This window comes from Schistocerca gregaria, unplaced genomic scaffold (genome assembly GCF_023897955.1).
Source record: "Schistocerca gregaria isolate iqSchGreg1 unplaced genomic scaffold, iqSchGreg1.2 ptg000352l, whole genome shotgun sequence".
Classification (NCBI taxonomy): Eukaryota; Metazoa; Arthropoda; class Insecta; order Orthoptera; family Acrididae; genus Schistocerca; species Schistocerca gregaria.
The window spans coordinates 5527093-5599181 of NW_026061812.1; positions in this window are offsets into that span (position 1 = coordinate 5527093).

Below are 72089 nucleotides of genomic sequence, written 5' to 3' on the forward strand. Positions count from 1 at the left end.
ATCATTTCTTGTTGTGCAGCTCTTCGAATTTCTTAGGAACCTCATCTCTGCCGTGTGATTTTTTTTGCTTTTTTTTTAACCATGTTTTCGCTTTCATAGCATAATACAGGAACCGCGACCACGTTATAGAATTTCGGGACAATCTTTTTGTACTTTATTGCCCAATATTCAGATAATAGTGTCACAAACAGCTTAGAATTTGTGTAATTTATTTTAAGTATCAGAGTAAAAATCAGATCTTACAGCGTAGCCTAAATGAAAGATTAAGAGACCAGTTCTAAAGCAGGATTATCCAAAACTAGTTTTAAACTGACTGAGTATTTTCCTAGGAGTGCACTTATTTTCGTTTTGTTCCTAGAAATTTTAAAGTTGTATTCATTGCATATTTCGTTCAGGTGGTATATAGATCTTTGGAGGTCATTTCGTGAACGTGAATCATGTCATCTACAAACAGAAGCACAATCAGGTATTTCTCATTCGTTATCCCAATTCCTTTGTCTTGTCATAGTTCCTGCTTTCATTTATGAAGAACGAAGTCAATGTAAATACTAAAAATGCTGACTTAATCTGCTCATTTAAATGTATACCGAACGAGCTGCCGCAGTGGTTATTACATGGTATGATGATGATGATGATGATGATTGGTTTTTGGGGCGCTTAACTGCACGGTTATCAGTGCCTGTACAAAGCCCCAACCTTTACACAGTCCAGTTTCGCCACCTTCACGGATGATGATGAAATGATGACACCACAGACACCTACTTCCCGGGCGGAGAAAGCAACCCAGCCGTGAATCGAACCCGGAATCCCATCACCAACAACGCTAGCTTCTACACGACGAGCTGTCAACTAGTACACTAGACTCGCATTCGGGAGGATGACGTTTAAATCCGCATCCGGCCATCCTGATACGTTTTCCGTAACTTTCCTGAATCGCTCCAAGTAAATGCTGGGATGGTTCCTTTGAAAGGGAACGGCGGACTTCTTTTACCCTTCCCTGACGCAGTGCCAACTCCTGCTCCGTCTCTAATGACCTCGACATCGATAGCACATTAAATGCAATCCTCCTTCCGTCCTTCATTTAAAGGCATAGGTTTACGCAATAAGTCGGGCGTTAAAAGTTAAAAACTGCGTACTCGTCTAAGGCAGCATAATTTCATGGCGCGCAAATTATCGAGACTATATTCACCGAGCATTTGTGAAAGGCAGCACGTGGCGACTTCCAACAAACTTCACACATAATTTCGAAACTTGGCGAAACTTTTTTTCCCCTCTGACATCCCTGACATAATGATGAAAGGAAAAAGACTTTTATCACTTCTACATTTTCGCTGATCGTGCAGTAAGGTGTCAGCATCAGGCTTGATGTTTCACTTTATTACTTCTTTACTACTCACTTTATTCGCAACACATTTGTCAGACAGTATCCACAAACGTCGCCGAATGTACCTGAAAATTATAGAATTGTACAACACCTAGTTCAGTACATAAATATTGAGACGTTTTCGAAAAACTAGCTTCTCTTACAACAGAGCGTCTTCAACTGCAAAGGGTTATGTTTCTTCAGGTCAAGTTTTTAACACATTAACTGATACGGAATGTGAACGAACTTCTGAAGGTGTTTTACAAATGGGACTTCCAGTTTTCAGACAGCAATTTGGAGGGGAGAAGGGGGCCGTGGTTACGCGGTCTATTTGGAACTTAAGTGTTTTCGCAAATGATGCTGTTGCCTGTAATAAAGTTCTGTTTGAAAGAAGTCACGCCTTCATAAGATTTCAGTGTAGTGCAAAGCATCACAACTTAGTTTAAATGTTCCCGAAATGTAAAATTGTTCGGTTCACAAAACGATATAACCTTATCCTACGAGTATAGTGCAGCGAGTCAAATTCGCTATCGCTCAACCCACATGAATACCTGGGTGTAAAAATTTCTAGAGATTTGAAATGGAACCGTCACATAGTCGCAGTCTTAGGGAAATACGGTGGATGGCTGCAATTCGTTGGTAGAATTCTAGGAAAATACAATCAGTGTACAAAAGAAATTGCTTACAAATCACGCTTGCGACCCATCCCCGAATATTGCTCGAGATTCTTGGATCCTAATCAGATACAACTGCCCGGCGATACTGAATGTATACAGAGAAGGGCGGCACGAATGGTCACAGGTTTTTTGACCCGTTGGAGAATGTCACACAGTTTCTGATCAAATTGAACAGGCAGGCGCTTGGAAAGAAACGTAAAATATCCAGAGAAAGTCTACTTGGAATATTTCCGGAGGAATCCTTAACTGTTGAATATAGGCGAATGGTAGTCAATGGAGGGAATGACTGCGAATGATCGTTCGATTTGCGTTCTCTTCCGTAGGCTGCGATGCAAACCAATCCTGGTCATATTCCCGGTGTGAGATGTAGTTGGCAGCTCTGTAAATGCTGACCGGTGAGTCGCTTAAAGCCCAGGTGAAATTAATCTCGGAGGGACACATCACGCTCTCAACCGACTAAGCTTGTCCCCTAAGGATCGCCTAGAGCCTGTGACTAGTGCATTGAATGTAAATACGGAAAACTGCAAAAACTCACTTTTTCAACTATTTGTAATTCCATTAACTAGTTTTGTAACCTTTACAGACTCATCTTCAAATGTGGCACACAGAATTTCCGTCTCTCTGGCGTGGAGACAGAGCGACAGTTACATGGCGACATGTGTTGGAAAACCAGTTATTCCACTGACTGACTAACGGACAGTTCATGGTAGACACAGACTATCCCGTGGAAGAGTAAAGTATCTCGAGGAGACCTAATTAGAAAGTTTCTAGAACTGACGTTACATGATGAAAGTAGGAATGGAATATACTGAAACCGCCTACGTATTGTAACTGTAGGAAGCGAGAAGACCAGAAGAGACTAAGCACAGCACGCACAGAGGCTTTTAAGCAGCCACGGTTCGCACGCTCCATACGTCAGTGGAGTGGGAATAAGTCCTAATAACTGGTATACTGGCAAGTTCCATCTGTCACGCAATTCACGGTCGGTTATAGACTACAAATTATAAGCTGCCTATGTTTTGTTTAAATTTGGATTACAAGAAAATGGGCGTTTTGCAAAATGTCCTACATAAGTCTCCTCTTCATCAACACCACCACCATGAGTGTTCTGCCCTAGGGCAGGTCTTCACATGTAGTTCTCCATGCAGTCCCATCATTTGTTACCCTCTTGTTTTCTCACAACTATTTTCTGTTCTTACGCTGTCCACCACCTGGTATGTTCTGCGTCTTCTTCTTCTTCTTCTTCTTCTTCTTCTTCTTCTTCTTCTTCTTGCATTCACCATTTCCTTCATACCATCAATAAACAATCTCTTCTCATTCAGTGTCCATGCCAATTGTGTTTGCTCATCCTGCTACCTTTAAAATTTCTCTCTGTTCTCCCAATCAACACCACCTCATTTCTCACTGTGCCTGCCTATTTTATCCCCTATCAACGCACCCACATAAAAGCCTCCTGTTATGAAACGTCTCGTTGGCAATTGCTATACGTATTTTCACCTCCTTATTACTTCCAATGTCGTCCATAATAGCACGTCGCAGTTATCTAAAAACACTAAATTGTTGTGTATCTTCCTGCCTAACATTATAGTTGTTCTTGCTTTTCTTGCACCTATCACCGGACATTTTGCGTTTTTCTTATTATTTCTCATTCCAATTTACTCACGTCTCTTGTTCAATTCTTTTAACATTTCAGTCATACTTTCGCTCTCTGCCAATAACACCACATGATCCGCGAGTCTAATACATTCTGCTCTCCTAACAACAACCCGCTCCCGTCTATGTCGTTTCAAACGTTTTTGAATGACATGCTCCAAATATATTTACACACTAAGGAGAATAAACGTATCCCGGAGGACTTACCCCAGCGCGATGGAAATCGATACACGTGATGTTCATTCATGCCCAATAGTATCCGAACGACCTGAATTGAATTTCGCCTGATTCACATGCAACCCACATAGCGCAACTCTCTAGCAGGTCTCCTTATCGCTCCTTGGTACAGTCGTTTGACTATTGAAAGTGGTTCCAACAAGTCACCACGAGAAAAAACTGTTCTGTATTGCAATAACTCAAGATGCAAAGTAATACCACGATACTACAAATATCACGGAACACCTTATCACAGATAAGACTGCCCTTAAGGCTTGTAGCTCACATTTATTACAATAAATGACATACCTGACATTTTACCACTCTCATTATTACGTCAGATAGGTAATGCACGTGGTAAATTCGTCGTATTCATGATTTACTCTTCAAAGTAACATACCGTACTTATTATTTAACACAAAATAAGATTAAAAATTAAAGATATTCACGAGCAGCTAATTGAGAATATTTATGAACTTCAAATGACACGACGAACCGTCTCGTTCTGCATATGGATGCAAACTCAGGTCATTCAGACTAAGCAATGATTTCGTGCCTGACGGATACTGACTGTCACTCCTGATTAGGCATACAGATAGTGATATACCTCGATTTTAGACAGAGCCAATTTGCAAATTCCAACTTTAAATTACATATCGCAAGTATTTTTGCCGGACGCGAATTCCTACCCAGCACCTATTGTCCCTTTAAACGAACGACGAGAGATGTTGAATCTTGGTTCTTAACAAGTAACTTATTTGAATTGCCGTGAGGTAAGGCTTTGTGTTGGACAGGGGTTCGAACTCAGAACTTAATCGGATAGATATCGACGCACAATCAACTGTGACATTTCGGGTTTTCTCGGCAGTAGCTAGATGTTTTAACTGAAATGACGAGACGAAACATACATTTTTTTCCTTCCCAAGACTCCAACCCGGCATCTATCGCTGTTATATTCTAGAGAAAACGAACGTTAAATATGGGTTTGTTGCACCAGCAGCGACATGTGAGCGTGTTTGAACTAGAAATAATATGACGAAGAGTTCAGTGCTCACTGGGAATACAGCTCCACACATCATATCGCTTTTGACTACACACAAAGATACGTCAGCTTCCGAATTTTTGTCCAGTTCGGACTAACATCTTGAACTTACAGTGATCTCGCAAATAGTTCTGTGTCTCACTGGGTGTCAAAAACGTCACATATCGTTAGTGTTGACAACGAATGAAAATACATTAAACATTAAAATAATTATCCACCAGCAGATAGGTGTTCTCATGCTAGAGCTTGATAATACATAATGAAATCTATAGTGCCGGGCCAGGATTCGAACCCATTCACGCGCAGTATGTGGAGATGTTGAGGAATCTGCAGTTCTGAACAAACAACAAATTGTAGACGTGCTGTATTCTCACGAAGGGATCAAATTCAGCGTTAAGTTCGGTCTAAGTTGCATTCCCAGATCAGAACCGATTTTATCGACATACAGAAGCTCATATAAAATATGGACTAAATGTCCTGTGAGCCTACATAGCGTTTGTTTCGTCACTAGAAATAAATAACAAGTATAAGAAAGGTTTCTACGTGTCGCCGCTCCAGTCTTTATTGTGATTCATCCTAACGTCTACTTTGTAGTAAAGGAATATCATTTTTCATGTTAATTTCAGACCACAATGTCATTATATCTTCTTCACTTGGTGTAGCCAGAAGAGAATGGAATCTGTCTCTCCTTATCTAAAATCATTGACAGAAGTTGGAATCGAACCCAGTCCATAGATATACAAGCATATTATAAGTATGTGGCTCATTTTTCTATCGTAACGCCGTTGCACCTCTCTGGATGAGAATTGACACACAGGCTTCCTGTAGTAATTTGCAGCAGGTTCAGTAAATTCATTTACTTGGTTGACCGAATCACAATGAACTAGCTGCCTCGACTACCCAGTGCATAAATTCGACTTTATTTTGTAATCACCGAAATAAAATCACGTACCTGCCACCTACACAGAACAGCCAACAGTGTAGGATGCACAAATTTGAAAAGGAAGTGTTTCTTTCCACTTGAGCTACTGTATTGCGCCATCTCTTTGTTGAAAACGTCGTGCATTGCAAATGTCGCATTTCATAAGTAAAGTTTTGTATTCCTAGAAACCCAAAATTTGTTTGTCAGCTGCGGGAAGAGGAGTTACCTGTTGTGCAGCATTGTAAGTTTTCACCATTGCACTATGAGCCGAAAGTATTTTTTTGCGATTTCCTTATCGATGTTTTATCTGACTGCTTGTAGCTCTTTCACAGAAGGGATAAAAACGTTACAGTCAGCGAGACTGGAAGTGCGAACCATAACAGATGCTATTTCTCAGGTCAGCGCATTACCATAGAGCTGGCGTAGAAGTACGTGTCTTAGCTTACTCTTACGAGTTCGATAATGTCTAGCACTCGTAAACCGCTATTTAAAGGACGAGATTAGTTGCGATTTCCACGTGCAACGACTTTCCTGGGCTGAAAACCATAAATTTACAATCTTTTGTTACACCTAACGTGATAATAAATCAGATTATTCAATGGAAATGACAGGGAAAATCAAGTGAACTTTGAGGATAAATTCCGTGCGCACCAGGAAGGAACTCGTCGATCACAGAGTTGCCAAACATACGTTGCCTTGTTGTCAAATCTCAGTTACAGTACCAGCAGAAAGAAGACGAACCGATGTGATCGTACAGCGGGCTGGGAAGTGACCATAGCTGGTGTCTCCAAGTCGCGGTTGCTACGGCCTGGAATACGTAATGCGTCTGATTCGCATTTCTGTAACTAGGTTTAGGGACTGGAGCGTGGTTACTAATAATACTCCAAACTGACTGAAAACTAAGCATCATATACCAGTAACTCTCACAGTTGTTTTTATATTTATTTCGTAAGTGTACTAAAAACTAAGAAGCTCATTCAGAGACGTTTTGATGCCTCGCCGATAGTCGAGCAAAACAAACAAATAAAGAAAAAAAGAATGTGTGTGTGTATGATAGAGAGAGAGAGAGAGAGAGAGAGAGAGAGAGAGAGAGAGAGAGAGAGAGAGGGAGAGAGAGAGAGAGAGAAATCAAAAAGAATGAGAGAGAGTAAGAAATTGTTGTAAAGAAATTGAATCATGGTATGTAAAGAAATCTTTCATTAAAATTACACGTTACACATCATTACGAAATATCGTATTCATGATCTATGAAACAAAAATTGATCTAATGTAATCTAATCATATCATATTGATGGCTATCCATGAAGAGTCATGAATTACCGAAATTTTTGCCAATACCAGTAATGAAATCTAAACTTGAAAATAAAAGACGACAATTTTTGTAATAAACCTGGACTCCTAACAAGACAATTTCGTCCCTGTTAACTAACCACGAAAGATGTCTGATATACCTCCAAGCTCAAGTAACAAAGTGCGCATGCATTTAAAGATTAAGTGCATGATGTGAAGTTATATGACGGAGATACGAACCCAACACGTAATCGTATTGTTAATTAAGTAAAATCAAATGTTACGTATCGGTTTTCCTTACCAGCTGCTAGGTGTTTGAATCTAAACTAAGGATACAAACTTTTGTACCTAAGCGACAATCTAACTACACGCCTACCGTGCATCCACAAATATAGCTTAAATATCAGTTGCTTACTCACCAACGGTAAGGTGTGTGCGTGTTTGACAAGAAATAATGACACCTATTGCGATTGTTGGCAACACATGAATAGACATTAAAAGCGCACGTTGGTTTTCACTAGCGGGACGGTGTGCACGTTATAGGGCTTGAACTGAAACTATGAATATTTTTGTATTGGATCAGGATTCGGACCCACATCCTTACCTTTGGAGGAGACCTAGAGAAGGTTGCAGTCTTGCGAAAAGGGACGAAATGGTTGAACTATAATGTCCCGAGAGATTCAGATCCTCGAAAGAGGAGAAACGAATTCGAATCACAGTCCAGCACCAAATTTTTCAACGTCTCTAGTTGAATCAATTACAAGTAAAATAAGAGCCCCATCCTTTAAATGGCTATCGGTTCATAAAATAAAATAAAATTTTCTAATGTAAGTAAGTTTACTGGCGACTGTATTTCTGTTTACGATGACTTCCGCTATGTCATTTCCCAACGTAACCTGGCTCTGCCCAGTTGGTAATGATGGAACGTGATTTGTATTGCGAATTCTGGATTATAACGTCTTTCTTTTGAGGTTACCAGACGCAAAGTAAATCTGTTTGTGCTTCTTAAAAGTAAATGTCTGAACCCACGCATTGCTCCTGTGATAGTTCCACCAGGCCATTGTGCCCACATTTCCCAGCCCCAGGAGTGAGCTGCAATGGATGATGTGCTGAGTTTACAAAAGTAGTCACGGTGGATAAAACGCGAGTCTATTAAATGTTTAAGTAGAAAAAAGCTTCTGACGCGGAGATTATGCTATTCTCATGTCAGCAGGATGTAAAGACCCTTGTAGGCATCATAGGCTCGATGTGAAGCCATTTTGAAATGTTCACAAATTCAGATATTTTCTTAGTTCGTGAAGATCCACTGGGAAGTGTGAAGTTACCGGATAATTGGATTATTACCGACATTATTACTATCATTTTCTTCATGCCGCTGCTGGAACACTGTACTTGAATATAAGTTCGTGCCTTTTGGTCACTATACAAGTAGTTTCCCAAGAAGAGGTTCTTTCTCTGTCTACAGAATTCTTTTCATGTTAATATCAAACATCAGCAATTACTCATAGATTACATTAAAACTAAAGTAATCGATGAAGACGTTACTTGATAACAAAAACGCGCTGCCATTCTTCTATTACTTGCGCCTAGAAATGGCTGTCGAGTGCTGCCAAACCAAAAGCTAAGAGATGTTACTGCCTGCCGATATACGTTCGAATCCCTGCCCAGTACAAAGCCTTACCTCACGGCAATTCAAGTAAGTTACTTGTTAAGAACCAAGATTCAACATCTCTCGTCGTTCGTTAACAGTGAAAATAGGTGCTGGGTAGGAATTCGCGTCCGGCAAAAATACTTGCGATATGTAATTTAAAGTTGAAATTTGAAAACTGGCTCTGTCTAAAATCGAGGTATATCACTCTCTGTATGCCTAATCAGGAGTGACAGTTAGTATCCGTCAGGCACGAAATCATTGCTTAGTCTGCATGACCTGAGTTTGCATCCATAAGCAGAACGAGACGGTTCGTCGTGTCATTTGAAGTTCATACATATTCTCAACTGGTTGCCCGTGAATAACTTCAATTTTTAATCTCATTTTGTGTTCAATGATAAGTACGGTATGTTACTTTGAAGAGGAAATCATGAATACGACGAATTTACTACGTGTATTACCTATCTGACGTAATAATGAGAGTGGTAAAATGTCAGGTATGTCATTTATTGTAATAAATGTGAGCTACAAGCCTTAAGGGCAGTCTTATCTGTGGTAAGGTGTTCCGTGATATTTGTAGTATCGTGGTATTACTTTACATCTTGAGTTATTGCGATACAGAACAGTGTTTTCTTGTGGTGATTTGTTGGAACCATTTTCAATAGTCAAACGACTGTACCAAGGAGCGATAAGGGGACCTGCTAGACAGTTGCGTTATGTGGGTTGCATGTGAATCAGGCGAAATTCAATTCGGGCGTTAGGATAGTTTTGAGCATGACTGTACGTGTAGGGTCAAATGAATGATTAGAGTTGAAGAAAAACTGGATGATTAATTCAAGACAAAGAGCTTCACAAATTGATAAGTCGATAACGTGTTGGGCCACCTCTGGCCTTTCCGCGGTCAGTTACTAGGCTTGACATTCACTGATAAAGTTAGTTTATACCCTTCTGACGGATATCGTACCAAATTCAGTTCAGTTGGTTCGTTACATCCTCAAAATCGCGACCTGCTTTAAAGAACCTGCTCATTGTGCTCCAGATGTTGAAAATTGATGAGAGATATGGCGATCTTGCTGAGCAATTTATTGCCTTGCGTGTACAAACACGTAGATACGATATCCGTGTGTGGTGCGTAAATTGTCGGTAGGCACCTCACTTAGTGTCCCGAGCAGAGTTCAAGCCGCCATAAAGACAAATGGTGGACGCACTGCATATTAATGTCCACTAACAGGTGTCTGTACACTCACTGATAGGATAGTGTATTTCGAAATGTTAGCAGAGGCCAGAAGTTGGAGCATTTGGTCTTCCTTTTTAAAGCTTACGTGGGGCGAGTCGTAGAATCTCTAAAAAGAGACACCTCTGGCAACACTAGTTGAAAGTGGCCTTCAAACTAGCCGTCAGAGCTGCCGTAGCCGAGACGCCCCCTGGGTAAACGCTACGGATTTCTGCAGTCGCGCCTCGCGATCTGTCACGAATTATGGAATGTATTCGCAGATACCAATTGTAATACGACATCGGCTATACAGTTTGCTGGAAACGTACAGGATGTTCTGAAATTCCCATCACTACCTGCTACAACTTGTAGAGGGGACTGAGTACATAATACTCTTATTTTAAATTGTAACCTGTCTCCCGAGACGTACCGTATACTAGAACCACTTGAAAACATGTTGGTAACGCTGTCACTTTGATAAGTAATTTGTTACATTGAGGAGCCAAAGAAATATCGTTTAAGGTCCCCGCGAGCACGCAGAAGTGCCTCAACACGCCGTGGCATGGACTCTACTGATGGCTGAAGTCGCGCTGCAGGGAACTGACACCATGAAACCTGCAGAGCTGCCCATAAATACGTAACAGTAAGAGGGAGCAGAGATCTCTTCTGATCAACACGTTGCAAGACATTCCAGATATGCTAGTTAATGCTATAAAATTTACTAGAAACGTACAGTATGTTTGGGGAGTTTGGTGGCCAGCGAAAGTGTTTAGGCTCGGAAGAGTGTTCCTGCAGCCACTCTGTAGCAACTGTGGTTGTGTGGGCCGCTCCATTGTCCTGCTGGCATTACCCACTTCCGTCGGAATCCACAATGGACACGAATGGATTCAGGTGATCAGACAGGATGTATCTAGACGTATCAGGGATCCCACATCACTCCGAATGCGCACGCTCTACAACGTCACAGAGCCTCCACCAGATTGAACAGTCCGCAGTTGACATGCAGGGTCCATGGAGTCATGATGTTGTCTTCATACCCATACACGTCCATACTGTATATACATTTTGAAATGAGACACGTCCAACCAGGGATTATGTTACGAGTCATCAACAGTCCAATGTTCGTACCGATGGGCCCAAATGAGGCGTAAAGCTTTGTGCTGTGCAGTCAGCAAGGGTACACGAGTGGGCCTTCGGCTCTGAAAGGCCATGTAGATGATGTTTCCATGAATGGTTCGCATGCTGATACTTGTTGATGGTCAAGCATTGAAATTTTCAGTTATTTTCGGAAGGGTTGCACTTTCGCCACTCTGAACGATTCTCTTCAGATTCAATTCTTGCAGGATTTTTTTTCTGGCCGCAGAGATGTTGGAGATTTATTGTTTTACTGGATTGCTGATATTCACGGTGCCCTCGTGAAATGGTCGTACAGGAAAATCCCCACTTCATCGCTACCTCGTAGATGCTGTGTCCCATCGGTCTTGCGCCAAGTATAAAACCACGTTCAAAGTCATTTAAATCTTGATAACCTGCCATTGTAGCAGCAGTAACCGATCTAACAACTACGGTAGACACATGTCTTATATAGGCGTTGCCGGCGGCAGCACCATATTAAGCCTGTTTACATATCTCTGTGTTTGAATACGTATTATTATAATAGTTTCTTTGGCATTTCAGTGTAGATGTGACCGAGTACATCTATTGTTCTACAGTTTCACTCTTTAATAACCAAAGAATCAAAAAAATCGGTCTTCAGAGACACTGGTTTTACAGGAGGGCGTTTTCCAATTTGAAATTACAATGATATTATTTCCTTCAGCTGCTGACGGGCGTTAATAGATATCAACGAAGACAGGTGAAAATGTGTGCCCCGACCGGAACTTGAACCAGGGATCTCCTGCTTAGATGGCAGTCGCTCTATCCATCTGAGCCACAGACGGCACAGAGGATAGTGAGACTACAGGGACTGTCTCGCGCACGCCTCCCGCGAGACCCACATTCTCACCTTTGTATGTCCACACACTACATTCGTAGCGTCCTTTCGCACATGTCCGGAAGAACAGACACAATATTCATATAAATATATTTTCCAATTCGCGTGCGCTGCGTCTCCACGGGGCACCACAGACGCACTTGCTGACGGTGAAGACACCCATAGTCGAAGACGTTGTGCAATGGCAACGAAAAGCGTGTGGGGAGGAGTCAGACGTTGTGGACAACGATCTTGATAAAGGCGACCAGCAGCTCTTCCAGTACTGTGCGCTTTGGCCACACAGGATACTCGTGTCGGTGTATTCGGCAAAAGTGTGCTCAGAAATGTTGCTCTAACACTCACAGACACATGAACGAGACTCGATCCAGGTCAGAGAGGAGACAGCCGTCAAATGACATCATAGGATCAGACGTAAGTAACCCCCCCCTCCAGTGATTATAACCCTGTTGCATACCACATTAGCGAAGGTGTATTTATACGGCTGTAGCACGGATATACCTTTCCATACATGGGCTCCTCTTCAGAATATCGTCACTCAGTTCCCTAGAAGTTTTTAACGGGAATTTTGCAACATCCTGTATCTCTCCACTAACTATACAGTTCTTTCCAGAATTAGATCCCTCTGCAGTGGAGTGTGCGCCGATATGAAATTTCCCGGCAGATTAAAACTGTGTGCGGGACCGAGACTCGAACTCGGGACCTTTGCCTTTCGTGGGCGAGTGCTCTACCATCTGAGCTACCCAAACACGACTCACGTCCCGTCTAAACAGCTTTACTTCTGCAGTACCCCGTCTCCTACCTACAGCTGTTGTACGACATTCGAAATATACGGATGTATTTCAGAATTTCGGCGTAATGCAACTTCGCAGAAACATGGCTGAATTTTCCTGTATATTGTTATCATTAAAACCAAGCACCGTCTCAGTACCTAATACTTTTTGATATGGAGACAATTTTCATCATTTCAAGCACTATTAAAGTTGGTAGGTGTAGGAAAAAAAATACCAGTACCATACTGAAAATATCGGTGATAAGCGATAGAATTCCTACAAACAACTTGGAGAAAATCATTTTGGGTTCTAGGCCATGTCATTATAAAACAGTGAAACAACTAAAATAACTACATTCCGACCATCGTTTGAACGATCCTCTTCAGAGCGAATAAATGCCACGAAATTTCAAATCAGCAGCAGCGAAATGAAAGGTCGATTTGGAAACAGTTCCTATTTCTTCTTTCTTATCTTCGATTAATTTCCCAAATATCTTGTTCATTTCGTATGTTGCTTTCTTTATACAAGGTGTTTCACATTTCTAGAGCTTGCAATTTTACCTAGTAACTCATGCATGCAAACGTCATCTAACGAGGCTACAGAGCATCAAAATACAGGCACCAGCCCCGGCGAATGTATGTAAGTAGAGTGTGATGCCGTGATCATGTATCAATTTGATCATGTATCATGATCTGGAAACGAATGAGTCGAAAGTTACATACCTCTGACGGCGGAATACAAGTACTGGTACTGTTGTTGCTAACTTTCATAGGTGGTAGTATGGATCAAAGTAAGAAAAAAATGTCCGGTAAACATGGGCTACAAAATGCATACCTGAGGCGCTATGAGCACTTGTTCAACAGTGGAGATATGTTTTATGCTAGCGAAGATGAACAAGTCCTCACAGCTCTTAAGGTATGCATTTTACAGCCCATGTGTACTGGACATTCGGTCCATACTACCACCTCTGAAAGTTTCCTGCCCTACATCTTAGCTGCAACACTACTGGTACATACTGTCACACGCAACAGGAATGTCTTCTCTTCCAATTTTCCGTTATAGGGACATAACCTCAAATTTATACATTTATCCATCTCCATCATCATAGAAAATTGGTAACATCTTCATTGAATCTTTCTGTGTACACATATTTTACAGACTCCAGCGCCTGTAACTTCGATACCCTGTAGCGTCGCTGGATGACGTTTCCAGACATCGATTCCTATGTAAAACTTCATCTGGTAGGTCCCCTCTACAGACGCGATAAGTGTGTAGCACGACGTGTGAAACATTCTGTATGCAAAGTGAATAACATGGGTGAATGGGCTAGAACCGAACCGCCCCCCCTCCCATTACTCTCTCTCTCTCTCTCTCTCTCTCTCTCTCTCTCTCTCTCTCTCTCTCTCTCTCTCTCTCTCTCTCTCTCTCTCTCTCTGTGTCTCTCACTTTCATTCTCTCACTCTCTCTTCTCAACTATCAACTGCCAGCTTTCCTTTATGTCTTTTAAGTCTTAAAATTGCTGTCTGATTTCTGGCAGAGCTCTAGATAACATGCCGCTCACTGTATTTTATCGCTGGTTGCAACATCTTAAATTCAAACTGTATATTTTGCTCAAAATTGTCAGAAGTTATTTTGTAACATCTATAGATGTTATAAATATGGGTTGAATTTCTTCAACCGATCTCTAGCGGCTAGTGTGTTCTCTCAAAATCGATTTTCCTCTAGCTCGTCTCCTCTAATTCCTGTGTAAATATTTTGGATCAGTATTTTCAGCCAGGACGTATGAAAGTGATGGTTCGATAGTATCCGCACTTATCACTATTTGCCTTATTTGGTGTTGGTGTTATTTTTTTCGTTTAGTCTGAAAATTTAGCAGTCACGTCAGTTAGCATAGATGTTGAGAAGTGAAGCAGCAAACGTCGACAGAGTGAGTCCTCGCCGGTGCTGATAGAGCCTTCTGGTGGCGAAGCCCTGCACTACAGACAACTGAGTGTGTGAGGAACTAGTAGCGACATCTAGCAGCGAAGTGATGAACAGCAAAATGGCCGCGAAAATTGAGTGACTTAAATGTCTAGTTGCTGTTTATTTCTTCCTTTACACTATTATTACAAAACAGATTACGGCATCACTGCTCGGTTTGTCTGTTACCGTATTTTTGTGTATTTCACACATTACAAAATAGTTCTGTTCTGATAACATATAATGCAAACTACATCTCGAGCGACATTAATGTACGCAGCATGTTACATTCATCATTCCCTCTTCGTAATTTAGTATTACTAATAGTTTTGTCCACACTTTTAAGCATTAAAAATGGATATGTGGCTCGGAACAGGACTACTGTTACATTAAATGTTAACAACATTATCGCACGGTATAGTGAGTTAAAGAATATTGAACAGCAACGAGAACTGTAAGTAAGTTTATGCAGTGCAACGTTAGTGATATAATAGTACAACAGTAATAGGCGTTTTTCAGCCCTTATTTCTATTTTACAGTTTCACTCATTACTGATGGCAAATGCCTTGCAGAGAACGTAATATTCTGCATCTTCGGTACGGCCTTTACAATCTCTTTCATTGAACTGCACTTAACCTGGAGAGGTAGTAATACAATTTTTTCTCTGATCTACAAGATACTTTTACAAAAAGTAGAGGCAGAGAGGTAGTCATGTAACTATTAATCGAAATATTATATGAACTATATGGGCGTGTTAGTAAAATCACCAAGAAATTCCTCTTATTAATTTTAAGTGTTATCTGTTTGATACAGCATTCAGCTCACATAAAACCACGAGAAATATCGTTTTTATAAAAAAAACAGTTTATGTCATTAGTGACCTGTGTAAAATCAAACATCTCATTTTGACACTAGAATAATTTGAGAAAAAAAGGCCTGTTTTAGTTTTTGAAAATGCAATAAGTGAAAACAATGTATTTTTAAAAGGTATTGTCAATTGTTACGAAACGATTTATTATACAGAATTTATTAATCGCATAGTAAATCATGATACAAAAAAGAACACCTTGTTGGCTTGTGATACAATATTTTGCATTTTCTTATGACTTTGAAATAATTACTGCTTTTTCAGCACTGAGAATGAGTAAAATACATTATGTAATATATGAATCAGTATGATAAACTTTTTTCGAATATTCATTGTTAACTACAAGAAAATGGCAGATGTTTGGGTATTTACCTCAGAAGTATTCAGCACACGAAGGATAACAAAAATCATTTTTTTGGTAAGGTTTTTGTTTCATAGTTTCCTACAAATATTACTGATACCATAGTGAGATATATTAAGTACCTTAAAATATATGTAGATGTGGTCTGGTGAAGAAAGTGTGTGAATTAAAATTTAAAATGCTTGCACCAGCATAACCAGGTTTAGTTTGTAGTGTGGGAGTGAGCTCCACGTGGGACCCGAAGCACGGACCCCACGGGGGTACCCGGCATGCGCCACATGCCAAGGCAGAGGTGGAGGCTAGTGTTCGGAAGTCTGAAAATTCCAGCGCCGGCCGGGGATTGAACCCCGGCCCGGCTGGGGCGAATAGCCCCAGCCGAGGCGCTGGAACGTTCCAGACCACTAGACCACCGGGGACCCCGGCTGTTTCTTGCTCCATAGTCCAGCTAGTGGTCGTAGAGCACTTCCTGTTGTCCTCCGTGTTTACACCGAGGCAGCAGTGGCGTGGTGTAACAGGAAGTGTTTACTTGCGTCCGCTGGATGTCCACTTAGTGTACGACTTATTTACCCGGCTGACGTTCGTGTCGCTATAATCTCCTTAGTTCCGTTACAATTACATGCAAGGACTGAAAATCTGCCTATGCAGTTGCACGCAGTCGCATCTCACTATTTGAACCTCTGTAATTCGATCGTGTTGTCAAGACCCATGTCAGAACTGTTTATCGAAGAATGCTCATGTGTTCGGTACATTTCATAAACGGAAGCGACTGGGATGACAGACAGCCCGTAAACATTTTGTAATGAAGTGTCAGCCGGTACGTAATACTCGATATCTGGAGTTGTTTTATCGGTTATTAAGATAATCGTTTCACCCCTATACACTTAAAAAATTCCCGTGTTTTCTTAATAAAGCATAAGCACAGTACATAAATCCCTCGCGAAAATGACATCGGAGAAGTACAAGTGTTCGAGTGCCACAGAAAACAAGTGGGTCCTTGAAGGTGTGGAACGGAGAGCAGAACTAAAATAAGATGTAACGTTTCGGGATTCCCTCATAGTCGCGTAGACACTCCAGAAGCAGGAAGATCCGTTTGATGACGTCTCTTGAGGAGCGAGGAAAAAATTCACTCTCAAATAACTACTGTACAAGATGCCTCGCCACCTCTTGAAGGGTGTCATGGGATTCTGCAGCCGTGGACTCGGCGACCTGTGAGCCAACGCGGTGTTTCTGACCACATACATTTTAGCTGCGGGTTCTCCGACGTGCAAAGGAAGCCGCGACAATGGGAAGGCTCTGCGTGCCGTTTTGTAATAAGAACGCCTCTCCACATTTTATCGTAGGAATGATATAAATTTTAAACTTCTTAGATCCACCGAGTCATTATGTATTCTTAAAATATCTTTTAACTCTTTTTCAACACATATGTATCTTTTACCTCTTTCACTGAAGAAGCTGACCAACAGATTTTTTTTCAATTTCAGGTATTGGTTTTATTGCATTCTCCTTTAGCGTATTGATCAGAAATTGTAGGTTAAGATACCTTTGCCTTATTGAGTATCGTTTGCTATGCCAAACTTCGACAGCATTCATGGTCCTGTGCATCGAATTGATGACGGTAGATAGCTGACCGAAATCACTTTGAAATAAATTCTCTGAACGCAGATAACTTTGATACAGTATTGTTAGGTATCGAAGTATTATCTAACGCAACTGAAGCCAACCTAAGAGTGAATTTATTTCGAAATAATTTTAGTCGACTGTCTGTCTTCAGCAATTCCACATTTCAGGTTGTGTACTAGCATTTTCCATCTATTGACTGATTAAATAGTCTACGCCACTGGGCACTTGCTACGCTGTTACTCTCCATGCTTCATCAAGGCAGTCCGGTGGAAGATGGACTCTACAGCACACGTGCGGCAAGACAAACGAACTACTTCTTCATCCCTGTATTGCTCCACTAATCGCAGTTCTTGTATGTCTTCCACAGGCATTGCTTGAAATGAAAATTACAACTGGAAAATAAATGTCTCGGATACACACGCGAGACAGATTTAATTTGCAGCCATTTCGAAGTAAAGCAATGCAGTTTTAAATGACAACCAAGTTATGACATTTCTCGGTTGAGAAAAAATATTTCACAATTATTTTGACTTTCCTCTGGTAAAAAAGCTAGTCTTCCGTGCTTCAGGTATCAACAAGTTGTTTCGAACACCTCTGAAACGTCCGTCCATAAGAAGAGCTTTATTTTCAAACATTTTCTCCCCTTCTTCGTAACTGATCACCAGGATTCATTTGTCAGGAACAGGGTTATTATCAGTCTCCAAAAAAACTTCAGTCACTTTGAAAATATCTTCGTGCTGCCGAATCCCTGAACTACTGCCACGGTTATGGGACATCCCAGAAGCTTCCCTTACACAGTGCAGTCTTTCTCATAATTCGTTATACTTGCGACGTAATCTAAACCTTTATCTCGCAAATCTTGAAATTGCTCTTTAAACCCTCCGAAAAAAGGCACTGTCTACTCACCGCAGACTGTTTCCCAGCAGTTATGCATTCGTTTCTCAATCTCCACATCTGTTTCGTCAGGTTGGGCGAGAAACTTACTGTTGAGCCGTGATTCTACCATTTACAATTTTTAAACTGCCGCTGCTCCTATTCCGTTCGGAGTTCCTGTACAAGCAATTCGTATAATTACCACATTTCCGGTGCTCCTGGCACCGCTTACCATCCTTTCCCCTTTCTGTTTCCTTTTCCTTTCCTTTTTCTAACCACAGGCTCCAGTCACATTAACGTGATCACCGCCTGTGTCCGACGCTAATGAGTAGGGTATGCGTAACGCGGAAACTCAGCCACTTATGTGACATCCAAAAGGACGTGATCATTGCCTTTCGGGCCACAGGTGGATGCATTTTCGAAACGGCAGAGTTCGTAAAATGTTGGCGTGTTGCCATATTTAAAGCACTCCGCGCATGGCGCTGTCGAGAGCCGACGCTGAGGCCGTTGTGGTGCCCCACGGTCCACAGAGGACAGGAGTTAAAGGAGACCGCAGGTGAATAACGTGCAACTGCTGAGCAACTGACCATGCACGTGAACCGAAGAGCCTACCGACAGTGTCTCCTCTAAGACCACTCAGCGAAAAATGCTATGTGTGGGTCTCCACAGCAGACTCCTGGTCCACACACCTATGCTGACTGCTGTTCGTCCTCGACGAAGGCTGGAATTTTTACGCCAGTTCTGCGACTGGGCGTCCACTGAACGGTGACCTGCGGGCTTTCCAAGTGACAGACAGACGTTGGCGTGTAGGGCGCGATTCACCTGAAAGTGAACACCCTGCAACAGTCGGCGGCAGGGTTAGGACAGGAGGAAGGATCGTTACGATCTCACAAACGTTATCGTGACACTCCCGTCGTTCTGGAAGGCACAGTGGATGAGCAGAAATATCGGTCGGAACCGTTGCCACACCTACATTGAGTCTTTTTTCCCTCGGAATCTACCAGCAGAACAACTAAATCTGTGACACAGCTTGCAGTGTGAAAAGCACCAGGATGAGTTTGCTGTACTCCGCCGACCACCAGGCTTCCCGGAATCGAGAATATGTGGGACCACCTCGATGAAGCTCTTCGTATCCTGGGTCCTCAACCGAAAAACGTAGCGCAGCTAACTAAGGCACCGGCGTCGGCATGGCTCAGTACCTCACTGACTCCTGCGCGTTTCTCAGTTGTCCGCGCTTCCCGTTAATCGTACCCCCCTACAGTGACTCAATGACGACACTCTCCCGTACACGTCAGCATCATCAACAGCCGCAGACTGCTGTTCACTCAGCCTGTCACCTCATTTATGTCTATACAGCATAACAGCTGTCTGTTACACTTCCTGGGACACTCCTGACGATATCCTTGTGTCTGATCAACGCTCGCCGTCGAGAACGTACTGGTATCTGTTGTAGACTTGAAGCCGCTCTCATATCTGGGAACCGACTCCGTATGCTCATACGACGCCCTTGGTTAACAGTGTGCAGTGGAGCACCGTGCCAAAGGCTTTTCTCAAATATAGGAGAGTGCAATGTGCTTGGGACCCTTCATCCGTGGTTCGCAGTATATAATGTGCGAAAAGGGCAAGCTGCGTTTCACACGAGCTTTCTAAAACCGTGCTGATTTCTGGACGTAAGCTTTTCGGTGTCTAGGAAATTTATTATAATCATATTTAGAATACGTTCTAGGATTCTGCAGAAAATCGATGTCTGTAATTTTGCACATCCTTTCTGTTACTCTTCTTTTACACGAGTGTCACCTGCGATTTTTTAAACTGCCTTAGGTTGGACCCATTACAGGTGTAATATTCAGAAGGCAAATGTATATTGATCTCGTTATATACGGCTGCAACTTGCGCTTTTGCCAGTCCTTTGCGAAATACTGCTGGGCAAGAGAAAGGCGATAAATGCGAATGAAGTAAGTAAAATTGAAATTGTTTTAACTTCTTCGCTGTCGCCGAATCCTTTCCAAGCGATGCGTCCTTGAGCGGGTCAAACAGGTAGCAATAAATGCTCTACAAGTGAGGTTGACTTTTGAAGTTTTTCTTACCAGTCAAGTACAATGCAGACAGCTTCCATTCTCCATAATATCAGCAATATGAAAATGAAAATTCACGAAAGTCAAATCTGGACTGTAGCGATAATGACGCAGAGTCTCCCAACCCATTACTGTTTCTTTTCCCTTCCAGTGGTTTCTTGGATCAGCTGCGCTATGTTTGGGCGAGCGTTGTTGTGTAATAGTATCACGTCTTTTCTTTGACATTGGCGACCCTTTCCTCTCGTTTTCGGCTTTACTTTGCTCATCACTATGTGTGAGTGGTCAGAGCTGCATCCTGTACGCTGATCTTCCAAATAATCACCAAAATACTACTACTTTGGCATCCAAATGATGGCCAGCATCACTTTCCTCGCTGATGCTCGAGTTTGAATTCCTTTCGGACAGGTGAACTAGTGTGCTTCCATTTCACTCCTTGTCTTTTCGAGTCGGGTTCCCCATTTTGAACGAAAGTTTAATCACACGTTAAAATCTCGTTCGAAAAAGGTTCACCTTCACGTTCATAGCACTCTTTGTTTCCTTGTGTTGTGTGAATTCTCTCGGGACCCACGTTGGACTTGTTTCGCTGTACTTGAGCATGTCAATGACGACGTTGTGGACTGTGCCACTACCTGTTGCAGCTATTTTGCTATTCAGTTCTACTGCAACACGTCGGCCATCAGGAGTAATGTCGTCAGAGCCGGCTTTAAAAGAAGGAGGAGACAGTTCAATTGGCCGGCCACGGTGTTTTTTTATTAGTCACTGAAGTTAGATTGTTTTTGAACTGTCCTACGTATTTATCAAAAATTTCCGTCTTTCGCACAGCTTCGACCATACTGAAAAAACGTTAGAGAAAATATTTCGGCCGTTTTCTGCCTTCTGAAAGGGAAAACGCATCGTTGAACGTTGCTCAGTTAATGTGGAAACTTCAACCAGACACGCCATTCTCAATTGCAACATTAAGGTTATAAATAAAACAATTATTTTTTGTCAGCCGCTCTTAGCTCATCACAGTCATGCCATCCTAAAGTCATGAAACTACAAAAATTCTTCCTACGGACTATTCGACTTCATTAATTTGCTTTGCAGGGGAAACTCACGAAGGAGTATGCGCTTAGTATTTAGTCGGTCATTTCTAGTTGATGAGAAAGTTAAAACAAACAAGTAGCAAACCATTGCTCATTTATTTAGGAACAACATTTATCAGATACAGCTGAGTAACGTTTAACCCAAACCTTAAATGTCATATATATGACACTGCTCGTAGCTGCATCATCTGGCAAGAGTACGCACTAACACCAATAACAAGAAAATGCACCATGACTTTCGTAAACTGTGCATTCTTCATGCCACTGTTGGGAGCAGACATCACACTCAATACAGTCTTCCGTGACAGACTCGTTTTAGTCTTCACCACACCTTGGGCAGTTCAAGACATGAAGTTGGAATAATAGACAATTGTGAAGGTGATTCGATAAACCCTATGCCTGGCACTAGATATGATTTGCACAATATCCATGTGGGTGTAGATCCCTCCTTGGATTGTGCCCTGGTTGTTGCTGAAGATGATGGAGCAGTTTAATCCAGATTAGCCACAGAGATTCTACGTTGTTCGTTACTGATATTTTGTCCCTCCTTGGTTTAGTTTGTTCTCCTAACAATGCATTTTTGTACGTAGACTCAAACAGAATTCCGGATGTTTTTGCAGCTTGCTTTAGATGTTCGAAAACCTAAAATTGTGCAGTTCACAAAACGAAAAATCATAGTGTCCTATGACTACAGCATCAATAACTCTCATTTTCAGTCGGTCAGCTCACACAAATACCTCGGTGTAACACATTGTAAGGATACGGAATGGAAGCAGGACTGAATAAAACTCAAACGATTTCTACACCTGGATAAGCGTTCGACAATGTAAAATGGTGCAAGATCGAAGTTGTGAAGAAAATAGCTCTAGGCAGAGACGGGTATATATTAGTACAAGACCCAAGAGGAAATAAGAGTGGAAGATCAAGAACGAAGTGCAAGGATTAAAAAGAGAGTAAGACTTTGATGTAGTTATTCGCCTATACTGTTCAATGTTTGTATCAAAGAAGCAATGAAGAAAATAAGAGAGAGGTTCAAGATTCGCACTGAAATACGGGTTGAAAGGATATCAGTGACAGTGTTTGCTGATAATATTATCGTTGTCAGTGAAAGTGAATTACTACAGGATCTGATGAATGAAATATACAATATAATGAGTGTAGAATTAGGGGTCAGAGTAAATCAAAGACAATAGTGATGAGATGAAGCATAAACGGGAAAAGCGAGAGTCTTAACATTGGTGATAACGAAGTAAGAAATGGAACCATCACATCGTGTCGGTCAAAGATAATGGTGGTGGCGAACTGTAATTTATTGTTAGAATTAAAGAGAAATATAATCAGTGCACAAAGATGATCTTTTTTGAACTATTGGTGCGACCAATACTCTAATATTGCTCCATGGTGTGGGACCTGTCCCATATACGAGTAGCAGGGGATATGGAACTGTTCATAATAAAGACAGCACAGGTTTGTTTGGCTCACAGGAGAATGTAGCAGAGATGCTGAAGAAATTGGGAGATGCCTGAAGATACACATAAGCTATCCCGAGAAAGCTTACTTGCCAAATTTCTAGAACATACCGTAAATTTTGAATATACGAGGTGTGTTAAAAAAAATTGGGAACGTTCGTAATTTCGCGCCAATGGCGTGTTGGGGCGAAATGCAGTTGACATCCCTGCACGCGCGTGTGCTTAATGTGTAACTGCGGGAAGTTTCACTGTTGTATGTCTGTTAGCTTATTGTTCAGTGCTGTATTGACTAGAACGTTGTGTCGCACAGTTGGCGAACTTCGAGAGGGTATAGTTAGAGGAGCAATGCGCCTGCAATAAATTTTGCGTGAAACTCAAGAAAACCGCCGCTCGGGGTAGCTGCGCAGTCTAGGGGCCTTGCCACGATTGTGTGGCTCCCCTCTGTCGGAGGTTAGAGTCCTCCCTCGGGCGTGGGTGTGTGTAAGTGGTGCAAGCCTAGGGACTGATGACATCAGCAGTTGGTCCCATAGGAACATAAGAGCTAAACTCAAGAACACCTCTACAGAGACACGCCAAATGATGCAGGAAGCCTACGGTGATGAGTGCTTAAGCCGCACTCGGTGTTACGGATGGTTCACACAGTTTAAGAACGGCCGGACGGAAGCTAAAGACGACGCTCGTCCTCCGACTTCTGCCAGCAACGCTTGTGTCAGGAACGTCAACGATCCTGTGCGTGCTGAACGAAGACTGACTGTCCGAGAGATTGCAGAAGAATGTAACATTGCAGTTGGATCGTGAAATCCTAATACAGCATCTTGCAATGTATCGTGTTGCCGCCAAGTTCGTGCCACGGCTCACGAGTCAAGAGCAGAAAGACCTCCACCTCCCAATCTGAGAAGAGCCTTAGGATCACCCAAATGAGAACGAGATGTTCCTTAAGAAAATTATAACTGGTGATGGGTCTGCAGTTATGACGTTGTCATGAAGGTTCAATCTTCACAATGTGTAGGGAAATGTTCTGAATGATCAACATATAAAATAGCTTGTCAGGTCAGCTTGGCCCTTGCAGACATTTATTTTCAAAGTTGAAAACCAAGTTGAGAGGACGAAGATTTGTAACGATAGACGCACGGTCCAGCGAAAGGCGAACCAAGTCTGCTCCCAGAAGTGGAAACGGTTTATCAGTCGTGGGGGTTCGTACGCTTGAGTTCGCTTCCATTCGCTGCTGTTGAAACTGGGCTTAATAATAATATTCCCTGTGTGAGATGTAATTGGAAAACTATGTAAACGCTGAGCTGTGCGGCGCTTACAGCCCACGCGAAATTATTCTCGGAGGGACACATCATTATCCCCTTCGTGCCTAAAGTTGCTTCGGCCAAACTCAAACTCAATTGCCAGGCCGATAGCTCGTTATCCTACTGCTCTGCAAGTAACACTTGGTCTGAAACCATCTGTACGGTTATGTAGGTTAAGACACTGCAGCCACTCAAAATGGTGGCTCCACGTTTGCGAGTAACTGACGAGAAAAGAAATTCTGAATTTTGTGTGACACTCCGTAGCATTAAGAAAGCTGAGTGACCTTAGTTGGTTGTGAGGTGTAATGGAAAGGATAATAGCTTCACATGTTGTGTTCGGATACCAAGATTTAAAAGCCTGAAGTCTTATATTTCAGAAGCAAGGAGCGTAACAATCAAGTGATTTATGAACAGTACGTGCACACATTTTTGCTCGGTTGATTTTAATTGAGGTTGCAACGTGCAGATCAAGCAAGTACCGTACTGTAGAGAGGTTGAGCAAGAGAAGCGTTTGGAACATGTGTTTATCCTTATTTTGGATAGTTAGCTTTCTTATCTGAGAAGTAATTGTGGCTAGCCCTTGACATGCATCACGAATTCCTTCGTCGTTCAGTCTAATATCGCCTTCCCCCCCCCCCCCCCCCCACACAATACCCTCCACCTCTCATGATTTTGAAAATAAAAGTGTTCCTAGAAAAGTTGTTCACTGTACAGTTTATTTATGTGCCAAAGTTAGTGATAATGTGGGGGAGGGAAGGCCACAGACCTCAGGGAGGGGGGGGGGGGGTAGGACAGGGGGTACTGGCAAATGTCTGATGACACTCAGGAGCAACGGTCTGAGAAAGGCTGGGAACCACTGTTCAACTGCCTGTGAATGTATACTGAACATAAATGTGGAAAACTGACACAACCCACTTTTTGAATTTTTTTTAATTCGAGTTAACTAGTTTTGGAACCGTTTGAGGGACATCTGAAAATGTGGCGCACAGAATCCGCGTCTTTATTTCTTTAGATTGAATCTGGGTACTGGCTCTTTGACAATAAGACAGAGCACTCTTTAATGTATCGCCACGAGCGGCAGTTAAACGGCGACATGTATCGCGAAACCAAAACACCTACTTACCGTGGCAGCGTGGGCGCTATTGCAGTTAATATCCATCTAGCAACTTGCGTTTTAGTTGTCTGTTGGCCACTGGTCAATCTCATTCCATTGTAAATATAAATACGAATTGTCACCATATATCACAAGCATAACGTTTACCACAGATGTACGTTACAAAGATCTTCACTTAAAAATACAGCATACTTTGCTCTGAAACAATTTTTTGGATTTTTGTGCTTATAACACGACGGCGTGCTGAGAAGATAATGACTCGGTCTGTTTTATTTGAAGTCAGTAACATTCTACATCTTTACTATGGATATCTGCAGCCCTCTGCTTCGTACCGCGTTACATAGCGGTGTGTGACCTGACTATGTTGGGGGTGAGAAAAAGCTCACAACACTAAAAGCACGAATTCGAAGACTTCGTCCGCATGTGGAGCACACTCTCCTTGAGCACGGCAGTGCCAAACTACACACGATCGCTGCGGCATTTGCAGCAAGCCGACGTCCTTGGTTCACTGCCGTCGATCATCCTACACACAGTCTCGATTTTCGTCTATGTGCAAAACTAAGAAAACCTTCGAGCACTTCAATTATTTCAAGCGGTGCAAGCAGAGGTAAGGTTGTGGCTCTGTTAACATAGTCAAACAATATACTGTGACGGTGTCAACAAAATAGTATCTAGTTGGGGAAATTGTGCTGGTTCCGAGGGTGAGTGTGTTGAAAACTAAATTTATTGACGTGAAGAATACCGATGCAGAATGTTCATGAAGTTTGTTTTATTTAAAAATCTTTGTGACTTTTCACTCAAAACTTGTCAACATTACTTTTCTGTACGTCCTCGTACAATGGATGTCTCAAAAAATACGTACATTGATCAAAATAAGTGTTAACATGAATGCTTTTAACAGCACTAGGTTCAAAAAATTTTAACTCTATGCCAATTGCAGATTAATTTTAATGGCAGCTAGGGCGATTATATGAGTGGACTATTAGATTTAATGGTGAGCATTTATGTAATTTTTAAACATTCTCTGCCTTGTCATTCTTCCTCTCTTAAGTGCCTCGTCTTCCAGTAACACTGTCGATCGATAGCATGATCTGTTGTCCGTCCATGGTTTTTCAGACCATTGATTCAGTGCTGAACCCAAACTGCTGGTCTGAGTTATTTAGCCTGGATAATCCTGTGCGTCGTGGGTCACGTATGCCATTAATCTTTCAAAGAAATGGTTCAAATGGCTCTGAGCACTATGGGACTTAACATCTGAGGTCATCAGTCCCTTAGAACTTAGGTTTAAGTAGTTCTAACTAACCTAAGGACATCACACACACACACACACACACACACACACACACACACACACACACACACACACCCGAGTCTGGATTCGAACCTGCGACCGTAGCGGTCGCGCGGTTCGAGACTGAAGCGCCTAGAACAGCTCGTCCACAATGGCCGGCCATTAATGTTTCATTGAATTATTAATTTCAACAAGTTTTATTTATTGTTGCGAAATTGCGCTACCAAAACAATCGAGTTTTGCTATGTGGATGCTGTTGAGAATTTCTGCATTTTCGTACCGCTATATTTTTGACTATATCTGTCGATGGTGTTGTTGTTGTCTTCAGTCCTGAGACTGGTGTGATGCAGCTCTCCTTGCTACTCTATCCTGTGAAAGCTGCTTCATCTCCCAGTACCTACTGCAACCTACATCCTTCTGAATCTGCTTAGTGTATTCATCTCTTGGTCTCCCTCTACGATTTTTACCCTGCACGCTGCCCTCCAATGCTAAATTTGTGATCCCTTGATGCCTCAAAACATGTCCTACCAACCGATCCCTTCTTCTAGTCAAGTTGTGCCACAAACTTCTCTTCTCTCCAATCCTATTCAATACCTCCTCATTAGTTACGTGATCTACCCATCTAATCTTCAGCATTCTTCTGTAGCATCACATTTCGAAAGCTTCTATTCTCTTCTTGTCCAAACTAGTTATCGTCCATGTTTCACTTTCATACATGGTTATACTCCAAACAAATACTCGGAGAAACGACTTCCTGATATATAAATCTATATTCGATATTAACAAATTTCTCTTCTTCAGAAACGCTTTCCTTGCCATTGCCAGTCTACATTTTATATCCTCTCTACTTCGACCATCATCAGTTATTTTACTTCCTAAATAGCAAAACTCCTTTACTAATTTAAGTGTCTCATTTCCTAATCTAATCCCCTCAGCATCACCCGATTTAATTTGACTACATTCCATTATCCTCGTTTTGCTTTTGTTGATGTTCATCTTATATCCTCTTTTCAAGACACTGTCCATTCCGTTCAACTGCTCTTCCAAGTCCTTTGCCGTCTCTGACAGAATTACTATTTCATCGGCGAACCTCAAAGTTTTTACTTCTTCTCCATGAATTTTAATACCTACTCCAAATTTTTCTTTTGTTTCCTTCACTGCTTGCTCAATATACAGATTGAATAACATCGGGAGAGGCTACAACCCTGTCTCACTCCTTTTCCAACCACTGCTTCCCTTTCATGCCCCTCGACTCTAATAATTGCCATCTGGTTTCTGTACAAATTGTAAATATCCTTTCGCTCCCTGTATTTTACCCCTCTGTCGATGGTATCCTTAATATTTTTCGATACGATCGCATTTCAAATGCCTAATAGAGTCCATGACTCAGCTCCATAGAGTAGGACACCGAACGTGTAACATCGAAGTAGTCGACTGCTCTGAAGGTTCTCAGCAGTCGCCGCGGACTAAATGACTGCAGGGGACTCGATGCATTGGCCATAAGTTTTCTAGTAATTCTGGAGATTTTCCTTTGGACTAAGTATGAAGTCGTTCCTTGTTGCTTAGATCGTGCAGGTTTCAGACCGATTGTGTTAGTATTGCTACACTACTAAATGTGTATCCACCACCATATCAGGGTATATAATGAAACGGCGGCCCTCTTTCGTCATGCCTTACAAGGAGATATCTCCAGCGGTAGGATCGACTTTTTGGAACCATCTATACGGTTATGTAGGTTAAGCACCCAAGTATCGCACACTGCAGCCATTCATCCTGGTGAGTCGACGTTAGCGAGGAAGTGACGAGAAAAGAAATTCGGAATTTTGTGTGAGACTCGATAGTATGAAGAAAGCCGAATGACATAAGTTGGTTATGAGGATAATTGAAAGGATACTAGCTTCACATGCATGAGGTTGTGGGTTCGAATCTCACCAGAGAAATAAATCTATTTTAGGTCTTTATCGAAGTGACATTGATAATCATATTCCTTCAACTGATGTAAATATATATATATATATATATATTTTAGTTCCACTCCTGGGTCACGTGATTCAATAGTGATATGAACTTCTTCATTTGGTCTAGTTTTTCTTCTTATCATCCCTTCTCCACTGGAAATATTTGTTTGTGAACTTTTAATTATCTTCATGTATCAATTCCGATTTAATGCCTCCTGTTTTTATTACCCTGTATTTTCGTCTACGTTATTGTGTACATTATATCGATTTCTCACTTTGCTTGAATTTTATTTTACTTAGAAAACATTCTCTCATTTATGTCCTCATCTACACTATAATTTCCATAGTGCACAAAGATTTTATGTTATGTTTTAAATATTTGTATGTCGATTACCATGCAAAAAAAGGCACGTCTCCCAAAGAAAAACGTTTTTCACATTAATGCACAGTCAATATAAATAAATTATTTCGTCTTTTGTTTTTTAATTCATTTATCGGAGTTTTGAAGTAATTCAATAGTCAAACAGATAGGTATAATAAATTACACATTCACAAAAATTCCGATTGGAAGAAAAATTAAACAAATGGAAAAGTTCATACGGTGACTAAAACGATGTGACAAAAGAATAGAACGAAAGAAATTACATTTAAACCAATAAATAGAGTACAAATAAACATCAAAGTCATTTCGATAAAGATTTTTAAAAAAATTTACTGCACCTGACGAGGCATGGTTAAGCTTCTATCGTAACCATTATGACACGTAACCAGACTGTGGAATACGACTTTCTTCACGCTATGTAGCATCAGGCAAAATTTTGAAATCTTTTCCGTCAGTTACTTTCAATCCGAGGGCCACCTGGATGCAGGGATCTTAAGTTGCACTACGGCTTATTTGGATTCAAAAAGTCGATCCCACCGCTGGGGGCTCTCCTTGTTAGTTTTAAGAGTAACAAACGGCACATTTTGAAATAACAGTAATATCGCAGTCCAGTAGCGCCGGACCCTGCAAACTTGAAAGACAACTCCAGCAAAGGCAAAGAAAATGTTACTGTAGCAAGTAAATTACTGTAGGCAACTGAACAACAACGAAATAATAACAATAATTGGTTCGCAGGAGAGCTTCTGTAAAGTTTGCAAGGTAGGAGACGAGGCACTGGTAAAGCTGTGAGGACAGGGCGTGAGTCGTGCTGGGGTGGCTCAGTTGGTAGAGCACTTGCCAGCGAAAGGCAAGGGTCCCGAGTTCGAGTCTCGGTGCGGCACCCATTTTCAATCTGCCAGGAAGTTTCAATAATAATAATAATAGATCCAGTCATATTAATATGACCAACTCCTATTTTCGAGGTCAACGTGTAATAACCCATAGACTCCAGGAGATAGCATTAGTAGGTGATGAATGGGGGTGGGGGGAGGAGGCTGGAAACAGTGAAGTCGTTGTCATAATGCGTAAAAGGGGCGATTTATGTGACGTCCAACAGGGCATAATCGTTGGCTTTCTTCCCAAGGGTGGAAGCATTTCCGAAACGGCAAAATCTGTAATGTTTTCACATGCCACTGTATGTAAAGTAAACCGTGAGTGGCAAAATCTCGGTATTCTAATCCGGCTCCAAGGCAAGTGTGTTGGACTACGGGCAGTAGGCGACACAGGTGAACGATAGCTGCAGATGTGTGTGCTGGCGAGAAGACGTGCAACTTTTGTGCAGCTGACAGCCCAGGCGAACCGAGGGCTGCCACCAATGTTTCCTCAACAACTTATGGGCTTCCGCAGTGGGCACCTGGTCCCTGCACCCACGCTGACTGCTCTTCATTGGCGTTGAAAGCTTGCATTTGCACGCCGGTACCACAACTGAAAGTCCACTGAGTGCTACAGGTGGCCTCTCCATATTCATCACATTTTGTGCTCCATCGGACAGATTGAAAGCAAACGCCCTGCAACCCTGAGGGAGTGTTATGGTGTGGGCAATGTTTTCGTGGCACTCCCTGGGTGATCTCGTTGTTCTGAAAGGCACAATGGATCAACCCTAGTACGCACCTATCCTTGGGGACCAAATCCACCCCTAGATGCACGTGTAACATAGCTCGCAGTGTATGTGAGTGGTTCTGAAAGCTCTAGGATGAATTTACCGTACTGCCCTCACCACCAAATTTTCCGCCTTTAAACCCAATCGAGAATCTGAAAGGTCACCTCGATCGAGTAGTTTGTGCCACGGATCCTCAATCGATAGAATTCTATCGCAGCATGACAAGTACTGGGGTAGGAATGGCTTCTTATGACTGTCGTTACATCATTGACTCTATTCCTGTACGTCTCGTGCTGCAGAAGGTGTTTATTCGGTATTTTAACACGTGGTCAGATTACTGCGACTGGACAGTGTAATAATAATATTAAATTTCGCTTATTTCAGTGCCCTCGTTTAAGTCTTTCAATTGGACGGCACTTTGAAAACATGCTTATCATTAACGTACTCCAGTTGTCCAACCGGGGAAAGGGAATCGGCAGTTTAACGTGGAATCCGCACCACATGTTGTTTCTACCGACTCCTCATATCATTGAGAGGTGAAGGCTGTATTAAAAGCAGACAGAAAAATTTATTTGCTCATCTGGGATTCGATCCCGAGATTCTCGATTTGCAGGCACGCGCTGTGCCGGTAGACCACCAGGTCCAACAGTTACGAGACGGTAATCGAACTGTATTGGCAGAGTATTTCGTCGTATTTTGCGTCAAGTAAATGTGCTGTGGTGTAAGCCAAAGTACATCAGTTCCGATCCCAGAAAAATGTGCAGCCAGAGCAGTATTGTAAGTAAAAATCAAACTCTTCCATTTTTCTTACCGAATTGCTATACATCTAGAAAACAAACCAAAATTGTGAAAACATTTCATACAAGATTACTGACAAATTTTTATGAGTAAAAATAAACGGGTATGGTAATATACATGGAGGTGAATGAAAAGTAGTGGCAGTTTGGCTATAATTCATGTCAGTCTTCATTGACTAAAATTCACTTTATCACATTTCCGTCTCGCGTCTCGATCACTTTCCACACCCACATGAAAGATGTCATACACTGTCTGTGCATCCATCTGTGATGATGTCTCGCTAGGACCGCCATATGGTGTCTTATCATTTGCTGTAAGACGTGCCACGAAATACTTCGTTCATTTGGGTGATCAGGCCATAATTGGGGGGACTCTACCGGATGAATACAGTGGATGTCCCAGTATGTCCCGCTGCCACGTATGCGGTGCTCCTGCACAGGGCTCGTCGTTTGGCGTCGTGTAAGTTGGTAGAATGCAGCACTGGAGGGAAAGACTGTTGCGCGCTCCGACCACGTGCCCTTCCAGTCTGCACACAAGCACGTTTTTCGTGTTTCCCAAACATACTATTAAGGCACTCGAGCTAGCCTCTCCAACTCTGAGAGAGTACACACTGCAACTGACTCAAACACGACTTGTGCTGCTGACTTTACTACTTCAGCCCACCATCTGTCAGCAACAGAAAGTGTGCGTACCGAATGACTCACATCCGTCATATTATGGCATTGTGCTACCACTTTTTATCCAACACATGCAAAGACGCATGTGTGACTACTTGTTGTCTCCCATCTTGGTAGTGGCCTAATTATTGGGAGGTTTTGAAGTGCATTATCTATACGTGGTGTATCAAAAACAATCATCCGACCTGGGCCGTCTATATTTCTGGAACTAAGAAACATATACAATGAATTTTGTCCTTTGATGTACGAAAACTAAAAAAGTTATTTTCATCCTTTTCATTGGTGTTCAATATGCATCGTTGAGATGCACGGAACATGTCAATGCGGTGTTCAAATTGTACCAACACTGCAGCAAGCATGTCTGGAGTTACAGTTTCCACAGGTGCTGTTATGCGATGTCTCAGTTCATTTATTGCTGTTGGTAATGTAGGTACATAAAGAGTCTCTTACAAAACCATACATATATAATCACATATAGTCGGGTGCGGTGACCTTGGAGTCTAGTAGTCTAAGGGTGAGTGATTTAGTCCAGTGTGAACGATCCATCGTTCAGCAATCGTTTGATTTAGAAATTCCCACACTTCCAGATGCCACTGTCGCGGTGCCCCATCGCATTGGAAAATGAAGTCGTTCGAATCAAACTGTGGGAAGAGAAAGTTTTCAGGCATATCGAGATATATGCTTACTGTAACAGTGTTTCCGGCAAAGAAATATGAATCATACACATTTTCCCTCTAAACTGTACAAAATACATTAAATTTAGGAGAGTCTATTTTATGTTGTACACCTTCATGTGGTTGTCCCGTACCTCATATTGTCACATTATGACAGTTCACCTCTCTGTGTAAATGGAGTGTTGCCTCGTCACTAAACACTAACTGTGGGAGAAAACGGCCATCCTCCACCTTGACAAGAGTGAAATTATGGAACTTCACACGATGTATCGCCCTCACGAACAGCTCGCATTAGCTAAATTTAATATTGTTTGATGCATAAACGTCGACGCAGAGACGCCAGACGGACATCGGGGACGTGCTGAGCTCTCGAGCTGCACGGCGAACGGATTTCTGCGGACCCCTCGTGAAACTGTGGCGGATGCGTTTGACGTCTGTGTCAGGCATTCGGGGACGGCCCGGCGATTCGCCTTTCCGCAAACCTTCTCTTTCTCTTAATCGTTGATGCCATCATCTAATGCTCTGTGCTGTAGGAGGATCATCATCGTACCTTGTACGAAAGTCACGTCGAACACTTATTACTGCCCACACTGCGCAAAATGCAGAACACAAAACGCTTCCTGACGCCGCGACACCATTTTTACTAGGACTGAAATGGTCGGACAGTGCTGCTGCCAAGCGGTAACCATGTAAAGCCGTAGGGTTTGCTCTTTCCAGCAGTACGCTATTCACGCACATATGTCGAATAACATAATAGTTACTTTTTTTAAAAAAATCGGTTGATCCTTTTTGATACACCCTGCATATTTACACTCTAAACAGTACCACCAATAAATTATCCCAGTGTGAAGGAAATCGTTAGATGTGATGTACGTGTAAAGGCAAACAAATGATAACAATTGCTGTTAAATTGGGTGACTCATTCAGGAGAAAGTCATAACGCGTTGGGCCACCTCTGGCCCTTAAGGAAGCAGCTATTCGACTTGATCTTCATTGATAAAGTTGGTGGATGTCCTCCTGACGGATGTCGTACCATATTCAGTTCAATTGATTTGTTACATCGTCAAAATCTCGACCTGGTTGCAAGGAGAATCCCATATAGCTCCAAAATTGGGGAGAGAGGTGGAGATCTTGTTGGCCAGTGTATTGTCACGTACGTACACACAGATGAAACTCTCAACATGTGTGATGCATAAAATATCGTCTACACTGAAAGTGTTCCCAGCAGAGGTTAACCCCTCGTAATGGCAAAAGGTGGTCATACCGCATATTGAAGTCCACTACCAGGTGTCTGGATACTTTTGATCCGATAGTGTATTTCAGAATGTTAGCAGTGGCCAGAATTTGGGACATTCGGCTTTGAGCTTAAAGCTGGTGCGAGGCGGTTCAAGATACCTCTAAAAATAGACACATCTGGCAGCATTAGAGTGAAATGTCCATCAAAGAAGCTGTGTTGAGCTCTCTACCTACAGTTGTTCTCGTGGGCGTCAGAGCCCCCGTACGCAAGAGGCCCCCTGGGTTTTATACTGCGGACACGGTAGTCGCGCCTGATGAGCTCTCAGAAATTATGAAATGTATTCGAAATTTCTATTATGGTGGAACAACAACTGTAAAATATACCGGAAACATGCACGATGTTCCGAAATTTCCGTTACAAACTCCTAGTGTAGATGGGGAAAGAGTACACAATACTCGTATTCTGAATTGGAACCCATCTCCTGTAACGCACCGTTTCCTCGCTACAGCCGTCGGAAAACATGTTAGTAACGCGACCACTTGTACAAGTAAGTCATTAGCTGTGACCCAGTACATCGATAGTTCCACAATTCCACTCATTGAAAGGAAACTTGATAAGTTTTCAGAAACACTCTTCTTTACAATACGGCCTTTTGAAACTTAGGTGCGCTGCGTCTCTTTGTAGCACTGCAGTCACCCGTGCTGACGGTGAACGCACCATTATCTCAAAGTCGTTGCGCAGTTGTGGCGAAAAGCGTATGCCGTGAAGTTGGACGCTGCTGAGAACGAGCTTGATAAAGGCGACGAACTTCGCCATACAGTAGGATCATATCGGTGTATTCGGCAAAAGTGCACTCCGCAATATTTCTCTAATACTGAGAGACACTTGAGTGACGCACGAACCTTGTCAGAGTGGCAGGGCTGACGGTGAATGACATCCGACGTAAGCATCTTCCCCCACCCCTTCCGCCATCCCACGATGGCTACCCTGTTGCCTACCCACGTAGCAAACATGTATTCAAACGGCTGTAGCACGGAAAGTATACGTTTCCGTACGGGGGTTCAAATTAAAAATATTGTCGCTTAGTTCCCTCTAAAAGTGCTAGAATTTCGGAAAACTCTGTATCTGTCCAGTAAACTGTACAGCTGGTGTCGTACCACATTCGAAATATCCGATTATATTTCAGGATTTGGGTGTTATGGCATTTTGCAGAAACATTACAGAATTTTGCTGTATATTGTTATCATTAAAGTGAACTACCGTTTCTGTCTCCATACCATAAATCATAAGTACCATTTATATCGTTTCAAGCACTATTCAGCTGCTAGGTTTTAGGAAAAAATAATTGTATCATTCTCAAAATATCGGACAGAAGCGATATAGTTCCTACAAAGAACGCTAGCGAAGATGAACAAGTGCTCATGGTTCCTGATGTATGCATGTAACAGCCTATGTGCACTGCACATTGTTTTCTTCTCTCGTTCCGTACCACCACACCTGAAAGTTTCCTGTCCTACATCTTAGCAACAACGATAACGGTACATACTGAGGTAACAGAAAGGTTCTCTGTTATAATTTTCCGATACAAGGACATAATCTCAAATTTATGCATTTTTCCATCTGCATCATCTTAGAAAGGTTGTAACATCTTCGTGGGATCCCTCTATTTTTGTAGGCACCGGTATCTATAACTTTGACGCTCTGTAGCGTCGCTGGATGACGTTTTCAGAAGTAGATTCCTATGTAAAACTTCATCAGTTACGTCCCCTGAACAGCCCTGAGTAGTGTGAAGCATGATTTGTGAAACACCCTGTATAAAGAATGAATAACATGAGGGAATGGACTAGAATCCTGTCTCACTCACTTGTCACGTATTTCCTTTCTTTCATGTCCTTCAACTCGTACAGCTGCTGTCTCGTTTCTGGTGGAGTTCTAAGTAATGCTTCGCTCGCTATATTTTATTCCTGGTTGCATCTTAAATTCAAACTGTATATTCTGGTCAACATCGTCAAAAGTTTTTTCTGTATCGAAAGATGTTATAAATATGGGTGCTGTACCCTCCAAATTGATTTTCCTCTAAATCAGCTTCTGTAAGGTGCTCCATACCTCTGCAAATAGTTTGTATCAGTATTTTCAGCTAGGAGTTATCATAGTGGTGGTTTGAAAATATTCGCACTGACCACGAGTTGCCTTATTTGGTATTGGTGCTATTACGCTTCTCGTTTAGTGTGAGGATTTAGCGGGTATTTCAGCCGGCGTACTGGTTCAGGAATGGAGCAGCAAATCCCGGCAGAGTGAGTCCACTGGTAGCGAAGCCCTGCGCTACAGACAACTGACTGTGTGAGGGACCAGTAGCGACACCTAGCAGCGATGTGGTGAAAAGGAAATAGTATTGCTAAAAGTTTTATCCACGATTTTTAGCATTTAGAATGGAGATATGGCACGGAATTTAATAGAAAAAGAAAACAGCTATAGTAGCAGTCTCTCTCTCGCAATGCAACAATAGTACAACAACAATAGACCAACTGAATCTGTAGAGGTAGTAATAAAATTTATTTTCTGACCTGCAAGATACTTTCATATAAAGCTGAGCCTGAGAGGATGTCAGCTAACTACCGTCAGAAATATAATATGAAACATGTAGACCTGTCAGTAAAATCGTCAAGAAATTCGTTTTTTAAATGTTAAATGTTATCTGTTTAATTTAACATTTAGCTCACATAAAACCAGGATAATTATCCTCTTTCATACAAAGAAAGAGAGTACCTCATTAGTGACCTGTGTCATATCATAATCTCATTTTGACTCTTGAATAATTAAAAAAAATTTGATATAATATTTTGCATTTCTTTTGACATTGAAACAATTTATCCTGTTCCTGCACTGAGAATGTACTAAGTAAATATGTAATATATGTATCAGTATTATAGCCAAATTTATTTTTCTAATTACTGATTATTAAATACCAAAACAGCTTCCAATTTCTTGTAGTTATCTTAGCAGCATTTAGAACAAAAACGAAAATAAAACGTATTAGTTTTTTTAGTAAGGATATTATTTAATTGTTGTAATCCTACAAATGTTCATGATACTATGCTGTTTCTTTTGACAGTGAGATATAATATGTAGAAAGTACCTGGAAAATATATGCAGATGTGGTCTGGTGAAGAAAGTGTGCGTATTAAAATTTAAAATAAGTGATTGCAGCAGCATAATGAGGTATATTTTGTAGTGTGGGAGTGAGCTCCACGTGGGATCCGAAGCACGGACCCCACGGGGGTGCCCGGCATGCGCCACATGCCAGGGCAGAGGTGGAGGCTAGTGTTCGGAAATCTGAAAATTCCAGCGCCGGCCGGGGATTGAACCCCGGCCCGGCTGGGGCGAATAGCCCCAGCCGAGGCGCTGGAACGTTCCAGACCCCCTTACCACTAGACCACCGGGGACCCCGGCCGTTTCCTGCTCTGAACTCGGTCTGGTAGTCCTGTCACACTTCCTGTTGTCGGCTGTGTTTACATCGGACGCTGAGTGGTATAGTGTAGCCGGCAACATTAGAACGCTGTGAGGGGGAAGTGTTTACCTCCGACTAGTAGCTGTCCCCCCTACCCAGGTGAAGTAGCTTTACAGTTACCAAAGACATTTGAAATCAGCCTTTGCGACTGTATGCAGTCGACGGTTGTTAATCGTTTGTTTCAACCTGTTCCCAAATGCCTCGAGAAAACCGAAGTAACTTCTTCACTAATCGAGGCGACTGTCATATGAAAACGACCCGCAGACATTCTATAATTACAAGTCAACGCCTAGCTTACACCAGATAATTCTGTCTGTTTCATCAGTTGTTTTAACAGTGCACGAAATACCACAGCATATTATTAATCCGTTGCAAATAAATTTCTGTGTGTGCAGTTCAGGTGTGGGCCGTAGAGTTTTCGTGAAAACGTCGGGATAAAATCGTAACATGTGTTTCATATTAATATGAAATTTAGTTAACAATATCTTTATTACAGTGGTCACACTCACAATTTTGCACTTTTCAGTGGCTGGGGTACGATATAGCCTTTGAGTACGTTATCGCGTTGCGCAATTTCTTCCGACTCTGAGGGAGCTGTCACCTTCTCTCAGCGCTGCCCTATTTAGGCTTCTGGGAGGGCTTTTCTCACGTTTTCTGTAATTTAGAGCATATTTACAAGTCCTGAGACGAATTCTTCCTATGTGTCGTAGGTTTAAACTCAATATAGATTTTCGTTTATATTCCAGCGAATATTTTTATTTTCTGTTACTCCTAGCGGCGCTCCCTAAGCTGTTCATCGCAATGACACACAAATGAGAATCCTAGCTAACAGCTTCACCAGTTTATAATTTTACATAAAGAAGATTCCTAACAATGACCTGCATATGCCAATACAGGCAATAAGTGACAACCACGTGGACTTAACCTTTGTTTGCGCACTGTCAGTCTCGTAATTAATAGTGATTCAAATCTGACGCCATTTTGTCACACAAGGAACTTCGACCACGGAGAAAGTAGACGTTTTTCACTTTAGGATATTTTCCAGGAAGTTTCCGACATTCGTAAAACAGAAACGAGTTTCGACGCTGTGGAATGCAACGAGAAGTAGTAGGTGACGAATTGTTTCGGGATTTTACTATCCATGCTGCAAACGATCATCGAGCAGAAAGATAATGTTGCTGATAATTGTTAAAAGGCGGGAGCAAGCAGACCGGCGAGGCGAGTTCCCGCCTCTTGCTGAAAGCTTATGGAATTGGCTTACTCAATGCAGGGTAGCAAGGGTATTTGTCTGAGGTTATAGCTTAACGGAACGCTAAATCATTAACGGTTAGTCTGGGAACCGAAGTCTCAGATACAAATAAGAAGTGACACGCTAAATCCAAAGACATAAGGTGGTTTATAAGAAATTTAGTTCACAAAATGCATCCATTCGTAACAGTTTGTTCAATATTGAAAAATGAATGAAGCTGAATTTATGTATTTTTGAAGATTTGTGCGTGCCTTCCGTTTCAAATACAAAAGGAAATAACATGTAAGAAAACTGGGGATACAATAGAAAAAAAGTGGCAATTTTATTTCGATTTTTCCTGATTCCATCTGGAATAAAGGCGAGTTAAATAGAATAATTAATTCTAACTTTTTCTTACATCCTTCGAATTGTGCGGACTCGATTGTAACTGGCCCTTGGGCTTCGAATTTTCTAGAGTCTGCAAAGTAAAAATAAATCTCCTCGTGCTACTATCCACTTTTCAGCGGATGCTGATTTGGTTGTCCTTCTTAGTATATCAATATGATTCTAGAGTCCTAATCCACGTACGCAACGCTGTTACGGTATAAACGTACGTTTATTTTTACCAAATTTGCGTAAGAATGCGCTTTTGCTATGCATACCCACTCCTTAAATCCGCCATCAGGCAAAAGAAAGTGAATACCCTTTCCTTTGTTTTTCACCCTTCATCGATGACAAGTGATAATGACTTGGCAGCAGAGACCTGTTTAGCTTGAGTGAGTGCTTAAACGAAAGGCATGGACGAATAAAAATACAAAACAGATATATACGTAACGTCACGTAACCATGAAGAAAAGCAGACTTGGTTTATTTTACCATATAAGTTAATTCTTTTAGAATCTCATAAGTGGAAATAACAATTTCGGTCGCTTTCTACATCTAGGAACGTTCTTTATAATAGATAAGTCTCTGATATTCACTTACAGCATTGATGTGTCTTTTCCCCTTGCATTTGTGAATTGTCTTCTCAGACTGCAGATTTCTGAGCAGCACTGGTGCCATTAGCCTAAATTTATGTTGGTCTACAGCGCTGAGGTTGATCCCTCACCTGTGGTCGAGTGAGAGATCATTCCAAAGTGTGGCAGGCAGCGAACGACTTTGCGAGGGGCTGATCGTAGGGCCTCCAGAGGAAGCTTCTTGGAACGCAAATTCTGGGCGTTCACAGAAGGTGAATTTGCTGGTAGTTCGGAACTCCAATAATAGGCGAGTAATTGGGCCCCCTTAATAACATGGCTGCCAAGGAGGGGAAGGACGGCAGTGTGCACAAGGTGAGGGAGTCATTCCTGATTTGTAAAGAGTGTTCCGGATGCCATGAAGAGTACAGGGCGCAGCCAATAACAGGTGGTGGCCCCAGTCGGTTCCAATGGCGTGTGTCGCTTTGGATTGGAGGAGATTCTCTCTGGTTTTGTTTAGCGGATATGGTTAAGCGAGTTTAAGGCGGAGCTCACAATCTGCACCATCATCGACAGAACTGACTGTGATCCTTCGGTGCAGAGCCGAGTGAAAGGTATGAACCATAGGCTCGGGTGGTTATCTTACTGTGTAGGCCTCAGAGTCCTTGACTTGTGCCATAGGGTAGTGGGTTTCTGGATTCCGCTTAATAGGTCAGGAGTCCACTACACACAGGAAGCGGCTACACGGGTAGCGGGGGCGGATTTGTAGGTTAGAGGGTCTCAGGAAAACATAGAAATGGCGTCTGTCTAAAAGGGGGCAGGTAACACACAGTAAGGTGGTTGTAGAAACGATCGGTGTTGTAAATTATCGTAACTGTGTTGGGAAAGAACCAGAGCTCCAGGCCCTAATAGAAAGAACTGAAGCTCTCAAACAGTTATAGGTACGGAAAGCTGGCTAAAGCCGGAAATAAGTTAAGCCGAAATTTTTTCAAACGACCTAACAACGTTCAGAAGGGATAGATTAAACATAGTTGGTGCTGGAGTATTTATTGCTGTCAGAAGTAGTTTACCTTGTAGTGAAACTGAAGTAGATAGTTCCTGCGAAATAGTTTGGGTAGAGGCTGTACTTGTCAATCGGACTAAACTGGATCGTTTTACCGACCCCGACTGAGAGGATATGGTTGCTGAACAGTTCAAAGAAAACGTCAGTCTCATTTCAAAAGGTACCCCACTCACACAATTATAGTCGGTGGTGATTTCAATGTATCCTCGATATGGTGGAAAATTTACACGTTTAAAGCCGGCGGCAGGCTTAAAACGTCACCTGAAATAGTACTGAATGCTTTCTAAAAAAAGTATTTTGAACTATTAGTTCGTGAGCCCACTCGAAGCATAAATGGTTACGAAAGCGTACTTGACCTCATAGCAGCAAATATTCCTGGATGAATAGGTAGTATCATGACGAATACAGGGATTAGCGACCACAAGTCAGTTGCCTGTACACTGAATAGTGTAACACCTACAACCATCAAAAAGAAACTTAAAGTACATCTGTGTAAAAAAAGCTGACAATGCTCTTAACGATTTTTAAGGAAACAGCCTCCACTCCTTCCGATCTGATCATGTAAGCGTAGAAAAGATGTGGAATGATTTCAGAGAAATAGTATCGATTGCAATTGAGAGATATATATACCACATAGATTAATAAGTGATGGTACTGATCCCCCATGGACAAAACGGGTGAAATCGCTGTTGCAGAAGTAACGAAAAAGCATGCCAAATCTAAAAGAATCCAAAATCCGGAAGACTGGCAATGTTTTGCAGAAGTTCTAAATATAGCGGTTACTACAGTGCGAGATGCTCTTGATAATTTCCGCAACAAAACTCTGTTTCGAAATCTGGCGAAAAACCCAGAGATTCTGTTCATGCATAGAGTACACCAGTGTCAAGACGCAATCCGTACCTTCACTGCGCGAAAGTAACGGTGGAGTTACTGATTACAGTGCCACTAAAGTAGAGTTAAGAAACGTGGTTTTCCGAAACTCCTTCAGCAAAGAATACGAAGTAAGCCTTCCCGAAGCCCAGTCAACAGAAAGTGCCAAAATGAGAAGCATATGTCCTCGGTGTAGCAAAGCAGCTTAAATCACTTATTAAAGGCAAGGTTTCCGTTCCAGATTGTATACCAGTCAAGTTCCTCTGAGTGTGCTGATACAATAGCTCCATGTTTAGTAATTATATACAACCGCTCACAGAAAGATCCGTACCTAAAGACTGGAAAATTGCTCAGGCCACACCAATTTGTTAAAGTATTGCCTTTTGTGATGTTTAACAATACTGTTGGCAAGCGTACTTGTTATACAAATGGGCACGGCATAGGCTTACGGTCGTAAAATATATTTCAGCGTTAAACTGGAAATAGTTGTAGGAGAGTATCAGAAGTAATAACCTAATGAGATCTTTAATGTCTTGTACATTAGGTTTTTGTGTTGGAGAAGATTCTCATCAGTAATTTTAATAGTCTCAAAAATGTGAATGTTAGCAAGTAAATTAACTACGTTAAAGGATACGAAATTACCATCATTAGGAATTGGAAAAGTTTTTAATTTTAGCTGTTAGTTAAAGGGAATTTTTGACAGTGTAGTTTTCTTCAAAGACATAATACTCTTTAAATGGTGTATGAGATTTTTTGCCGATTTCATAGAAGCGCCGTCTGTATAGTTAACACTGTGGACAGGAAGCGAAGGCGGTGTGCAGTCGGAGGCGATGCTGGGTTCGTAGCGGTGGGCACCAATTGTCGGCTACGACGGGACTGCCCGGGAGGCACACTCACGTGGCCGCACGTGTCACGGTGGATGCAGCAGAAGGTCCATAGCAGCAGTGACCCTGTCGCGGATGCGTGCACCACCTGTTCTAGTGTCTCGTGTACACGAAGGACCTCTGCGGACCGAGCTGCAACTTTCTTAGCTCGCTGGACTGTGCAGTTACTGATATACAGGGGCTATGCTCTATGCAGCCTGCCTGGCAGAGGTGTGTTGCTGGGTGGCATTAGAGCCTGACGGCTTCCGCGACTGGACAAATGAACTGGCGATAAAAAAAAATCATAGCAACAAACGAACAAAAAATCATGTAGAGTAATGAAATTTCGGGAATACGTCTGTCTATGTAGGATATTTAAGTAATTAACATTGCAGCATCACAGGGCAACGTAAGCGCGAAATAAGCCGTTGCAAAAGTGACATGCTGGTAAGTTAATAACAGATGTAACGATCAGAATGTTGAATGCAAGCATTGAAACGGGCACGCATTGTGTTGTAATGGTGTGCGATGTCAGTTTTGTGTCGCAAATGCCGGTGGTTTGGGGGTCAGTGAAATGCATGCTACTGGGCCCCTTGGCTCGGGGCTGTCCCTGAAGTAATCGATTTTTAATTCGTTATGTCGCCGACTGCTGTTCGAATTGCTACTGCAGAAGAAATGTGATGTGCCAGAGACGTACGCCAGACACGACTGCCTTCCCTCTTGGTAGCGCCACGTGACCGGTCGGAGCTCGAGCTTTCTGCGACCGTACATACTCGCGGTCACCGCTGCCAGTATACAGTGCTAAATTTCTGCCAAGTCTCCTGCGAAATCGCTGGAGGAACATCCAGCTTCTCGTGGCCCTATTACACGACCTCGTTCAAACTCATTAAGATGATCGTAATGGCGCCTCTGTCTCCTCAAAGGCATTCTTGGCTAAGATCAAACCACCACGTCCAATCTAGAAGGTAACTAACGCTCACAACCGCCACGGCGTGTATTTACAGCAGACCTGATCTGCACCCTCACAGTGCCCCTACTAACACCATTCTTATGCGACTGGCGCGAAATTTAAATCGACACCATTTTTCAATTGTAGAAACACGCCTACCAACTTTCGTTTATCTCTCACAACTGCTTGTGGTGTTGCGATTTTTTCCGTAGCTGTATGTTCAAGAATTCTGCAGCAAATGGATGTCAACGATATTGGACTGTAATTTTGCAGGTCCGTCCTATTACTGTTCTTATACACTACTGGCCATTAAAATTGCTACAGATGATTAACGGGTATTCATTGGACAAATATATTATACTAGAACTGACATGTGATTACATTTTCACGCAATTTGGGTCCATAGATCCAGAGAAATCAGTACCCAGAACAACCACCCCTGGCCGTAATAACGGCCTTGATACGCCTGGGCATTGAGTCAAACAGAGCTTGGATGGCGTGTACAGGTACAGCTGCCCATGCAGCTTCAACACGATACCACAGTTCATCAACAGTAGTGACCGGAGTATTGTGACGAGCCCGTTGCTCGGCTACCATTGACCAGGCCTTTTCAGTTGGTGAGAGATCTGGAGAATGTGCTGGCCAGGGCATCAGTCGAAAATTTTCTGTATCCAGAAAGGCCAGTACAGGACCTGTAACATGTGGTAACTATTTGCCTGAAATTCTTTACATTGTATGCTATAGCATACAACTGTAGCTATTGTTATTTTCCTGGTTACCTTACTCGCTCACGTACTCGGTTTAAACTGCCGAGAGAAATATCGCAGTCACTATTATTGTAGTAATTCCTAACTTGTTGGCATTCTTCGTTAATTTTATAGCGAACTGCTTTTCGTCCCCTGACACATCGTATCTATTCTCGACGGCACCCCTTCACAACGAATACTCTCCGCTCCTCTCTACTCCGTACTGTAACTGGGTTTTCTCTGTTTGTGATGGTCATCTGTCAGGATGAGCACTACTGCAAAGGGCATTTGATTCTAAAGCATTATGTCAGGGTGAAAAACACTAAATAAATTACTTTTTCTCTCTTAACAACATTTTTGCAGGGTGGGTTCATCCTTGCCTCAGGTATGAGGTAGAATGAAACAGCAGTTTTACATAAGATAACTTTCAATAAAAGTTTTGTACAAGGGTTTCTGGCTGGGATACTGGCAACTGTGTCGTTTGCGAAGCCTTCTGCTTGCGTGAGCGGCGGCGTCTGATTACGCACGCCGGTGTGTATCTCGTGTCGCCGTTTCGCCCAGTTGACTGGAGACGCGCATCGCGAGGTGGTCCGTTTAATTATTGAGGAAGAAGTCGTGAATCGGACGGTGACGACTCGGATGTGCGCTGTCTCCTTCCCGTCCTCACGAGTCACTCGGGTACATAAAAATCTGGCCTCAAATACCTTCTGTCTTCTGGCGCCGAGGCTGCTGCTTGCTATTCCATTACAGCGGCGGACTCGGTGCTTCTGTGTACGATGTAGTATCTTCCTGCATGACGGTCTTGAGCACCGACTGTACCGGAACTGAACTGAAAGCTACTCCTGTCGGGCCCCCTGCGTCTCGCGTACTTATTCACTTCACTTCACTGGAGGTGAACAACATCGCTGTCGTTGCCTCTTTTGTCACGACGAAAAGCTTCGCGAAGAATCTTCTTAACGTCGGTCATTGGCTCTCGGAATGTAGGCGAGAGCCTTTGATCACGTGTGACAATTGAGAAACACGTGAGCTGGACGGGCGATGCCCTGACGGCTGAATCGACAGCTTCTGCTTACGTGGGGGAGGACGATAGCTTCTCCTGAATGTGCTGACTTCGAGGTCATTGCCTCTTCTGCTCTGCCCGTTGTTTGCCAGAGTGTAACTCTTCTAAGCTAAACGAAGTTTCTCATTAATTTTAAATTTCTACTTCACCTTGATTTCACTAATTTATTTCCCTATCTTAAGTACCACTCAACAGTATTTACGCCGATCTCCGTGCACTGTTTTAGGAAAGTGTAATGCCGTCACTACACGGACGGTGTTGTGAACGTCAGTCTTGAGCGTGCCAAGTTGAAAGTGCTGCCGAACGCTCTGACTTGTGCATACAGCATGTGCGTGTCAACGTGGTACACGCGACCGCAGCGGCAGCATCTGGGTCACACATCACCCGGTTGTCCGCCCCGGTAGCTGAGTGGTCAGCGTGACAGACGGGTTCGATTCCTGGCTGGGTTGGAGATTTTCTCTGCTCAGGGACTGGGTGTCGTGTTGTCCTAATCGTCATCATTTCATCTCCAACTACGCGCATGTCACCGAAGTGGCGTCAAGTCGAAAGACCTGCACCAGGCGAGCGGTCGGGAGGCCCTCGTCACACGTTTCTCTCTATCACCCACTTTACAAAATGCATGGGCGTAAAATTCTTAAGCTAGCGCTATTAAAACGCGCCTTTCCTCTCTTGTCCACGTGAGAGTCACGTTGTTCTGCGTGTAGTGTCCACGGACATGTTATAAGGCAGAAAGAGAAGCTCCGTAACAAATAGCGCGATTCAAAGTCTTACTTTATATTTGTTCCTATTCAGCAGCAGAATCTTCACAACATGTGAAATAAAAAAGAATTGTTTTACACTTTCTTGTTATATCTTACTGCATGTAGTGCAATCTGTCTTGTAGATTAAACCATTCGAACAAACTCCATCCTCAGATGGAACGTACATATGTAACATCGAATATTAGAGAATATACTTTCTTTACGGTGCAATAAAAGTATCAGATCCTAACAGAAAAAGCGAAGACTAGTAATAAAAATATTCGGATCCACTGAGGCGCAAACAAGAATCACATTACCAGCTACCTCATCATTTCGCTCTACCGACTGTGACTTTCGAATGGCCATACATTGAATCTGACCGACTGAAAGTTTTAATGGTAGATACGTTATTAACTGACACTGAAATATGACAGATTGTATCAACGACAAAGCGTTTCTTATGGATCCTCACTGTGCCCGTTTACAGTCTGTCCCCACTCTGGCTACCCAGCCACGTCACGGGGCGCCTCCACAGGCTGTCTCACGACGCAGTACCGCCCTGCCGCGGCGCGCGCTTTAAATCGGCAGCGACGCCGTCTGCATACACGGCCCGGCAGCGTTAATTTTTAGACAAGTGTTTTAGTACCGTAAAGAATACAAAAGACGATAGCTTCTTCCGAAACATAACGCTATAGAGTAAATAATATTAACATATGAACGTAAGTCGGGATTTTACTACAAACATGGAACCGAATGCCTGTTCATGTGAATGTACGTTCCTCTACTTCTACCCCATAAAGCGCAATGAAACTGTAGAATTTAAGAATTATTCTCACTTTGTGTTTCTACTAAAGGATAGAAGTTTTCTTTGAAGGATTGCGTTGAAACTTAACAGGTCTTGCAACACGATGAGTGTTTAAAAAGTAACAAGAAATTTACAATTTCTTGTGTTGTACTAGTCCGATTTGCACTACATTTTCTGTCACTGCCTTCGTAAACGTACGTGAAAAGTATGTGGACAATGTTATATCCATTGGCTATTTGCTCTATTGTCAGCTGTCAAAAAGGATACATGTGTTTTGGTAGCATCAACGATTATTTGTTTTGTGTAAAAACAGATTAGAGAATCTTTCTTACATAAAGAGTATGGAATTTTAGAAAAGTTAAATATTCCTTTTGGCGAGCCTGTTACGAGTAAAACTGGAGTTTTTTGTTTCACGACAATTTGTAGTTTCCGTAATGTCGGCACTATTTTTTGGTTTAAGTAAAAGTCGTCCATCGTTTGTGGAAGGATCGATTTTATGAAATTGTCTACGACGACTGGTTTCCTCCCAAAATTACTAGTTTTCCTTCGTGGCGATCCCTGTAAACCACGCGTTCCTTCCTTAGGCGTGACAGACGTTTGCATAAATTGGAGCCCTTTGCTTGGAACGGGTAACAGTTCTTTTCGTGTCACCTCCTTAACACACGCTGTAACGTAACAGACGATCGAACGCTCGTTACATCTACATCTACATCCATTATCTGCAAGCTACCTGACGGTACCTTGAGAATCTCTATCAGTTGTCCCTTCTATTCCAGTCTCGTATTGTTCGTGGAAAGAAGGATTGTCGGTATGCCTGTGTGTGACCTCTTATCTCTCTGATTTTATCCTCATGTCTCTTCGCGAGACATACGTAGGAAGGAGCAATATACTGCTTGACTCCTCGGTGAAGGTATGTTATCGAAACTTCAACAGAAGCCCATACAGAGCTACTGAGCGTCTCTCCTGCAGAGTCTTCGAGTTTATCTGTCATCTCTGTAACGCTTTCGCGATTACTAAATCGTCCTGTAACGAAGCGCGCGGCTCTCCGTTGGATCATCTCTATCTCTTCTATCAACCCTATCTGGTGCGGATCCCACACTGCTGAGCAGTATTGAAGCAGTGGGCGAACAAGGGTACTGTAACCGACTTCCTTTGTTGTCTGATTGCATTTCCTTAGGATTCTTCCAATGAATTTCAGTCTGGCATCTGCTTTACCGACGATCAACTTCATATGATCATTCCATTTTAAATCACTCCTAATGCGTTCTCCCAGTTGCTGACCTGCTATATTGTAGCTAAATGATAAGGGATTTATCTTTCTATGTATTCGCAGCACATTACACTTGTCCACATTGAGATTCAATTGCCATTCCCTGTAACATGCGTCAATTCGTTGCAGATCCTCCTGCATTTCGGTACAATTTTCCATTGTTAAAACCTCTGGATATACTACAGCGTCATCCGCAAAAAGCCTCAGTGATCTTCCGATGATATCCACAAGGTCATTTATGTATATTGTCAATAGCAACGGTCCTATTACACTCCCCTGCGGCACACCTGAAATCACTCTTACTTCGGAGGACTTCTCTCCATTGAGAATGACATGCTGCGTTCTGTCATGTATGAACTCTTCAATCCAATCACACAATTGGTCTGATAGTCCGTATGCTCTTACTTTGTTCATTAAACGATTGTGGGGAACTGTATCGAAAGCCTTGCGGAAGTCAAGAAACACGGCATCTACCTGTGAACCCGTGTCTATGCCCTTCTGAGTCTCATGGACGAATAGCGAGAGCTGGGTATCACACGACCGTCTTTTCCGAAACCCGTGCTGATTCCTACAGAGTAGATTTCTAGTCTCCAGAAAAGTCATTATACTCGAACATAATACGTGTTCCAAAATTCTACAACTGATTGACGTTAGAGATATAGGTCTATAGTTCTGCACATTTGTTTGAAGTCCCTTCTTGAAAACGTGGATGACCTGTGCCCTTTTCCAATCGTTCGGAACGCTACACCGCTTCAAGAAGGGGGCAAGTTCCTTCGCGTACTCTGTGTAAAATCGAACTGGTATCCCATAAGGTCCAGCGGCCTTTCCTCTTTTGAGCGATTTTAATTGTTTCTCTATCCCTCTGCCGTCTCTTGCGACATCTACTATTTTGTCATATGTGCGACAGTGTAGAGAAGGAACTACAGTGCAGTCTTCCTCTGTGAATTAGCCATTTAGTAGTTCGGCCTTCAGTCTGTTTCAGTACCATTTTGGTCACAGAGTGTCTGAACATTTCGTTTTGCTCCACCTACTGCTTTGACATAAGACCAAAATTTCTTAGGGTTTTCTGCCAATCAGTACATAGAGCTTTACTTTTGAATTCATTGAATGCCTCTCGCATAGCCCTCCTCACATTACATTTCGCTTCGCGTAATTTTTGTTTGTCTGCAAGGCTTTGGCTATGTTTATGTTTGCTGTGAAGTTCCCTTTGCTTCCGCAGCAGTTTTCAAACTCGGTTGTTGTACCACGGTGGCTCTTTTCCATTTCTTACGATCTGGCTTGGCACATACTCATCTAACGCATATTGTACGATGGTTTTGAACTTTGTCCACTGATCCTCAACACTATCTGTACTTGAGACAAAACTTTTGTGTTGAGCCGTCAGGTACACTGTAATCTGCTTTTTGTCACTTTTGCTAAACAGAAAAATCTTCCTACCTTCTTTAATATTTCTACTTACGGCTGTAATCAGTGATGCAGTAACCGCTTTATGATCGCTAATTCCGTGTTCTGCGTTAACTGTTTCGGGTCTGTTTGTCGCCAGAAGGTCCAATATGTTATCGCCACGAGTCGGTTCTCTGTTTAACTGCTCAAGGTAGTTTTTCAGATAAAGCACTTTAAAAAAATTTCACTGGATTCTTTGTCCCTGCCACCCGTTATAAACGTTTGAGTCTCCCAGTCTAACGGGTGATCAAAAAGTCAGTATAAATTGGAAAAAGTGATAAACCATGGAATAATGTAGATAGAGAGGTAAAAATTGAGACACATGCTTGGAATGACATGGGGATTTATTAGAAAAAACAAATTAACAAAATGTCTGACAGATCTCTTATGCGCGTCGTTTGGTGATGATCGTGTGCTCAGCCGCCACTTTCGTCACGCTTGGCCTCCTAGGTCCCCAGACCTCAGTCCGTGCTATTATTGGCCTTGGGGTTACCTGAAGTCGCAAGTGTATCGTGATCGAGCGACATCTCTAGGGATGCTGAAAGACAACATCCAACGCCAATGCCTCACCACATACTCCGGACATGCTTTACAGTTTTTTTCACAACATTATTCCTCGATTACAATTACTGTTGAGGAATGATGGTGGACATATTGAGCATTTCCTGTAACGAACATCATTTTAGCTTTGTCATGCTATTCTGATCTGATAAAGCGCCACCTGTCGGACATTTTTTGAGCATTTGTATTTTTTTTTTTTAAATTCTAATCAAATCCCATGTCATTCCAAGCATGTGTGTCAATTTGTACCTCCCTATCTACATTATTCCGTGATTTATTCAGTTTTCAAATTTATACTGACTTCTTGGTCACCTGGTGTATCTGGCAAATTAAAATCTCCACCCAAAACTAGAACATGGTGGGGAAATGTACTCCGCAAATAGCTCCTCTTCGTCTTCTGCAATTTTCTTGCAATGCGACGCTGTTATCCAGCACTTCCAGATACCGAAGTATGTCAGTGACTGATGCTGGCAACAAGGATCTCACGAACAGAAACGACGTATTGTACACCACTGCACGCCGATCTACGCCGCTAGACAAGTAACAGGCAACTGATTTTGGGTGCCCCTGTAGGCCAGTGGCAGGGTTCTCCCGGAAAAGGCCGCTTCCACCACCAAAAGCGCTGCTCGCTCTTGAGTTTACAGACAGACTATACCTTGAAACCAACACCAACTGAAAGCCAGTATGGTGTATGGCGAGTCTGTACTGAAGAAAGATGGCGTGCATATGGCGTACAAGGCGTTCTTCCATCTCTTTGGTCAATGTTCGAACACACTTTCAGAATATCTGTCTTGCTTGATATTGCGCTGCACGTTTGGAAAGACTCCCCAGCGTGCGTTTTCCATGCTATGACGATATAAACCCGGCCTTCTCAAAGCTCTACGTTCGAATGAACAGTCCGGGTGCCGATGGCATAACCGACACGTGCCCTTAGCGCCAGGATGTCACTCAGAACAAGTCCGGCCCAAAGGGCCTCCCCTAAACAGCCGCCAGTTCCGCAAACTGGAAGCTGTATCAAAGTTGTTACCGTATCGTCACAGTCCAACACATGTTACACTGTGTTGAAATTCAAGTTTTTCTGGATATTAATATAATATGAATGTGCTTGAAGGTCTCTCGGGCATGCAGCTGTAGGCAGTATCTATCTTACCCCTGGTGAGACAAGACTCTACATCCTTACATTTGTCCTCTATCCATCCCTGCTTAGCCATTTTGCACTTCCTGTCGATTTCATTTTTGAGACGTTTGTATTCCTTTTTGCCTGCTTCACTTACTGTATTTTCATATTTTCTCCTTTCTTCAGTTAGATTCAATATCTCTTCTGTTACCCAAGGATTTCTACTAGCCCTCGTCTTTTTACCTACTTGATCCTCTGCTGCCTTCACTATTTCATCTCTGAAAGCTACCCATTCTTCTTCTACTGTATTTCTTTCCCCCATTACTGTCAATTGTTCCTTTATGCTCTCACTGAAACTCTGTACAACCTCTTGTTCTTTCTCTTTATCCAGGTCCCATCTCCTTAAATTCCCACCTGTTTGCAATTTTAATCTGCTGGTCATAACCAATAGATTGTGGTCAGAGTCCACATTTGCCCCTGGAAATGTCTTACAATTTAAAACCTGGTTCCTTAATCTCTGCCTTACCATTATATAATCTATCTGATACCTTTTAGTATCTCCAGGGTTCTTCCATGTATACAACCTCCTTTCATGATTCTGAAACCAAGTGTTAGCTACGATTAAGTTGTGCTGTGTGCAAAATTCTACCAGGCAGCTTCCTCTTTCATTTCTTAACCCCAATCCATATTCACCTACTACGTTTCCTTCTCTTCCTTTTCCCACTATCGTGTTCCAGTCACGGCGTAGCGTGCCATCATCATCAGATTACTCCTGTTGACTGACGTCCTATGCCGGCGGGCGGTGTGGTATATATACCTGTCGCCTCTCCCCTCCAACGACTCCGCGTATGGACCGAGGGATGTGCAGGCCGCGGTGGTCTTTCAAATTTCAACGCTTTTTTCATCAAAAGTGCAACAATGCTATTTGCTATTAAAGGTTTGAAAGCTACTGGAGTATGGCCCACGGACCAGTCCGTATTCACCGATGCAGATTTCCTGCCGGAAGACAAAACTGACATCGGAATTGAGAGGCCGTCAGATAAAGAGGTTATTGTATCTGGAGCTGAACAGGTAAAAAAGACGACGCCAACAGGTTGGGTGATCAAGCTGGCAGGTTTCAGCGAATTGTAACTATGAACTGCCGCCCAAGAATGACGAAGTTATTGAGGCTAATTGTTCTAGTCCTGCAACTGTTAGATCGTACATTTATGGGTGCACTTAAGACTCACTACAGCGAGAATATTTGGCAGTGGATGCTCCATGAAAGCAAACTTGTTGGATCCTATGATATAGTGTGTTTCTTTGGCAAGGGAAGGAAATACAGTAGAAGGATGAAGTAGTGTAGGCAGCAGAGGATCAAATAGGTAAAAAGACGAGGGCTATTAGAAATCCTTGGATAACAGAAGAGATATTGAATTTAATTGATGAAGGGAGAAAATATAAAAATGCAATAAATGAAGCAGCCAACAAGGTACACAGACGTCTCAAAAATGAGATCGACAGGAAGCGCAAAATGGCTAAGCAGACATGGATGGCTAGAGGACAAATGTAAGGATGTAGAAGCTTATCTCACTAGGGGGTCTTTGGCAAAGTTCTTTTCCTCTCTTTTCTTTAATAATGACTTCTAACTCTTTTTTGTACAGCAAATCAGTTGAAACAATGGTCTTTCCCCTCATCCATTCTCGGGAATACGAACATCAGGGCAACATAAGAACCTCCTGCACTCAGCAAACAGATGACCATTACTAGAGACCCACACTCAGCAGCAGTCAGAGAACAAATTTGGCGTTTACCTCTGCTTGCAGTATCAGTCTGAACTACACTAAGGCCTGTTTTCTAAACGTTCCATACACGATCTTCTGGATACTTATGTTTCCAGAATTCAGCTTATAGCAAGTCGTAGAATGAGTTAACTCTCTCATGCGAAAAGCGTTTTGCTCGAGCATATGATGTTCCAGTTGGCTTTCTAATTGAAAGCTTATCTTGATGACATCGAAGAAAATGGTCAAGACAAGGCCTTCCAGCAATTTCATTTCTGAAGTTTGTTGCAATTCCATTCCCAACTGCAAGTTGGTAGGCCATTTTTCTAACATCCATACTAGTAAAAGCATAGAATTTGGCCTCCATATAGTGTATGTAAACCACTAGTTCTCTTTCTAGGGCAGCTGGTTTTCTTCCAAACTTTTTAGTTTCAACATCTGTCAGGTATTAGCCTCATACACATACTGGCACAGAGTTGTTTTTGGGACAGCGAAATGTTTGCTTTTTTAACTCCCATGATTTTTACTACAACAGCAGACACTGCCTCTCGCATTTTGTTTTTATCCCACACCTGCCTTTTACGGGTTCATTTAGGTGCCAGATTAGTCCTAGGCATCTGAAAACAGAAATAAAAACATTTTACGGTCTGCTTATAATATGGACCCTGAGGCCCACATTACAGTCACTTACACCTTGTAAACTAGTGTAGACAGCTTAAAAATGCAATAATACCATACTTTTAATCTATTTGAAACTGTTGCCAATACTTAGATGCAACCTACTAAGTATTAACCAATAATGGTATGTTAATACACTACTAGAGTTCAGCTAAATATTATTAAGATATTAAGGGGGGGGGGGTGCATATTACCACCACTTACTCTACATGGTAATGCAAAGCAGGTGAAACATTTGGATAAAGGTGTACTTGCATTCACGTTGCTTGCAACAGCAAATCTGTTTGACAGGCTCATTGTCATTGTGAAAGAAAAACTAACAAGCAAAATGAAAACATCCACCATAAGCACGAATCCAGTATTTTGATGAATAAGGACTCAACTAGAAAGGTAGGCTGAGGTTGGAAAGTACCAGCCACAAAATCACTTGAAGTTTACCTTGTGGAAGAAAATATTATCCACTGTAACTCCAAATTAGTGTGCACTGACTGTAAAGTAAGAATTAATAGATATTACTATGCATGTATTGGTTATAGCATTAAGTTAAATACGTGCAAGCATATACATAATGTTTATGAAGTAGAGAGTATAGAAGAAAAACCGTTTGAAATTTCTGAATTACCAGATGTACTACTTATGAATGTTGGAGAGGAAAATTCTGAAGCCAGTTTGTTCCTGTGACACAGAGGTACTGGCAGAAATTGTTTCTGGTATTTCAGTTACTGAAGTTTAGCTGGCCAACAAAATGGTAACTTCACTGAAGGCTAGTGTAGGTGCTGTTCATGCCAGTAGTGGCGTCTCTTTCAATAGCCCACAAAGGAGTCACAAGAGAAAACTTGCAGTACAGAGGAGACTGTTTTGAGCAAAGAAAACAAATTCCTCAAGCTGCATACTCATGGCAGTTCCTGATACAGAAGAAACTGTGAACACTTCTGGATGAAGGTTTACACCACATTAGCTAGTGTGTTGATCTCACATTCAGGAACATGATGGCTTTATTCCGTGTCCTGCCATCCAGTTTTAGGTTTTCCATTATTTCCCTAGATCAATCAAGGCAAATTCTGGGATGGTTCCTTTGAAAGGCCAAGGCCAATTTTCTCCCCCATCCTTGAAACAGTCAGAGCTTATGCTCTGTCTCTGACGGCCTCACTGTTGACAGAATGTCAGATGTCGATATTCCTTCCTTCTTCACTGGCCTCTGGTGCGGCAGTTCTGCTGACACATGGGACCACCAGAAACTGCTGCGGCTTGTGCCAGCAGCCTAGAATGCTGGCATCACTGGGTCAGCCCCCTCCCAAGCCGTGCTGGGCAGTGATGACTGTGACTGAGGCTCAGCGCACTGCTGGTGATGGCCACACATTTGACAACTGTCCCAACGTGACAACAGAGTGAGTTGCAATCGTCAACTTGTAATATATATTTATTTTTGATCTAGCTAGATGGGTAACACTAGTGCAACTGTTAAACAGATTAAATATTTTCATATTCTAGCAAGGAATACACTAACATCTGATTGTTCACAATCAATTTTCCTGATAATGTAACTCATTTACCAAAAAATAAATTTGGTGAATAAATAATAATTTCAGTATCAGTACAAACACATGCAGTTGGAATTAGGAATGAGTAATTATGAATTAGCAATATAACCCAACTGAAAGCCTTTCACGTTCCAATTTGCAGTATAATTTTACTTTTTAAAAAAATCCCCCTTTTTGAAAAGTTATCTGTAACCAAATAACTCATATTCCAGAATTTTCTGTTTTTAGCGGGCCATTATTTCCTAAATTTAAGCATATAATTTTGTAGTTCTAGTTCACCAGGTCACCAAAGTGGCTGTTTTTATTTGGAAACATGTAATAATTTCAAACTTGTCATTAATGCTAGTAACACCCTGACACAGATGCTAAGAGAGCAGATACCAAGTCTCACTGCTTGGCTGCTGGCTGCAGATGTTGATTGATTGTCTGAATGAGGAGAGGAACGAAACAGTGACATCATTTGTCCCAAGATCCAAAGTGGCAGAGACTGTGGGAGCAGCAAACCAACAGCACAATCTATTTGATGGCGAAGCAAAACAGGCAAATGAAGATGGAACACTGGGGTGGCAGGAAGAGTAAAGAACTGGAGGGAGGAAGGGGGAGATCATAAGACACCCCAATGGTGCTATGTGTGACATGGTGCTGGAATCACTGCTGACCCACCCCAGTTCGCACTTCATACCATGAGTGCGACACAGTGGGGAAAACACCGTGGCGGCGGAGGGGGGGGGGGGGGGGTAATGAAACAGCACAAAATGGAGAGGAAAACCTGACCAGCATGAAAGCAATGATGCAGGCCTTCCAAACTGACGGCCTCCAATTGTGGAAGACAATTCAGGTACTTAAATCCATGGAACAAACCACTTTTATGATGAAAACCAAGGACAGATGTAACTATGTAAGGTTGTATGCTACCATCTGTGATAATGGGGAATGGAAGAGTGTGTTTAGTGCAAAAGGCCAAATGGTAGGGGAGTCTCATAAAATGTGGGGGTTACAGATCATTATGGAGTAAGAGGCTAAGATTCAACCTTGTATGACCAATACGAAGTTCGCAGAGGATGGTAGATCCCCAGTGGGCCATGTGGCAAGAGTCCCCTTATCGCAATAAGTTTATTAGGCAGGGGGTTGGCCTCCAAGAGTCAGCTCAAGGCTGAGCAAAAAGGAATTGGACATGAGGCTGCAAACCCAGCACCAGAGAGGTCACACAAAAGGGTCACACCCTCCAGCCACAGGATCAGCAGTTCATTACCTGGGATACCCACATGAGTGGGAACCCAAAGAAAGTCAACTGAACAACCAGCATGGTCAAGATTGGTAAGGTGGTCTTAGATGTCATAGACCAAGAAGAGGGAGGGAAAACCACTGTCTGATAGCCTCAAGGGCAGTTATCGAGTCTGCACATAACGTGGGTGGGAGAGGACTGTTAAACATACTAAAGAACCTGGTAAATGGCCATTAGCTATGCAGTACACATGCTACATGGGGCAGGTAAGAGATGGTGTTACTTGCCAGCAGAAGGCACATTCCTTGAAATTAGCAGATTTAGAGCCTACAGCCATTCCATTAAAACACAACAGCAGCCTGAAACTCCCATAAGAGCTGGCAGAACAAACAATGAAACACAGACCCCTCTGAATCTGGGATCAAGGAACTAACCAAGGAGGAGGAGGAGGTTTTTGGAGGGAATGGGGAACAGGACAAAGAGGGAAGATAAAAATCATGGCAAAGGACTGCAAGCTGGAGCCCAACTGTTAAACTCACCTGAAGAGTGAGCAATTTCCTGCTGCTAAAGTATAAAATATAAGGGATGTGTGGGGAAAGAGAAGATGGTGATGGCATAGGAAACAAGAAGCTTAGACTGTTGAACCAGAAGGGCAGTGAGTGGGGGACAATCCCAGCTTCAACCAGGAAACAATACGGTTAGTGCAAAAGGTACTGATGATCAGACAGATACCACAATGGTGGACCTGCTCCAAGAGGATCAGTATGGAAGGAGCAACTGAGCCCTAAATTTGGCTACCATGCCACCCCCCCCCCCTCCCCACACCCACACACACACACACACACACACACACACACACACACACACACACACACACACACACACACACACACAAGTAAATGTCATAAGACGACCCAAGAAATGGAAGTGGTGGACCACAATCAGAAATTGGGTCTCGAGATAGAGCTCCAGTAGGTATCGTACACAATATGGCGACAGAAATGCACCACCCACAATTTAAGAGGAGAAAACTGAAAACTGTGTGAGAAGGTCCATGCAGAAGCATACCACATGGCACCCTGGAACTGTCACTTCACAAAAGCCACCAAGTGTTAAATAACTCAGACACAGAAGTCATCCACATGCGGAGCAGGGGTGACCAACAACAGTTTGACGGAGGTCACAAGTCCTTTAATAGTGATGAGGAAAAGGATACTTAACACTGAACCCTATGGAATGCCATCCTCCTCAGCAATGGAGTGTCCTCATCCCAGGACTTATGTCCCTTCTTCTCTTTCATAAGTAGAGGAGGACACACGCTAGATGCCAGAGAGGTAAGGGGGGAGAGTGGCTTCTGCTAGTTCTATAAAGAGAGACCAGGCAACCTTGGGGATGCTAGAGCTGACGGTTCCATGGCCAATGTGTACCAGCAGACTCTTGGACTGAGAGGAGGCCCTAATGGCAGCAGACACCAGAGAAGAGGCACTTCTCTGGTGGATGAAAGGAGCAACAGTTGGAGGGGAGGAAGATGTAAGTTCAGGGGAGAGGGAGAGAAGAGTGAGGCATCACTGGGATAAGGTGGGGGAAAGGATGTAACAGAGTCAATAGTAGATTTTTGTAGACACAAGGCGAAGCTGATCGTAAACCCCAATATATTCTTTCCTTCTTACAAACCAGCGACAGTTGTGACAATGAATACATGTGGTCAGTAGAACAAAGGCACACCTGGGCATCCTCATTCATTGCATACAGGATTAATACATGTGTACAAATCATAAACACCAAAAACATTTTAGCAGTGGCAGGACATACATCACAGTGCACAGTGATAAACCATAACCTTGACCTTGTCTTTGAAGTGGATACCCCCAAGACCAGAATAAAGTGGTCATTATCAGTGTGGTTGTCCTTAGTGCCTTTCTGAATATGATGAACAAAATGAATGCCTTGCCACTCCAGACTGGCCCACGCTTCACCAGTTTGGAAGATGAGGTCTCTATGAAAAAGACATCCTGAAGCATATTCAAAGGCTAGTGAGGAGTAATGGTTTGCCAAACTTGTCTTTGATAGTTTCTACCACAATAATGGGTTCATGGTGGGAAGGTGTCCTTGTCAGTCTTGATGCAGACCAGGTAATGGGGAAAAGATTTGACCCCAAGCAAGCGAGTCTGACCCTCCCCCCATGAGGGGATAGTTGTAAGTTGAAAAGTCGTTCCTGACTAAAGGTCCGCCAAAGACGGCCGGTTTTTTAAGTCTGATACGTTTGATACACAAAATGTAGACCCTAATAACACCAAAACCAATCAGGGGCTCTCCCCTTGTGCACTACTCAGCCACACCAAGGGCCAATGCCATAGGGGCTGCTGCTGGGAGTTCCAATGCTCCAGAATGACAAGCCACTACTCATAGGCATACACAGGGAGGTAGCAGCTCGTGTATCAGAACTGTCATCCCTGTTTTCAGAGGACTCCATCAAAAGAGTACATAACACCCCAAGCACACGAAATGACTACTGTGCTAGTGGTACAGCACAAAAAGGACAATGGCTTCAGGTAAAAAATGGAAGAGGTGGTAAGCCCACATGCCAAAGACTTCATGTATGGTGTTGTTCCACAGCTGGCTCACACCATGGAGACAAAATTTAGAGTAGTTCAATCCCCAAAGAGGGACCAAAAATTCCAAAAAGGGAATTCTAAAGCAAGAGGAATGATAGTGTAAGGGATAGCAACAAAAAAAAGATAGCCAGGCCAATGTAAGCAAGGGAAAGGATTGAGGACAGGGATGGATGAGCACGGGAAAGTTAATGCAGTTTTGAAAAGTAGAAAGGATCCAATTACTAGCAGACTCATGTGCACAAAATAATTGTTACCCCCCCTTCCACTGGGGAATGGGGATGGAGCAGATATAGAAACATGATTCTGTGATGTTAAAGATAAACGAATCTTCATATGTGAGTATTACTGGATTTGCTCCAAGTACCCACTGGCCAACATGCAAACATGTAGTACTGAGGTCAGACTGGCCATCGTGACAGCTCTATTTCTCATGCAGTGAAGTAGACAACACTACCCAGTGCTGTTGGCACTGTTGCAGTCGCATGTTGTATTGCCATGCTAGGTGACAAGACAACTCACCATAGTGCACACAACTACACACTGCTTACTCTAGAGCCCTGCAAATTAATATTAAACCGACTGAGCATATACAAATTAAGAGATGACTCACAATTCAATAATGTGCATATCAGAGAATCAGTTTCATACCTAGCGTGAAATGAAATGACAGTATGGCATTTCTGGCCGGGAGATCGTATGCAGGAGAAATCGGCTGCCTACTGCAAGTCTACATCAGTTGATACTGCTTATTTTTGCATCTAAAGAAATGGTAAAATGGTGATAAGCACAACACAACACCCAACCTCTGAGAGGATAAATTCTCAAATTGGCCAGTAATTGCACCTGGAGCCCCTGCACAGCTGTTGGTCTCTCTATCCGACAGCCACAGTGATGGACAGAGCTGGCGTCCAGCACACTCATTTACTGACAGTCCTGTAAGGCATTGTGTATCGGAAGAGGAAAGCAACATTGGGCATATGAATATAGGGATGACTCACAAGGCATTTCAGTATCGTGCTTACACACAATCAGTTGCATATATGGTGTGCTGTTTGGATGCTCTTGCTGCCATGGTATGCCAAAAGCTTATCCCTCACACCCAGTGACAGGTCCTATAAGTAAACACTAAATCAGAATGCAGGCATTGTGTACTGAAACAGGAAAGTAACATTGAGCATATTTGAATTTATAGACGTCTCACAAGACATTTCAGTATAGTGCATATTACATAATTAATCTCATACCTGGTGTGCTGTGTGGAATCTCCAGCTACCTTTTTTAAGCCAAAAGCTTACCCTTCACGCCCAGTAAGTAAACAGACATTAAAACAGACAGGAAGACAAGATGTCCAGCGAGTGAGATCACAGGTGTTTTCTTCGTCCACTAAAAGAACTTATTTGAGAGGAAATAGTGTCAAATTTAAATTTGCTTTGTTTTGTATATTTGCTGTAGTGTCCATTCTTGTCACAAAACTGAATATTTGCGTCCCCATAGAGATTATTCTTGAAAAAAAAAAAAAAAAAAAAACTTTGTGTAATCTGAAGTCACGATAATTGTGACATAATGCGAAATTTTCCATTCCAAAACACAAAAAATTCTATTCAAATTTTCCTGATAGCGGAAAATTCGTTTAAGAAAGGCAGCTACTAGTTTCATCAGTGCCTATTGTTACTATAAAAGTATAATTAAAAGTTTTTTAAATTGTATTTAACTAACACATTTCATATTGTTCACTAGTTAGAGGTGATCTAGGTATAAATTTAAAACCTGACCAAACACTAAAGTAAATTCTCTAAAAGCAAAGTAATTACTAATTCATTCTTCTGTCATTGTATCTCTAAATCATTACAAAAACAACAACAATGGCATGTAAGACCTCCATGTCATTTTTGCATACATATAGCCAATCTCGTGTCCTGGACAAATTTAAAACTTAATTATTCTTTTGAAACTGATCATGAGTGGGAAATGTGGAAGCTGTTATAGCATTGTGAGTAGAGGGATTTGTTGCTAACCTTGTAGGAAATATTTTCACTGGGGGAGGGAGAGGTGGGGGGAGAACAGAAGAGGCTCTCTCCTGGAACTGCAGAGTATGCAGTAGGAACATTTTGGTTGGGGTACAGGAAAGGAAAATCTGTGTCCTTGTGGCACAGTTGAAGGAAGCAAGGAAGGAACTGATAAGGATCAAGAGAGATAGGGAGGAGGAGGGTGGTTGTGAACTGGCAGCTTGTAGGAGGGTAGGAAGAAAGAGAACATGATCTGATGTTTTTGGCGTTGATGATAAAACTGTGTGTCTACCACTGCCAGAGCCTCTGGTAGAACACGGAGCAAGAAATGTGCAGCACACTTCAACTGAGGCCAAGAAGCTTAGAAATATACAAAATGTTAGGAAGAAGAAAGTGCTGCTGCTAGGTATTAGGCATGGGTGAGTTGTAGGCCCCGAGTTACAGGAATGTTTAGGGGCAACATACCAGGCCACCAGTATGTTCCAGCCAAATGCAGGGCTAAGTCATGTGATAGAGGACTTAAGGTCTTTACAAAAGAAGACCATGTAGTGATAGTGGGTGGGGCAGGAAACAGTTTACACAGGGATAGGGCACATGACATAGGTGGTGACCTGGGCAAGATAGCTTCCCTGACTTGTGGCAGTACACTTTGTTGAGCTGTTCCGGTGTCACGATTGTCCAAACCTTGATGGAGATGTGAGGCGAATCAATTTGGGGTTAGGGATTGCTCTGAGGGAAGCCAACTTTGCTCACGTGCCCGTCGGGACTATCGACAGATGGGGTTTCACTGGGTGTGACCTATACCTAAACAGGACTGGCAAAGGAAGATTGGTACAGCTGATTCATGAAAGTATAGGGGGTGGATCTCGGGCCACACATGGTCAAATACCTGTTGTCATCAGTATGAGAAGTAGGTCCTTTTTAGGATAAATCCAGACAACAGGTTCCCCTGCCTAAAGAGTGTCTCCAGCAGTTTGAATTAACAGGGCTTGATATCACCAAGATATTAATAATTTTGTGTTTGTATGGATCTCCCAGAGATAGTGTGGACACTGTTTTTCAATAAATTAACAGAATTTCTATATAAAGTCTCAAGTACAAAGCTCAGCACAATTCTGTGTGGGGACATTAAAATCAACATGAATATCATAAATGAATCCAGCAGCACCTTCATAAATATACTTCAAAGTTTTGGCCTCTCCCTATTGGTCAATAGCGCAACAAGGGTTGCTACAATTACTTCATCAGTAATTGACCATGTTGCCACAAATATGGGCAGGGAAAAATGTGATGTAGCTGTAAAAGATCTCGGATTATCAGACCATCTCTGTCAAACAACAACAGTAATATGAGACATGAAATCATCCCATAAACTACAAGCCTACAAATGACATCCATTGGAAATGAAAATAAAAGATTTTTCAAAGGAACTAGCAAAAAAAAAAAAAAAAAAACGCTGGGATGAAGTGTATAGGGAAACCAATGTGAATAAGAATCCACATTATTTAAATTGAACTTTGAAAAGGCATTTCCAAAAGTATGCATGTCTGTATCAACGTCACACAAAAGTAGATGGATAACAGCAGGTACTAAGAAGTCCTCCCAAACAATTAAATACCTCACTCCCATGGAAAAGAGTCACAATGATCCATAGGAAGGTGCTGATAGCTGCAACAAAATTGTTTAATGACACAGTAATATATAATGCAGGGAATAAAAGCAAAGCAGTCTGGGATGTTATAAAAACGGGAACGGGAACGGGAACAGGGAGAGGCAAAGAAAGACAGACAGAATAACATATTCCTAAGGGAGGAGGATAAGGTAATAAATAAGCCACAACACTTATCAAAGTATGTAAATGAGCATTTTTCAAGTATTTTAGGGAAGTTACGGCAAGAATTCCCCAAAACAAATATAACCCCTGTAAAAAATGTTGCACTAAATACAATGATGTTACTTCAAATCACAGATAATGAAGCCAGTAAAACTGTTGAAAAACTAAAAAGCCAGTAGGCTTATATGAAGTATCAATGTGTGTACTAAAACAATGCATAGAGGTTGTACAAGGTCCCTTAACACACATAATAAATGAATCCTGTACACCAGGGACATTTCCACAGCAGTTAAAACAGGCAAGAGTTGTGCCTTTGTTTAAGAAAGGTAATGCAGAAAATTACAAGCTGTCACCATTCTCAAAAATAATAGAAGCAATTATGAAAAACAGATTAATGAATTACCTGAATAAATACAATCTTTTAAGTGAATCACAGTTTTGTTTGTGATGTGGCAAAAATACGGAGTCAGCTGTCGTAGAATGCACAAAAGTACTTGATGCTCTTGATAAAGAAGAGTCTGTCAGAGGGTTCCTTTATGATCTTTCTAAGCCCTTGGATGCAGTCGACCACAAGATTCAATTAAATCAATTAGAAGCATTAGGAGAAAGAGTGGTAGCTAAGGACTGGTTTTGATCATACCTAGCAGATAGGGTACAAAGAATAGTGATAACACATACTTCAAATAGAGCTTAACATTTAGTAAAACACTTACCCGAACAAATGTAAGCACATTACACACATCCATGCCCGAGGCAGGATTTCAACCTGCGACCGTAGCAGTCGTGCGGTTCTGGACTGAACTGCTCGGCCGGCGAAAAATACATTAATATGGGGTTTCCGCAAGGTATCAAATGAGGACCAATAGTATTCCTGATGTACATCAATGACTTTCCCAGTAGTGTTACTCATGGTGAAAAAATTCTTTTCACTGATGACAGCAATATTATAGTCAGTGAGAAAACAAGAGAACTCCTCTAAGAGAAAGCAAATGAAACTCTCAAGGAAGTCTACAATTGATTGATTTTTATTGTTGTAGAGACCTCAGAGGCATTACAAAACAGAGAAACTTCTGGTACAAATTGATATTGCATAGTAAATTTAGCCAATTACAGACGTACTCATATATAGAAGCATGTAAAAACTGATCACAAAGTGTGGTCATACCATATTCTTTGCCACCCTTCAAAATTCATCCGTTTCATAAATGTTGAGTTCAAGAAGAAATTCTTTTACTTTTTTTTTATTGGAAGATCTGTGATATGTTGGGGTATGGCATTAAAAAATTTTATGGGCTTGTATAAAGAGCACTTTTGTGTTTTTTTATAGTTACATCAGAAAGAAACTAGGTCTTGCTTGTTTCTTGTGTTATAATTATGCCGCATGTCATACTGTTGATACTTCGGATAGATTTCCTTGGTATGCATTACACACTATGGTATAAATATTGACAGCAGGGTCATAATCTGTAATTTTTTAAAGCTTGGTCTACAGTGAGCTCTGGGTGCCAAGCTACATATCAGTCTTATTGCCTTATTTTGTAGTTTGAAGACATTAGCTGCCTTGCTTTGATGTCCCCACAGTAAATGTGACTGTGGTTTCTTTTGCTTTAAGTACTGGCACATTTAGACAAAGACACAGCTTCCTTGGAGAAAATATTCCTTTGCTAATGCTGCTTCCCACCTTTTTGAATCAATTGAGATTCCTAGGAAATCAACAGCATTTGAGCTCTGCTCAAGTTCAGTGTTATTATTCCACAATACATACAGGTCTTGATTTTTTTTTTTTTTTTTTGACACAAAGGGAATTAGCTTTACACCAGTTTTCAACTTTGACAGTGCACTGGTCTGCTTAATATTTGACCTTCTGTGCTGTTTCTGCAGTTATACAGACTGCAAGATCATCTGCAAATAAGTAACTCCTAGCTAATGGCCCAACTATGTTACATGATAAGTCATTTATATAAATAATAAATAGAATTGGGCCAAGTACAGAACATGCCCACAAGTAAGTAATCTGATTCTGTACCATTAAAAACCACCTTCTGCACTCTATTACTTAGATAGGATTTTATCAATTCCCTTGCACTTTGTTCAATAAGATTTCATGAGACACAGTGTCAAAAGCTTTTCATAAATCACAGAGTTTATTATGAACCATGAGCTTGCTTTCTAGTTGCTTCACACACTGTGTTAAAAGTGATAAGGCAGATTTAACAGTTCCTAACCCTGATCTGAAGCCAAATTGTCTATCACTGAAGATATAGTTTCCTTCAAAGTATTTTACTACTTAATATAGCTTCTATCACTTTAGACAAGACTGGCACAATTGAAACAGGCCTAAAATTATCACAACTTTGGAGGCTGCCTTTTTTGTGTTTTCGAGTGACTTTACTGCCCTGGGAAATTGAGCCTCCAAAATACATGTATTTACTACATGTGTTATCAATTCTGGCAGCTGAACTGAATCACATTTAACATGGCTGAACGTAAACCATAAACGTCATTACTAAAACTGTTCTTCATTTTCCTCAGTATATAGGTAACATCCTGTACCTTGACAAATTTAAAGCTAAATGTACTTCCAGGTTTTGTGGTGTTTCTCAGGCAGTATTTATGGTCAGTGACTATATTGTAAGTGCCAATCACCTTCTCAGTGAAGGATGTATTTAACTGTGCAGCATTCAGATTGCTGCCTTCAGCCTGTGAAGTCATTTTCCTGTTGCATTGACTGTTAATGATATTATTTTCTGATGTTAGTATTATATCTTCATTTTTTCATACACCTAGCTTCCTTTAAGGCCTGTCTTAATCTTTCCTTTTTCACTGTGAGCATGTCTTTAAATACTTGAGAACCTGTACTTTTGTACAGGCATAATATTGATCACACTCCCTCTTGATCTCCAACACCTTTTCACCCTTGACCTTATTTACTCTTAGTGCCTTTTTATTATTTGGTACGTTAATGGGAAACGACATCTTAGCATATACAGAAAGAGGATATGAGTTCTTCCACCTTTCTACCTATTGCATGTTCTCGATAAACTTGCAACCAATAACTTTTATCAATATTAGACTTAAACATATTTAGATTATCATAGTTGACCACACATACACTCTTTCCTGCCATGTGCACTGAGTCAGTGGCCAAATACCCAGGTCTTAATTACGTCTGACTTCAGATGCACTAACTCATTTGATACAAATATATTGTCAATACATGTACCAGTACCTTTATAATGAAGCCTTGTTATTTCAGTGGTTGTAATATAAAGACCAAATGAATTTAATAAATTATTTGCATATGAGTTACAGATAGTGGACAACTGAAAATTCAAATTGAAATCTCCACAGACTGTCAGTATTGCCTCACGTGTTCCAATATTTCTACGGAATCCAAACTGACCTTCCCCAAGGTCGGCTTCAACTAGTTTTTCCATTTGTCTGTAAAGAATTCACATTAGTATTTTGCAGCAGTGACTTATTAAACTGATAGTTTGGTAATTTTCTCATCCGTCAACGCTTGCTCTCTTTGGGATTGGAATTATTATACTCTTCTTGAGGTCTGAGGGTATTTCGCCTGTCTCATACACCTTGCTCACCAGATGGTAGAGTTCTGTCAGGACTGGCTCTGCCAAGGCCGTCAGTAGTTCTAATGTAATGTTGTCTACTCCTGGGGCTTTGGTTCGACTCAGGTCTTTCAGTGCTCTGTCAAACTCTTCACACAGTATCATATCTCCCACTTCATTTTCATCTACGTTCTCTTCCATTTCCATAATATTGGCCTTGTATAGACCCTCTATATACTCCTTCCACCTTTCTGCTTTCCCTTCTTTGCTTAGAACTGGGTTTCCATCTGAGCTCTTGATGTTCATACAAGTGGTTCTCTTTTCTTCAAAGGTCTCTCAAATTTTCCTGTAGGCAGTATCTATCTTACCCCTAGTGAGATCAGCCCCTAAAGCCTTACATTTGTCCTCTAGCCATCTTGCACTTCCTGACAATCACATTTTTGAGACGTTTGTATTCCTTTTTGCCTGCATTTTTATGTTTTTTCCTTTCATCAATTAAATTCAATATTTCTTCTGTTACCCAACGGTTTCTACTAGACCTCTTCTTTTTACATATTTGATCTTCTGCTGCCTTTACTGTTTCATCCCTCAATGCTACCCATTCTTCTTCTACTGTATTTCCTTCCCCCATTGGTTCCCTTATGCTCTCCATGAAACTCTGTACCACCTCTGGTTCTTTCAGTTTATCCAGGTCCCATCTCCTTAAATTCCCACCTTTTTGCAGTTTCTTCAGTTTTAATCTACAGGTCCTAACCAATAGATTGTGGTCAGAGTCCACATCTGCCCCTGGAAATGTTTCCTTTCCTCCCTACCGAATTCCATTCACCCATGACTATTAAATTTTCGTCTCCCTTCACTACCTGAATAATTTCTTTTACCTCATCATACATTTTATCAATTTCTTCATCATGTGCAGAGCTAGTTGGCATATAAACTTGTACTACTGTAGTAGCGTTCACTATGCTGTTTGTAGTAGCTTACCCGCATTCCTATTCATTATTAAACCTACTCCTGCATTACCCCTATTTGATTTTGTGTTTATAACCCTGTATTCAACTCACCAAAGTCTTGTTCCTCTTGCCACCGAACTTTACTAATTCTCACTATATCTAACTTTAACCTATCCATTTCTCTTTTTAAATTTTCTTACATACCTGCCCGATTAAGGGATCTGACATTACACGCTGCGATCCGTAGAATGCCAGTTTTCTTTCTCCTGATAACGACATCCTCGAGTAGGCCCCTCCTGGAGATTATAATGGGGGACTATTTTACCCAAGAAGACACCATCATTTAACCATACAGTAAAGCTGCATGCCCTCAGGAAAAATTATGGCTGTAGTTTCCCCTTGCTTTCAACTGTTTGCAGTACCAGCACAGCAGGGCCATTTTGATTAGTGTTTCAAGACCAGATCATTCAATCATCCAGACTGTTGCTCCTGCAACTACTGAAAAGGCTGCTGCCCCTCTTCAGGAACCACACGTTTGTCGGGCCTCTCAACAGATACCCCTCCGTTGTGGTTGCTCCTACAGTACGGCTATCTGTATTGCTGAGGCACGCAAGCCTCCACACCAATGGCAAGGTCCATGTTTCTTGGGGTGGGGGGGTGTTCTTTTCATTAATAATCCAAATTATTAGCATTGATATTGTTGTGTCTTAACGTATTATTATAATACATTATTAATGTTAGTGTTATTATTATTTTGTTTTCTGTGTAATATTGTTCCTGGTCATGTGTAAGTTAGCGCCTGAAGCATCTAATCTAGTCAGGGTAAATAAGCCATAAATAAATAAGTTTGGGAATTTTGTTGCAAAAACTACAACAGTTAACTGATAAAATTTGTCAAAGTGTCTTCACTCTGAATGCTGTCTGATTTTGTTATCTGTATGTCAACTGCTTTGTGTTCATCAGAGTATCTCAGACTACCATGTAGCCTAAAAACCACCATGTGCACCCCGCAAGTACTTACAGAACTGAGTAGCTGCTTCCTTTGTGTAGTGTACCCTGACCTGTCTAGGAGAGTCCTATAATTATCCACCCAATAATGGAGGTCCAGCCAAGACTGTCAAACTCAACAAAGCCTCTGGCCGAGATTGTCCACTCGGCTCCAGACCTTGGGACCCCAGTCAACTCTGGAAACTGTGCTGCAAATCGTGAGCTGTTCTTGCACTCGATATGAGAGGCCAGCAGCCTTCACCAGTCATCTGAATGAACTGAGGATGACCTCGGAACCCTCGCAAAAGGCACTGTCAGAACTGATGCCACTCCTCGGAGATGACTGCACCCTGCAAGCTCGATAGCCACAGGCAAAGATGCCCCATCTCGGATGAGGCTCCCTGACAGACCTACTGAGTGCATATTGGCTATCTTTCTGGCTCTGAACAATATTTCCCTAATGTGTCCAACACTTGTGAACCCCTCCTCCAGTGAGCTCGCTCAGATGCCGTCGGAGGAGTGACTCACAGACGAGTGGGCGTGGCCGGACAGCCAGCCTCCACATGCCTAACCTAGTAGTGTAGTTAGTCGTTCAAGAGAAATGACGACTGTGCTACACACTACTTGAATTTCCACTTTAAAGTTACAAAAATGTGAGACTACACCTCTTAAATACAAGAAAACTCATGGAATTTAAGAATTAATCTATGAAGAAAACAGAAAAATCTAAAGACATAACTAGCTGTTGTCCACATCTGGAACCAGTGTGTAACTCAGCTTTACTTGTTTCTTGTCAAGACAAGATTTAAAAAAGATTGTGCTCTGGGTTGATCTATTTTTTTTTTGTCGTTATGAAATTTTGAACTTTATTTATAAGCCAGTCAGTGCCCCATTGTGAATTTACGGAAAAGCTGAATAATGCAGCAATACTGAGCATTAGCTGAAGTTTAGATATATTAGGAACCTGTGCATACTGTCAGTCTTTTAGCCTCCTTCTTTTAGAGAGTCTTTGTACATATGATGGACTACAAGCACACTTTTATAACAACAGCTTAATAATCATATATTTTACTCTTCCATAAAAAAAAAAAAAAAAATTAAATAACAATCAGTACTTTTCAGCCATGACTAGAACCCCCCCCAAAAAAAGATATATGCGAAGAGGCATCGGACGTCTCAACAGTGATGACTGACAACTGTGTCATCCTCAGCTAACCAAATTAATTGGAGGGGCACGTGGTCAGCACACCTCTGTCCCGGACCTTGCCAGTTTTTGGCAACGGCGATGCTACTTCTCAGTCGAATAGCTCCTCAGTTGGCCTTACAAGGGCTGCGTGCACCCTTATTGAACCTTGCCCACACAGCACAGTGCAGAGAGCTTCACTCACAATGTTTCATCGAGATGTGCCTCGGTTAAAATCACACGTGGTTTCTTACAGGGCTCAGAATTTTGCTGCCAAGCTGGATAACAGACATGTCTAATCCCACAACCATAGTTTTTTATTACAGTCCCAATGTATTTGACTAAATTGCTCACTAACAAATGAATACTTCACTTACAGGCTTTGTGAAAATTGGCTACATCTTTCAACAGAACTTTGCCCACTTCATCATAGCTTGATGTGAGGAGTAAGAGTATCGTGGTCAAAATTTTGTGTTTGCTTCGAATAACAGTATGCTATTAATCACTTAACTTAAACCATATGCTAGTACATTTGTATGTCATCCTGATACCAGGTTCCCACCATATATTTCATTCCCTTGAGAATCAGCTAGCAAATCTCCTTACACTCTATTCGTGCATGGTACGACGTATGACCAGCTGTCTGCTATCCTGAATGGACTCTTCCAAACTGTGACCAACAACCACCTAAACTGACTCGTGTGATGGAATGGGGCATTTACACAACATTTTAAAATATTTCACATTCCAAGCTAAAATTTCAATTGAAACAGGAACTTTCTTTCTGTGGCCATAAAATGATGTAGACCTAACTATGAAGCTATTATATTTGTTACAGGACAACTTTTCAACACTGTCATACAACATACACAAGTTCTTGTGAGTTCATAGTAGAGGTCCACCTTGAGCCGTGCAATTAATTACGAATGAAGCACGGTATTGATATTAAATGTCTAAGTGATAGTCAGTTTAGAGAGTAATTTAAAACAGATTTGTACAATAGCTGGGAATAAGGGGATCTGGAAAGCGGCGGTGAGGGGAAACTTTCACTGTGGCAGCCTGGCCCAGTAAGTGTCTTTGTGATCCCTAATGGCACCACCGTGTGGATGGACAAGAGTCAAGACATTCTGCATTGTTCACTCACACAAATATTTTACGTGTTGGAGTGAGAAGTAATGTTTGTGAAAGATGTAATTGACTGCCAAATGCAGAAAATCTGGCTTTGGGATGTGTGCCAGAGATTGCTGTCTTACAGGTGAACTCCCAGCTAGGCCTTTTAAATGCCACCAAACACATAACTCTTACAAAAATTTTGTTTAGGGATTTAAGACCTTTGGACAGTGGTTCATCTTGATGTTTTTCAGAGTGACAGAGAGCTAAAAGGAAGCTGCTTCACTGACACGGGAGAGAGATACGAATAGTGAGGCATGACTTTTTCCAAGGGGTATAGCAGAAATGGAAGCAATGGTTGCCCGAGTAAAACATAGCCCAGGGAAGGGGAGTTGTGCTCTCTGAGGAGCATTTTTCCCAGTCAGAGCTTGGAAGATCCAGAGCACAGCCAGTAAAATTAAGCACATATAGAAAAATTTGGCAATTTGAGGTTTCTCTCCTCACAGTTGCTACACTGATGTGTAAGGAGACTTGTCAAATATTTGGCCAGCCACAGAAGTGGTCTGCTGCTACTGAATGGTATCAAGGGAACTTCAAGTCATCTTGTAAATACAATCTCAGAGATTCATTCGGAATATTTGTATTGCAAAGTCGTTAACACTCTGCTTCTAAAATCCACAAAAAGTGTGACAAATTACCTCCAATAACTTATTAGTTTCAGTAGTTCTATTCTGTGCTCATAAACCAACTAATCACAATACATGTTCCACAGTCGTAAAACACTCCTTCCCACCCAAACACACAACCTCTCAAAGCTTCCAGAATGAAATTTTCTCTCTGCAGTGGAATGTGTGCTGATGTGAAACTTCCTGGCAGATTAAAACTGAGACTCAAACTCAGATCCTTTGCCTTTAGCAGGCAAGTGCTCTCAAAGCTTGTCACAGTTTGGAGCTACCATGTACACAAAGCCATTGCTGCTAATTTTGGCTAACAATAAAAGACAAGCTGCTCCATTACACTCAGTCCAATACATTATTGATAGAGTAGTTTGTATTAGGAAACCTGCAATAAAGTTCTATGCATGCACACGGATTAGCATTTTACTTAAGTGTCAGTGTACACCATTTTCCCAAAACTGCGAAAAAGAGAATAATGTATCATGTAATAAAATGTACTGTAGCCTGTTTGATGCATCAGTCCATTTGTCACAAGCAACTGGAGTTGAGTAAAATAGTGTTAAAAGCAGAATAAGTGCTAAGTGTGAAATGGTATATTGAAACTTACTCAACATACTTG